This window comes from Triticum aestivum, chromosome 2D (genome assembly GCF_018294505.1).
Source record: "Triticum aestivum cultivar Chinese Spring chromosome 2D, IWGSC CS RefSeq v2.1, whole genome shotgun sequence".
Taxonomy (NCBI): Eukaryota; Viridiplantae; Streptophyta; class Magnoliopsida; order Poales; family Poaceae; genus Triticum; species Triticum aestivum.
Genome location: NC_057799.1, coordinates 472,306,192 through 472,378,280, shown reverse-complemented (window position 1 = coordinate 472,378,280; position 72,089 = coordinate 472,306,192). Strand labels below are relative to the sequence as shown.

Sequence of the window (72,089 nt, the reverse complement as noted above, 5' to 3'; positions counted from 1 at the left end):
ATGTGAATCTTCCCTTCCCTTATTAATTCTTGCATGAGTTGCATCCTTGACTAATGCTATGTTTGTCAATCTTTAATAAAATTTCCTACTTATACTTTTCCTTATGTGGTGTTGTCACCTACCATAGGATTAGTATATGATCTTATTGATTTATTTCCTTTCTTTTATTTTCTTTCATTCTCTTTTTTCTTTCTTTCTTATTTCTTTTCTTTATTTTGCAACATGAAAGTAAAGAAAGTAAAAACTCAAACTAACTTTATTATATATCTTGCACACGATTACAATGATAGATCACTAAGCAAACTCTCAAAGAAGAAAGGATGGAACTAAACTTTATTTCATCTAAAGCAAAAGGGTCGAACTAAGATAAGTAAAAGTAAAAAGATAGTGGGATGATACGATACCGGGGCACCTCCCCCAAGCTTGGCGGAAGAAGGGGAGTGCCCATACCCGATACTTAGTTCTCCTTTGGTGGTGAAGAAGATGGTGGTGGTGAAAATTGTGCCTTCAACTTTTTCATATTGTAGTTGAGGAGAGCAATTTCCTCCTTTAAATCATCGACTTCCAACTCCAGCTTAAAGATCTTGTCACATAAATCCCCTTTGCTTTTCTGCCGAAAACGAGAAGGAATGGATAGATTTTTAGAACGGTTAGCTCTCTTAGGGAGACTTGATTTCTTGAATTTCACGTGCATATCCCCAGGTTGAGGTAGAGGCACATCCTTCTCCTCTGAGCTTGAATCATCGATCCTCATCAAGTGGCGTCCTCCTCGTCATCCGTAGTTCGACCATAAGGAGATAGGTCCCCATAGGTCTTTGGGTCAGCAACGAGATGTGAGAAATAGCTCTCTCCATCGGAGTCTTGAGACGACATATTTTCAGCATTGTGCAGAAAACAGCAAGAAAAGAGAACAAAGGATTTCTCCGCGATACAGTGGTTAACAGGTTCGGGAAGTATATATAGATTTTTTTATCTTGGGGGACAAGTACATGGAAGAAAAACGGAGTCCGGAAGGTGTCCCAGGTGGGCACAACCCACCTGGGCGCGCCAGGCATGCCTGGCGCGCCCTGGTGTTTTGTGCCCACCAGGGGACGCTTCCTGGAAGTTTCTTTATTTCCAAAATTCTAAAATATTCCAAAACTGATAAAAAATATTTTTGCGGATTTTTCGGAGTCCGTTTACTTACCGTATCACATATCTCCTTATTTTCACGATTCTGGAGTGTTCCGAAAGGACTCTTTTATGTGTTCTTCCGGTGTCAAAGTTTGGATAATATTACTTTCAACATTAACAGGCGTACCTGAGATATAATGCTTTATTCATTGTCCATTGACAACCTTCGGGTTAGTACCTTCAGAATTATTTATTTTGATGGCTCCAGACCGATAAACCTTCTCGATGACATATGGGCCTTCCCATTTCGAGAGGAGCTTTCCTGCAAAGAATCTGAAACAAGAGTTGTACAAAAGAACATAATCTCCTACTTTAAACTCACGTTTTTGAATTCTTTTGTCATGCCATCTGTTAACTTTTTCTTTGAATAATTTTGCATTTTCATAAGCTTGGGTTCTCCATTCATCTAAAGAGCTAATATCAAATAACCTCTTTTCACCAGCAAGTTTGAAATCATAGTTGAGTTCTTTAACTGCCCAATATGCTTTATGTTCTAACTCAAGAGGCAAATGACAAGCTTTTCCATAAACCATTTTATAAGGAGACATACCTATAGGATTTTTATGATGTTCTATAAGCCCAAAGTGCATCATCTAACTTCTTAGACCAATTCTTCCTGGACCTATTGACAGTCTTTTGCAAAATTAATTTTATTTCTCTATTGCTAAGCTCAACTTGACCACTAGACTGAGGATGACAGGGTGATGCAATTCTATGGTTAACATCATACTTGGCAAGCATTTTATGAAAAACACCATGAATAAAGTGTGAACCACCATCAGTCATTAAATATCTAGGAACTCCGAACCTTGGGAAAATAACTTCCTTAAGTATTTTAATAGAGGTGTTGTGATCATCACTACTAGTTGGAATAGCTTCTACCCATTTAGTAACATAATCAACAGCAACCAAAATATGTGTATACCCATTAGAGGAAGGAAAAGGTCCCACGTAATCAAATCCCCAAACATCAAATGGTTCAACAGCAAGTGAATAATTCATAGGCATTTCTTGACGCTTACCGATATTACCTATTCTTTGGCATTCATCACAAGATGAGACATACTTACGAGCATCCTTGAAGAGAGTAGGCCAATAAAATCCAGATTGCAAAACCTTATGAGCAGTTCTATCTCCAGCATGATGCCCTCCATACGGTTCGGCGTGACATTTCTGTAGGATTTGTCCCTGTTCATGCTCAGGTACACAACGTCTAATAATACCATCTACTCCTTTATAAAGATGTGTATCATCTCAAAAGTAATGTCTTAAATCATAGAAGAATTTTTTCTTTTGTTGGTAAGTAAAGCTAGGTGGTAAATATTTAGCAACAACATAATTAGCATAGTCAGCATACCAAGGAGTACTATTAGCAACATTTATTGCAGCTAACTGCTCATCAGGAAAACTATCATCAATAGGTAGTGGGTCATCAAGCACATTTTCAAGCCTAGACAAGTTATCAGCTACTGGGTTCTCAGCTCCTTTTCTATCAATAATATGCAAATCAAATTCTTGTAACAAGAGAACCCAACGAATAAGTCTAGGTTTAGCATCTTTATTTTCCATAAGATATTTAATAGCAGCATGGTCTGTGTGAACATTTACTTTAGAATCAACAATGTAAGGTCTAAACTTATCACAAGCAAACACCACTGCTAAGAATTCTTTTTCAGTAGTAGCATAATTTCTCTGAGCACTGCCTAGAGTTTTACTGGCATAATGAATAACATTCAATTTCTTATCAACTCTTTGTCCTAGAAGAGCACCAACAGCATAATCACTAGCATCACACATAATTTCAAAAGGCAAGTTCCAATCAGGTGGTTGGACAATAGGTGCAGAGTTTAAAGCTTTCTTGAGTGTTTCAAAGGCTTCTAAACAATCATCATCAAAAACAAAAGAAATATCATTTTGCAAAAGATTAGTGAGAGACCTAGAAATTTTAGAAAAGTCTTTGATAAACCTCCTATAGAAACCAGCATGACCTAGGAAACTACGAATACCTTTTATGTCCTTATGACATGACATTTTCTCAATTGCATCAAACTTAGCTTGTTTGTAACATCCCAAAATTCTAAATTTTGGAATGTTATAATAAACGGATAGATTGGATTGATTGTTTGATTGATTGACTGAAAGTGAGTGGAATTCGAAATCTTTTGAAAGTTAAATGAGAGGGAATAAAAGGACTTTCCCAAACTTACATTTTGCTTTTATGATCTCCATGAATTCAAATACTTTCCACCACAAAACCCTGGAGAGAAGATGACATGACTTCTTCCATTTATTTAAATGACAAGGGGTGTTGAAAATATTTGAATTTCATTTGAAAATATTTCACATTTCTGAAACTTTATGCAACTCAATGATTTTCACGAGAGAAGATAAAATGACTTGTTCAAACATATGAAATATGAGTTGGGAGTTTCAAAGGTCAAATTCAAAGTCCTTTTGGAAATTATTTTTAATTTGGAGTTATTTGAGTCTTATTCAAAGTATTTTTCTCCAAAATAAAAAAATATACGGAAAATAGGGTAACATGATTCCCTACATCAGAAAATTGGAGAAAAATAAATTTGAAATAATTTTGGTATTTTTAAAATGATTTTTATTGGATTTTATTAAGGCAGTAGCACTGTTTGATTTATTAAAATTTGTGTGGATTTTATTTGACTTCACAAAAATGTCCATGTTGTTGGAAATCTTTTTCTGAAAATTTTGGTATATTATATGCCTATAGTATTTTTTATTTATTTAAGGTTTTCTTTATTTTCCTTGCGGTGTTTAAAAAAAAACTTCCACCCTCCCGAACTGGGCCGGCCCAGCTCTTGCCAGGCCAAGGCCCAGCTCCGCGCACCGCCGTCGTCCCCGCGCGGGACTCCTCCCCGAGTCCGAGCCGCCGCCGCCGCTCGCCGTGGCCGCCCCGGCCTCCTCCTACCCCTCCTCCACGCCACCTCCTCGCCCCCCTCTTAAAAGCCGGAGCCCCGGGCCCCTCTCTCTCCTCCTCCCCTGTCGCGCCGCAGCCGCAGATCGCCGCGCCGCCGGTGCCGCGCTTCGCCTCTGCTTCGCCGCTGCACGCCGCCGCCTTGCTGCCGCAGCCCGCGCCGCTGCCCCGCACCACCGCCCGCGCTTCCTCTCGCCGGAGCCGCCGTCCGCAGCCGCGCCCGACGTCGCCGCCGGAGTAGCCGCCGCCCCGGTCTTTTCTCTTGAACCGGAGATAAACCAACCGATCCGAACGGTTTATTTTAAGGTTCGGTTTTTGTTTAGAAACCCGTTTTTTTTATTTTAGTTATTTAACGAATGTTTTTGTTTAGTTAGTTTTAGTGAACGTTTTCGTTCTGTAGATCTGTGTAGCGAACGTTCGCTATTTAGTCTTTTTCTTTTATTATAGTTTTTCGCCAGGGACTTATCTGTGCTGATTTTATTTACAGTTTAGTCCCTGTTCTTCAAACGTCTACAACTTTTTACTCGTTTGTCCAAATCCAACGAAACCAACGCCCACGTCTTCGTTATGATCTCCTCTATCCAGTAATCCAACTTAAACATGTTTTTGAAAGTTTTAAAATTTGAATTCAAACAGATTTGTATTCAAACTTCCTTTGCTCATAACTTAAGTTCCGTAACTCCGTTTGAGTTGATTCTTTTTGCAAAGCGAAACTCTTGACCTAAACTTTCTGATAAGGCTAAATTCACATAATTTTGATACTGTTTGAAATTGTTTTATGTTGCAAGAGTTATTTGCTTGGTTTTGATGTTTTCCGAAGTGTCTTCTTCGTTCTTCTCGATCTTTTGAGTGATTGCTTATGTGTGGTTACTATTGCTTGCTTACGATAGATTGACGGAGTGTGACGAGTAGATCTATCCAGAGTATTGAGTGCGAATCATCTTCATCAACATTGCAGGCAAGTTCACACTTTGATCATACCCCTTTCATACCCAGTTTTTTTATGCATTAGATTCAACCCTCAAACAATTGCATGATTAGGATCTGATTAACATGTGGGTATTGGGAAGTAGTTGATGAGGTAGTACCTATTGCCCTGTTTACAATCAAACCCTTGGGAGTTACTTCTACGTTGCTATTATATTGCCATGCTATGCTCGTAGACGTGGATTGGGTTTGAGAGATATTCATGACAGATGTGAGATTGTTAATAATGGTTTACTTAAGGTGGCAACTAAAACTCACATCTGGGTGGATTGAGGCACCTGGAGAACCCAGTGTTGTCTGTTTGTATAAGGACCGCCACCCAGGCTCAAAGGGATCATAAGATTATTCATGCTGGAAACTTCCGTGTGCAGCCGCAAGCTATTATGGGCTCTAGCATAGTTGAGTAAGTTGTGGGAAACCTTTCCATGATGGGCTAGCAGATGTAGGGGATTGTAGGTGTACCGGCCTGTCTATCGGTTAAGGGGACCCCTTCGGAAAGACTGTGTCTCGATCATCCGTTTCTCAAACATCATGTAGTGCGAGAATCAAGCGGAGGCGATCGAGTCTTGTGGGGAAAATTGCACAAACCTCTGCAGAGTGTAAAAACTAATCATGATTAGCCGTGTCCCCGGTTATGGACATCTTGAGTATCTAGTTCTAGGATTATTCCGTTGATCTCATCATGTTACTTTAATTAATATTGTTGGGTTAATGATGTTACTTAATTGGGATTGAGATGCTGTCAACCATCTCAATGTTTCACAACCACCGAGATAGTTAAATAAAATTTATTCCTTTGAAGTAGGAAAAAAATTGGCTTTTCGCAAAAACATTATAACTATAGAGTTTTTTCCACCAGCCATATATGCATGTAGTATAGCATTATTCTGTTCATTACTCTCTATGTGTTACATTGCCAGCATATTCCATGTGCTGACCCGTTTTCGGGTTGCAACGTTTCATGTTGCAGGATATCTTACGACGAGTAAGTGATACGTTAGGGTTACGATTTCTACACTCAACTTTGCCGTTGGTGTTGATGGGAATCCACAACCTTGTTACTTCCGCTATTTGGATTGAGGTAATAGTATTTACGTTATTTTATACATGTGATTTACCTCTGTTATAAATCCTCGAGTACTGTGTGTGTCAGCATACCGATCCAGGGATGACACTTAAGCACAGAGACTTGATCCATTCGGGTCGGGTCGCTACAAGATGGTATCAGAGCACATGTTGACTGTAGGTCGTGACCCTAGAAATTGGCAAGCCCATAGGAAGGATTTTCCCTAAAACTTTCCTTTTCAAAAAGATCTTTTACCTCTCTTCTTTTCCGAGACTTATTCAAATATTCCCTTTTAGTGAGACCATATCCTTTTTCCTTTTGGACCACTCGAAGATTCGATGGATGAGACCACTTCAAGAAGTACAGGATATCGGACAACTAAGACCATTCGGAATGAAGAGGATTTTAACATGCATTATGATAATGGAAACTACAACGGTTGAAGAGTCCGAAGACTGGGAGAATTTGAAGGCTCTGAAGAATTGCCAGATGAGTATGACCTAGGAAGGTTACCCTTATGGAACTTGGCAAACTATGGAAGCCGTCAATGCCCGAGACCAAGGTGTATCAGAGAAAGACCGAAACATGGAGAGTTAGAAACAACAGTAATTCTTTGTGGAATAAGTTCATTCTTATCATTAGGAACAACAGTAATACCTCCTTTCTTAGGAACACAATGAACATGACTTACCCATCTACTATCAGCTATAGGATAGATTATACCTGCTTCCAGAAGTATTAATATTTCCGTTCTTGCCACCTCTTTCATCTTCGGATTTAACCGACATTGGTGATCAACAACTGGTTTAGCATGAAGTTCCATATTAATTTTGTGTTGACATAGAGTGGGACTAATGCCCTTTAAATCATCAAGAGTATATCCAATAGCAGCTCGGTGCTTCCTTAGAACTTTCAATAATCTTTCTTCTTCATGTTCTGAAAGGTTAGCACCGATAATAACAGGATATATTTTCTTTTCATCAAGATAAGCATATTTCAAAGTGTCTGGCAATTGTTGTAATTCAAACACAGGATCACCTTTAGGTGGAGGAGGACCTCCTAGAGTTTCAATAGGCAAATTGTGTTTAAGTAGAGGACATTGTTCAAAGAAAATCTTATCTATTTCATTTCTTTCATGCATATGAAAATCATTTTCATGGTCTAGCAAGTATTTTTCTAAAGGATCAGTAGGGGGCACAACAATAGAAGCAATACCAATTAATTCATCCTTACTAGGCAATTCTTTTTCATGATGATTTCTACTAAACATGAAAAAATTAAACTCATGAGACTCATCACCAAAGCTAACACCCACAGTTTGTTTCTTACAATCTATCTTAGCATTAACTGTGTTCAAGAAAGGTCTACCAAAGATAATGGGACAAAAGTCATCTTGTGGGGAACCAAGAACAAGAAAATCAGTAGGATATTTTATTTTCCCACACAAGACTTCAACATCTCTGATAATCCCACAAGGTGATATGGTGTCTCTATTAGCAAGTTTAATAGTAACATCTATGTCTTCTATCTCTGCAGGTGCTATGTCTTTCTCAATTTCTTGATATAAAGTGTAAGGAATAGCACTCACACTAGCACCCATGTCACATAAACCATGATAACAGTGATCTCCTATTTTAACTGAAATGACAGGCATGCCAATAACTGGTCTATGTTTATCCCTTTTATCGGGTTTAGCAATTCTAGCAGCTTCTGCACAGAAGTAAATAACATGCCCATCTATATCTTCTTCTAAGAGATCTTTAACGATACCAACATTAGGTTCCACTCTAATTTGTTCATCTGGTTTAGGTGTTCTAACATAACTTTTGTTAACCACGGTTGAAACTTTAGCATGTTCCTTTATCCTAACAGGAAAAGGGGGTTTCTCAATATAAGCAGTAGGAACAACTGGATCAACATTATAGAGTATAGTTTCTTCTTTAACCGGTACCGGTTCTTTAATTTCATCTTTAATAGGTGGGTGATATTTAAACCACTTCTCTTTAGGGAGTTCAACATGAGTAGAAAATGATTCACAAAAAGAGGCTACTATCTCAGAGTCAAGTCCATATTTAGTGCTAAACTTTTGAAAAGCATCGGTCTCCATAAAAGATTTAACACAATCATACTTAAGCTTTATACCCGACTCTTTACCTTCATCGAGTTCCCAATCTTCAGAGTTGCGTTTAATTCTTTCCAAAAGATCCCATCGGAATTCAATAGTTTTCTTCATAAAAGAACCAACACAAGAAGTATCCAGCATGGTTTGATCATTACGAGAAAGCCGAGCATAAAAGTTCTGAATAATAATTTCTCTTGAGAGCTCATGATTGGGGCATGAATATAACATTGACTTAAGCCTCCCCCAAGCTAGGGCGATATTTTCTCCTTCACGAGGCCAAAAATTATATATAAAATTCCGATCACGATGAACTAGATGCATAGGATAATTTTTTTGGTGGAACTCCAATTTCAAACGATTCCAATTCCATGATCCAATATCATCGCATAGCCTATACCATGCCAATGCTTTTCCCTTCAAAGATAAAGGGAAAACCTTTTTCATCACCTCATCTCCGGGTAAACCTGCAAGCTTGAACAATCCACAAATTTTTTCTACATATATCAAGTGCATATCAGGATGTTCGGTTCCATCTCCTGCATAAGGATTAGCTAGCAGTTGTTCTATCATACCCGAAGGAACTTCATATTCAATATTTTCAGTAGGTGCAGTAGGGTGAGGGGAAATTAATTGTGGTTCCGGATGAGGTAAAGATACCCCGAACAAACCCCTCAAAGGATTGTTTTCCATAGTAGCAAGTGAAAATAAATTTCAGCACACTATATAAATGTTTCTTTACCAAATTCCACTTACCAAAGGCGCTTCACTCCCCGGCAACAGCACCAGAAAATAGCCTTGATGACCCACAAGTATAGGGGATCAATTGTAGCTCTATCCGATAAGTAAGAGTGTCGAACCCAACGAGGAGCGAAGGAAATGACAAGTAGTTTTTAGTAAGGTAATGTCTGCAAGTGCTGAAACTGTAAGTAGCAGAGTAATTTGATAGCAAGATAATTTGTAACGAGCAAGTAACGATAATTGTAACAAGTATGCAGCAAGGTAGCCCAATCCTTTTGAGGCAAAGGACAGACCAAAACGGTCTCTTATGATAAGCAAAGAGTTCTTGAGGGTACACGGGAATTTCATCTAGTCACTTTCATCATGTTGGTTTAATTCGTGTTCACTACTTTGAAAATTTGATATGTGGGTGGACCGGTGCTTAGGTGTTGTTCTTACTTGAACAAACCCCCTACTTATGATTAACCCTCCCAGAAGCATCCGCAACTACGAGAAAAGTATTAAGAATAAATTCTAACCATAGCATTAAACTTTTGGGTCCAATCGGTCCCTTACGGAATAGTGCATAAACTGGGGTTTAAGCTTCTGTCACTCTCGCAACCCACCATCCACAATACATACTATCAAAATATCAAACAGATATCAAATTCACACGATTGCTTGCAACATGATTTCTCACGTGACCTCAAGAACAAAAGTAACTACTCATAAATAATCAACATGTCCATGATCAGAGGGGTATTAATATGCATAATGGATCTGAACATATAATCTTCCACCAAATAAACCATATAGTAATCAACTACAAGATGTAATCAACACTACTAGTCACCCCCTAGCACCAATCTATAGTTCCGGTAACAAGATTGAATATAAGAGATAAACTAGGGTTTGAGATGAGATGGTGTTGGTGAAGATGTTGATGGAGATCCCCCCCCCCAAGATGGGAGAGTTGTTGGTGATGATGATGACGATGATTTCCCCCTCCGGGAGGGAAGTTCTCCCGGCGGAATCGCTCCACCGGAGGGCAAAAGTGCTCCTGCCCAAGTTCTGCCTCGAGACGGCGGCGCTCCGCCCTGAAAGTCTTCTCCTTATTTTTTCTAGGTAAAAATGACTTATATACCAGAAGATGGGCACCGGAGGTGGGTCGAGGAGGCCACAACCCACCAGGGCGTGCCTGGGGGGCCTGGCGTGCCCAGGTGGGTTGTGCCCACCTGGTGGCCCCCCTCTGGTAGTTATTGGCTCCAATATTTCTAAATAATCCATAAAAAACTCCATGAAGTTTCAGCTCATTTGGAGTTGTGCAGAATAGGTGGCGTGACGTAGCTTTTTCAGGTCCAGATTTCCAGCTGCCGGAATTCTCCCTCTTGGTGTGTACCTTGCAAATTATGAGAGAAAAGGCATTAGAATTACTCCAAAAAGCATTATTATGGATAAAAACATTATAAATAACAGTAAGAAAACATGATGCAAAATGGACGTATCACACAACTATCCAGGTGGTCTCTGGAAGCACCGGTTAGTCCATTATAAAAAATATCAAGTATTTCATTTTTCTTGAGAGGATGATTAGGCAAAGCATTAAGTAATTGGAGAAGCCTCCCCCAAGCTTGTGGGAGACTCTCTTCTTTGATTTGCACAAAATTAAATATCTCCCTTAAAGCAACTTGTTTCTTATGAGCAGGGAGATATTTTGCAGAGAAGTAGTAAATCATATCCCGGGGACTACACACACAACTAGGAGCAAGAGAATGAAACCATAACTTAGCATCACCCGTTAATGAGAAAGGAAACAACTTAAGAATATAGTAGTAGTGAATTTTTTCCTCTTGAGCAAATAGGGTGGCTATATCATTTAATTTAGTAAGATGTGTCACAACAGTTTCAGATTCATAACCATGAAAAGGATCAGATTCAACCAAAGTAATTAACTCAGGATCAACAGGGAATTCATAATCCTTATCGATAACAAAGATAGGTGAAGTAGCAAAAGCGGGATCATATTTCATTCTAGCATTCAAGGATTTTTCTTTTAGCTTAGCTAACAATTTCTTAAGATCTTTTCTATCATTGCAAGCAAAGAAGTCTCTAGCAGTTTCTTCATCCATAACATAACCCTCGGGTACAACAGGCAATTCATATCTAGGGGGAGAATCATAATCTTCAGTTTCAACAATATCATCAGTTTCAGTAATTTCATTCTCTCTAACCCTAGCAAGTTGATCATCAAGGAATTCACCTAATGGCACAGTATTATCAAGAAGAGAAGTAGTTTCATCATAAGCATCATGCATAGCAGAAGTGGCATCATCAATAACATGCGACATATCAGAATCAATAGCAGGTGTAAGTGTCGCAAGTTTACTCAAAACAGAAGGAGAATCAAGTGCAGAGCTAGAAGGCACTTCCTTACCTCCCCTCGTAGTAGAGGGATAGATCTTGGTTTTGTCGTCTTTCAAATTCCTCATAGTGATCAATAGATATAAATCCCAAGTGACTCAGAAAATAGAAATATGCTCCCCGGCAACGGCGCCAGAAAAAGGTCTTGATAACCCACAAGTACAGGGGATAACAACAGTTTTCGAGGGTGGAGTATTCAACCCAAATTTATTGATTCGACACAAAGGGAGCCAAAGAATATTCTCAAGTATTAGGAGCTGAGTTGTCAATTCAACCACACATGAAAGACTTAATATCTGCAGAAAAGTATTTAGTAGCAAAGTAGTATGGAAGTAACGGTAACAGTGTTAAAAGTAACAGCAGTAGCTTTGTAGCAGTCGTAACAGTGGCAACGGAAAAGTAACGAAGCAAAGATCAATATGAAACAAACTCGTAGGCAATGGATCAATGATGAACATAGGGTGACACAGAACTAGCTCCAATTCATCAATATAATGTAGGCATGTATTCCGAATATAGTCATACGTGCTTATGAAAAAGAACTTGCATGACATGTTTTGTCCTACCCTCCCGTGGCAGCGGGGTCCTATTGGAAACTAAGGGATATTAAGGCCTCCTTTTAATAGAGTAACGGACCAAAGCATTAGCACTTAGTAAAAACATGAACTCCTCAAACTACGGTCATCACCGGGAGTGGTCCCGACTATTGTCACTCCATGGTTGCCGGGTCATAACACGTAGTAGGTGACTATTGACTTGCAAGATAGGATCAAGAACACAAATATATTCATGAAAACATAATAGGTTCAGATCCGAAATCATGGCACTCGGGCCCTAGTGACAAGCATTAAGCATAGCAAAGTCATAGCAACATCAATCTTAGAACATAGTGGATACTAGGGATCAAACCCTAATAAAAATAACTCGATTACATGGTAAATCTCATCCAACCCATCTGAAGGAAATATGCCCTAGAGGAAATAATAAAGTTATTATTTATTTCCTAATTTCATGATAAATGTTTATTATTCATGCTAGAATTGTATTAACCGAAAACTTGATACATGTGTGAATATATAGACAAAACAATGTGTCCCTCGTATGCCTCTACTTGACTAGCTTGTTCATCAAAGATGGTTATGTTTCCAAGCCATAGACATATGTTGTCATTTGATGAATGGGATCACATCATTAGGAGAATGATGTGATGGACAAGACCCATTCATTAGCTTAGCATTGTGATCGTTACAGTTTTATTGCTACTGCTTTCTTCATGACTTATACATGTTCCTCGGACTATGAGATTGTGCAACTCTAAATTATCCGGAGGAACACTTTGTGTGCAATCAAACGTCATAACATAAATGGGTGATTATAAAGATGCTCTACAGGTGTTTTCGAAGGTGTTTGTTGGGTTGGCATGAATCAAGATTAGGATTTGTCACTCCGTGTATCGAAGAGGTATCTCTGGGCCCTCTCGGTAATGCACATCACTATAAGCCTTGCAAGCAATGCAGCTAATCAGTTAGTTGCGGGATGATGTATTACGAAACGAGTAAAGAGCCTTGCCGGTAACGAGATTGAGCTAGGTATGAGGATACCGACGATCGAATCTCGGGCAAGTAACATACCGATGACAAAGTGAACAACGTATGTTGTTATGCGGTTTGACCGATAAAGATCTTCGTAGAATATATGGGAGCCAATATGAGCATCCAGGTTCTGCTATTGGTTATTGACCGGAAACGTGTCTCGGTCATGTCTACATAGTTCTCGAACCCGTAGGGTCCGCACGCGTAACGTTCGGGGACGATCGGTATTATGAGTTTATGTGTTTTGATGTACCGAAGATAGTTAGGAGTCCCGGATGAGATCGGGGACATGACGAGGAGTCTCGAAATGGTCGAGACGTAAAGATCGATATATTGGACGACTATATTCAGACTTCGGAAAGGTTCCGAGTGATTCGGGTATTTTTCGGAGTACCGCAGAGTTACGGGGATTCGCCGGGGAGTATATGGGCCTTATTGGGCTTTAAGGGAAAGAGAGAGGGGAGGCTGCGCCCCCCCAGGGCTTAGTCCGAATTGGACTAGGGGGAGGGGCGGCGCCCCCTCCTTCCTTCTCTTCTCTTTTCCTTTTCCTTCTCTCCTACTCCTACTACTTGGAAGGGCTCCTAGTTCTACTAGGAAAGGGGGAATCCTACTCCCAGTGGGAGTAGGACTCCCCTAGGGTGCGCCATAGAGAGGGCCGGCCCTCCCCCTCCTCCACTCCTTTATATACGGGGAGAGGGGCACCCCTTGGAGACACAACAATTGATCATTGATCTTTTAGCCGTGTGCGGTGCCCCCCTCCACCATATTCCACCTCGGTAATATTGTAGCGGTGCTTAGGCGAAGCCCTGCGTCGGTAGCATCATCAACACCGTCATCACACACTCGTGCTGACGGAACTCTCCCGCAAAGCTCAGCTGGATCGGAGTTCATGGGACGTCATCGAGCTGAACGTGTGCTGAACTCGGAGGTGCCGTACGTTCGGTACTTGGATCGGTCGGATCGTGAAGCCGTACGACTACATCAACCGCGTTGTGCTAACGCTTCCGCTTTTGGTCTACTAGGGTACGTGGACAACACTCTCCCCTCTCGTTGCTATGCATCACCATGATCTTGCGTGTGCATAGGAATTTTTTTGAAATTACTACGTTCCCCAACAGTGGTATCAGAGCCAGGTATATGCGTAGATGTTATATGCACGAGTAGAACACAAGTGAGTTGTGGGCGATACAAGTCATACTGCTTACCAGCATGCCATACTTTGGTTCGGCGGTATTGTGGGATGAAGCGGCCCGGACCGACATTACGCGTACGCTTACGCGAGACTGGTTCTACCGACGTGCTTTGCACACAGGTGGCTGGTGGGTGTCTGTTTCTCCAACTTTAGTTGAACCGAGTGTGGCTACGCCCGGTCCTTGTGAAGGTTAAAACAACACTAACTTGACGAAATATCGTTGTGGTTTTGATGCATAGGTAAGAACGGTTCTTGCTCAGCCCATAGCAGGCACGTAAAACTTGCAACAACAAAGTAGATGACGTCTAACTTGTTTTTGCAGGGCATGTTGTGATGTGATATGGTCAAGACATGATGCTATATTTTATTGTATGAGATGATCATGTTTTGTAACTAAGTTATCGGCAACTGGCAGGAGCCATATGGTTGTCGCTTTATTGTATGCAATGCAATCGCCCTGTAATTGCTTTACTTTATCACTAAGCAATAGCGATAGTCGTAGAAGCAATAGTTGGCGAGATCAAGGTGTCGCGCCGGTGACGATGGTGATAATGATGGTGCTTCGGAGATGGAGATCACAAGCACAAGATGTTGATGGCCATATCATATCACTTATATTGATTGCATGTGATGTTTATCTTTTACGCATCTTATTTTGCTTAGATCGACGGTAGCATTATAAGATGATCTCTCACTAAATTTCAAGGTATAAGTGTTCTCCCTGAGTATGCACCGTTGCCAAAGTTCGTCGTGCCCAGACACCACGTGATGATCGGGTGTGATAAGCTCTACGTTCAAATACAACGGGTGCAAGACATTTTTGCACACGCGGAATACTCAGGTTAAACTTGACGAGCCTAGCATATGCAGATATGGCCTCGGAACACTGACACCGAAAGGTCGAGCATGAATCATATAGTAGATATGATCAACATAGTGATGTTCACCATTGAAAACTACTCCATCTCACGTGATGATCGGACATGGTTTAATTGATATGGATCACGTGATCACTTAGATGATTAGAGGGATGTCTATCTAAGTGGGAGTTCTTAAGTAATATGATTAATTGAACTTTAAATTTATCATTAACTTAGTCCTGGTAGTATTAGCATATCTTTGTTGTAGATCAATAGCTCACGTTTAGCTCCCCTGTTTTATTTTTTGATATGTTCCTAGAGAAATATATGTTGAAAGATGATAGTAGCAATGATGCGGACATGGTCCGTGATCTGAGGATTATCCTCATTGCTGCACAGAAGTATTATGTCCTTGATGCATGATACGTCTCCAACGTATCTATAATTTTTTATTGTTCCATGCTATATTATATTCTGTTTTGGACATTAATGGGCTTTATTATACACTTTTATATTATTTTTGGGACTAACCTATTAACCGGAGGCCCAGCCCAAAATTGCTGTTTTTTGCCTATTTCAGAGTTTCGCAGAAAAAGAATATCAGACGGAGTCCAAACGGAATGAAACCTTCGGGAACGTGATTTTCGGAACGAACGTCATCCAGAGGACTTGGACCCTACGTCAAGATGTCAACTAGGAAGGCACGAGGTAGGGGGGCGTGCCTACCCCCCTGGGCGCGCCCTCCACCCTCGTGGGCCCCATGTTGCTCCACCGACGTACTTCTTCCTCCTATATATACCTACGTACCCCCAAACTACCAGATACGGAGCCAAAAACCTAATTCCACCGCCGCAACCTTCTGTACCCGTGAGATCCCATCTTGGGGCCTTTTCCGGAGCTCTGCCGGAGGGGGCATCAATCACGAAGGGCTTCTACATCAACACCATAGCCTCTCCGATGATGTGTGAGTAGTTTACCTCAGACCTTCGGGTCCATAGTTATTAGCTAGATGGCTTCTTCTCTCTTTTTGGATCTCAATACAATGTTCTCCCCCTCTCTTGTGGAGATCTATTCGATGTAATCTTCTTTTGCGGTGTGTTTGTTGAGACCGATGAATTGTGGGTTTATGATCAAGTTTATGGATCCTCATCCACTAGCTAATCTCTTTAAGGTATCCAATTATGATGAACCTATTGCTAGTGAGTTGAGTGCACTAGATTATCTTTATGAGGTTTTGCTTGAAATTCGTGAATCTGAAAATTGTGATGAAGTACTTTATGAAGCGATTCACGATAGACCTTTGAATAAAAAGCATGATTGCAATGATTCTACTATAAATTCTATTGATGCCAATTGTGCTAATAATATGCAAAACCCTAAGCTTGGGGATGCTAGTTTTGCTATGTCTACTACTTGTTGCAATGATCATGATTGGGGTGATTCTTCTTATGATCTTGAAAATTTATTAATCCCCATGATGAATATGAGATTGATAATATTGTTTGCAATAATATTGAAAGTGGGTTTGGAAGAGTGTCAACTTTAGATCCCACATATTTGGAGAATATTCAATCTTATGAAATTTTTGATAAAAGTGGGCTTGGAGAGGTCATGACTTTAGTTAATGTTAATCCCACTATTTCGGAAGAGTGTCAACTTTGCATGCATGTGGATCGTGTTGAAAATATTTTATGTGATATCTATTTTGTTGAATTTGCTTATGATCCCACATGTAATTATTATGAGAGAGGAAAATATGGTCGTAGAAATTTTCATGATAATAAATTACCTCTCGTTATGTTGAGGTTGCTATTGTTTCTTTCCGCTTCCTTGCATATGCTAGTTTTTGCTTGCTATGATAATTTGTTTGCCTATAAGATGCCTATGCATAGGAAGTATGTTAGAATTAGATGTGTTTGTCACGTGTTTCATGATGCTCTCTTTGTGCTTCAATTCTTGTCTCTCATGCGAGCATCATTAAAATTATCTATGCCTAGCTAGGGGCGTTAAACGATAGCGCTTGTTGGGAGGCAACCCAATTTTATTTTTTAGTTTTTTTGCTTCTGTTTAAGAATAAATATTTGATCTAGCCTCTGGTTAGATGTGTTTTTATGTTTTAATTAGTGTTTGTGCCAAGTTAAACCTATAGGATCTTCTTGGATGATAGTTATTTGATCTTGCTGAAAATTCCAGAAACTTTCTGTTCACGAAAATAATTGTTAAAAATCACCAGAACGTGATACAATATTTATTCCAATTGCTGCTGATCAATAAACAAATTTTCTAGGTCTTCCTATTTTGGCTGAATTTTTGGAGTTCCAGAAGTTTGCGTTAGTCACAGATTACTACAGACTGTTCTATTTTTGACAGATTCTGTTTTTCTTGTGTTGTTTGCTTATTTTGATGAATCTATGGCTAGTAAAAAAGTTTATAAACCATAGAGAAGTTGGAATACAGTAGGTTTAACACCAATATAAATAAAGAATGAGTCCATTACAGTACCTTGAAGTGGTGTTTTGTTTTCTTTCGCTAACGGAGCTCACGAGATTTTTTGTTAAGTTTTGTGTTGTGAAGTTTTCAAGTTTTGGGTAAAAGATTTGATGGATTATGGAACAAGGAGTGGCAAGAGCCTAAGCTTGGGGATGCCCATGGCACCCCAAGATAATCTAAGGACACCAAAAAGCCAAAGCTTGGGGATGCCCCGGAAGGCATCCCCTCTTTCGTCTACTTCCATCGGTAACTTTACTTGGAGCTATATTTTTATTCACCACATGATATGTGTTTTGCTTGGAGCGTCTTGTATTATTTGAGTCTTTATTTGTTAGTTTGCCACAATCATCTTTTCTGTACACACCTTTTGAGAGAGACACACATGATTCGGAAATTGTTAGAATACTCTATGTGCTTCACTTATATCTTTTGAGTTATATAGTTTTTGCTCTAGTGCTTCACTTATATCTTTTAGAGCACAGTGGTGGTTTTGTTTTATAAAAACTATTGTTCTCTCATGCTTCACTTAGATTATTTTGAGAGTCCTACAAAACAGCATGGTAATTTTCTCTAATTATGATAGGCCTTCAAGATTAGTAAAAAAAATCTTATGAGTGTGTTGAATACTATGAGAAGTTTGATACTTGATAATTGTTTTGAGATATGAAGATGGTGATATTAGAGTCATGCTAGTTGAGTAGTTTTGAATTTGAGAAATACTTGTGTTAGAGTTTGTGATTCCGTAGCATGCACGTATGGTGAACCGTTATGTGATGAAGTCGGAGCATGATTTATTTATTGATTGTCTTCCTTATGAGTGGCGGTCGGGGACGAGCGATGGTCTTTTCCTACCAATCTATCCCCCTAGGAGCATGCGCGTAATACTTTGCTTTGACAACTTGTAGATTTTTGCAATAAGTATATGAGTTCTTTATGACTAATGTTGAGTCCATGGATTATACGCACTTCTATTTCTTCCACCATTGCTAGCCTCTCTAATACCGCGCACTTTTCGCCGGTATCATACACCCACCATATACCTTCCTCAAAACAGCCACTATACCTACCTACCATGGCATTTCCATAGCCATTCCGAGATATATTGCCATGCAACTTACCACCGTTCCGTCTATTATGACATGCTCCATCATTGTCATATTGCTTTGCATGATCATGTAGTTGACATTGTATTTGTGGCAAGGCCACCATTCATAATTCTTTCATAGATGTCACTGTTGATTCATTGCATATCCCGGTACACCGCCGGAGGCATTCACATAGAGTCATATGTTGTTCTAAGTATTGAGTTGTAAGTAAATAAAAGTGTGATGATCATAATTTTTTTTAGAGCATTGTCCCAAGTGAGGAAACGATGATGGAGACTATAATTCCCCCACAAGTCGGGATGAGACTCCGGACTAAATAAAAAAAGAGGCCATAAAAAAAGGCCCAAACAAATAAAAAAAGAGAGAAAAAGAGAGAAGGGACAATGTTACTATCCTTTTACCACACTTGTGCTTCAAAGTAGCACCATGATCTTCATGATAGAGAGTCTCCTATGATATCACTTTCATATACTAGTGGGAAATTTTCATTATAGAACTTGGCTTGTATATTCCAATGATGGGCTTCCTCAAAATGCCCTAGGTCTTCGTGAGCAAGCGAGTTGGATGCACACCCGCTTAGTTTCTTTTGTTGAGCTTTCATATACTTATAGCTCTAGTGCATCCGTTGCATGGCAATCCCTACTCACTCACATTGATATCTATTAATGGGCATCTCCATAGCCCGTTGATACGCCTAGTTGATGTGAGACTATCTTCTCCTTTTTTGTCTTCTCCACAACCACCATTCTATTCCACATATAGTGCTATGTCCATGGCTCACGCTCATGTATTGCGTGAAGATTGAAAAAGTTTGAGAACGTCAAAAGTATGAAACAATTTCTTGGCTTGTCATCGGGGTTGTGCATGATTTAAATATTTTGTGTGGTGAAGATAGAGCATAGCCAGACTATATGATTTTGTAGGGATAACTTTCTTTGGCCATGTTATTTTGAGAAGACATAATTGCTTAGTTAGTATGCTTGAAGTATTATTATTTTTTATGTCAATATTAAAATTTTGTTTTGAATCTTTCTGATCTGAATATTCATACCACAATTAAGAGAATTACATTGAAATTATGCCAAGTAGCATTCCACATCAAAAATTCTGTTTTTATCATTTACCTACTCGAGGACGAGCAGGAATTAAGCTTGGGGATGCTTGATACGTCTCCAACGTATCTATACTTTTTGATTGTTCCATGCTATATTATATTCTGTTTTGTACATTAATGGGCTTTATTATACACTTTTATATTATTTTTGGGACTAACCTATTAACCGGAGGCCTCGCCTAGAATTGCTGTTTTTTGCCTATTTCAGAGTCTCGTAGAAAAAGAATATCAAACGGAGTCCAAACGGAATGAAACCTTCGGGAACGTGATTTTCGGAACGAACGTGATCCAGAGGACTTGGACCCTACGTCAAGACATCAACCAGGAAGGCACGAGGTAGGGGGCGCGCCTACCCCCTGGGCGCGCTCTCCACCCTCGTGGGCCCCATGTTGCTCCACCGACGTACTTCTTCCTCCTATATATACCTACGTACCCCCAAACTACCAGATATGGAGCCAAAAACCTAATTCCACCGCCGCAACCTTCTGTACCCGTGAGATCCCATCTTGGGTCCTTTTTCGGAGCTCCGCCGGAGGGGGCATCAATCACGGAGGGCTTCTACATCAACACCATAGCCTCTCCGATGATGTGTGAGTAGTTTACCTCAGACCTTCGGGTCCATAGTTATTAGCTAGATGGCTTCTTCTCTCTTTTTGGATCTCAATACAATGTTCTCCCCCTCTCTTGTGGAGATCTATTTGATGTAATCTTCTTTTGCGGTGTGTTTGTTGAGACCAATGAATTGTGGGTTTATGATCAAGTTTATCTATGAACAATATTTGAATCTTCTCTGAATTCTTTTATGTATGATTGGTTATCTTTGCAAGTCTCTTCGAATTATCAGTTTGGTTTGGCCTACTAGATTGATCTTTCTTGCAATGGGAGAAGTGCTTAGCTTTGGGTTCAATCTTGCGGTGTCCTTTCCCAGTGAGAGTAGGGGCAGCAAGGCACATATTGTATTGTTGCCATTGAGGATAACAAGATGGGGTTTATATCATATTGCATGAGTTTATCCCTCTACATCATGTCATTTTGCTTAAAGCGTTACTCTGTTCTTATGAACTTAGTACTCTAGATGCATGCTGGATAGCGGTCGATGTGTGAAGTAATAGTAGTAGATGCAGGCAGGAGTCGGTCTACTTGTTGCGGACGTGATGCCTATATACATGATCATACCTAGATATTCTCATAACTATGCTCAATTCTGTCAATTGCTCAACAGTAATTTGTTCACCCACCGTAATACTTATGCTCTCGAGAGAAGCCACTAGTGAAACCTATGGCCCCCGGGTCTATCTTCCAACACTTGCTATTTTTATTGCCTTTTATTTTACTTTGCATCTTTATCATAAAAATACCAAAAATATTATCTTATCATATCTATCAGATCCCACTCTCGTAAGTGACCGTGAAGGGATCGACAACCCCTTTATTGCGTTGGTTGCGAGGATTTATTTGTTTGTGTAGGTGCAAGGGACTCGTGCATGGCCTCCTACTGGATTGATACCTTGGTTCTCAAAAACTGAGGGAAATACTTACGCTGCTTTACTGCATCACCCTTTCCTCTTCAAGGGAAAACCAACGCAGTGCTCAAGAGGTAGAAATGCACCGCTAGGTGACAGAACTATTGCAGGAGCAGATACAGACGTTATGAACATTTTGACAAAAGCTCAGTATGATGACTACTTGGTAGTTTAGTGCACCATGCTTTACAGCTTAGAACCGGGACTTCAAAGACGTTTTTGAAATGCCACGGAGCATATGAGATGTTCCAAGAGTTGAAATTAGTATTTCAGACTCGTGCCCATGTCAAAAGGTATGAGACCTTTGACAAGCACTTTGCCTACAAGATGGAGGAGAATTGCTTAGCTAGTGAGCATGTACTCAGAATGTCTGAGTACTACAATCACATGAATCAAGTGGGAGTTAATCTTCCAGATAAGATAGTGATTGACAGATTTCTCTAGTCACTATCACCAAGTTAATTGAACTTCGTGATGAACTATAATATGCAAGGGATAACAGAAATGATTCCCAAGCTCTTCGTAATGCTGAAATCGACGAAGGTAGAGATCAAGAAAAGCATCAAGTGTTGATGGTTGACAAGACCACTAGTTTCAAGAAAAAGGGCAAAGGGAAGAAGGGGAACTTCAAATAAGAACGGCAAGCAAGTTGCTGCTCAAGTGAAGAAACCCAAGTCTGGACCTAAGCCTGAGACTGAGTGCTTCTACTGCAAAGGGACTGGTCACTGGAAGCGGAACTGCCCCAAGTATTTGGCGGATAAGAAGGATGGCAAAGTTAACAAAGGTATATTTGATATACATGTTATTGATGTGTACTTTACTAGTGTTTATAGCAACCCCTCACTATTTGATACTAGTTCAGTTGCTAAGATTAGTAACTCGAAACGGGAGTTGCAGAATAAACAGAGACTAGTTAAGGGTGAAGTGACGATGTGTGTTGGAAGTGGTTGCAAGATTGATATGATCATCATTGCACACTCCCTATACTTTCGGGATTAGTGTTGAACCTAAATAAGTGTTATTTGGTGTTTGCGTTGAGCATGAATATGATTTGATCATGTTTATTGTAATACAGTTATTCATTTAAGTTAGAGAACAATTGTTGTTCTGTTTACATGAATAAAACCTTCTATGGTCATACACACCAACGAAAATGGTTTGCTGGATCTCGATCGTAGTGATACACATATTCATAATATTGAAGCCAAAAGATGCAAAGTTAATAATGATAGTGCTACTTATTTGTGGCACTGCCATTTAGGTCATATTGGTGTAAAGCACATGAAGAAACTCCATGCTGATGGGATTTTGGAATCACTTGATTATGAATCACTTGATGCTTGCGAACCATGCCTTATGGGCAAGATGACTAAAACTCCGTTCTCCGGAACAATGGAGCAAGCAACTGACTTATTGGAAATAATACATACTGATGTATGTGATCCGATGAGTGTTGAGGCTCGCGGCGGATATCGTTATTTTCTGACCTTCACAGATGATTTGAGAAGATATGAGTATATCTATTTGATGAAACATAAGTCTGAAACATTTGAAAAGTTCAAAGAATTTCAGAGTGAAGTGGAGAATCATCGTAACAAGAAAATAAAAAGTTTCTACGATATGATCGCAGAGGTAAAATATTTGAGTTACGAGTTTGGCCTTCAGTTAAAACAATGTGAAATAGTTTCACTACTCACGCCACCTGGAACACCACGGTGTAATGGTGTGTCCGAACGTCATAACTGTACTTTATTAGATATGGTGCGATCTATGATGTCTCTTACCGATTTATCACTATCGTTTTGGGATTATGCATTAGAGACAGCTACATTCACGTTAAATAGGGCACCATCTAAATCCGTGGGGATGACACCGTATGAACTGTGGTTTGGCGAGAAACCTAAGCTGTCGTTTCTTAAAGTTTGGGACTGCGATGCTTATGTGAAAAAGTTTCAACATGATAAGCTCAAACCCAAATCGGAGAAGTAAATCTTCATAGGATACCCAAAAGAAACTGTTGGGTACACCTTCTATCACAGATCCGAAGGCAAGATATTCATTGCTGAGAATGGATCCTTTCCAGAGAAGGACTTTCTCTCGAAAGAAGTGAGTGAGAGGAAAGTAGAACTTGATGAGGTAACTGTATCTGCTCCCTTATTGGAAAGTAGTTCATCACAGAAAACTGTTCCTGTGATTCCTACACCAATTAGTGAGGAAGCTAATGATGATCATGTAACTTCAAATCAAGTTACTACCGAACCTCGTAGGTCAACCAGAGTAAGATCCGCACCAGAGTGGTACGGTAATCCTATTCTGGAGGTCATGTTACTTGACCATGACGAACCTACAAACTATGAGGAAGCAATGATGAGCCCAGATTCCGCAAAATGGCTTGAAGCCATGAAATCTGAGATGGGATCCATGTATAAGAACAAAGTGTGGACTTTGGTTGACTTGCCCGATGATCGGCAAGCCATTGAGAATAAATGGATCTTCAAGAGCAAGACGGACGCTGATAGTAGTGTTACTATCTATAAAGCTCGAATTGTCGCAAAAAGATTTTCGACAAGTTCAAGGTGTTGACTACGATGAGATTTTCTCACTCGTAGTGCTGCTTAAGTCTGTCCGAATCATGTTAGCAATTGCCACATTTGATGAAATCTGGCAAATGGATGTCAAAAACTTCATTCCTTAATGGATTTCTTAAAGAAGAGTTGTATATGATACAACAAGAAGGTTTTGTCAATCCTAAAGGTTCTAACAAAGTGTGCGAAGCTCCAGCGATCCATCTATGGACTGGTGCAAGCATCTCGGAGTTGGAATATACGTTTTGATAGTGTGATCAAAGCATATAGTTTTATACAGACTTGCGGTGAAGCCTGTATTTACAAGAAAGTGAGTGGGAGCACTACAACCTTTCTGATAAGTATATGTGAATGACATATTGTTGATCGGAAATGATGTAGAATTTTCTGGAAAGCATAAAAGGAGTGTTTGAAAGGAGTTTTTTCAAAGAAATACATCGGTGAAGCTACTTACATATTGAGCATCAAGATCTATAGAGATAGATCAAGACGCTTGATAAGGTTTTTCAATGAGTACATACCTTGACAAGATTTTGAAGTAAGTTCAAAATGGAACAGTCAAAGAAAGAGTTCTTGCCTGTGTTACAAGGTGTGAAATTGAGTAAGACTCAAAGCCCGACCATGGCAGAAGATAGAAAGAGAATGAAAGTCATTCCCTATGCCTCAGTGATAACCCACAAGTATAGGGGATCGCAACAGTTTTCGAGGATAGAGTATTCAACCCAAATTTATTGATTCGACACAAGGGGAGCCAAAGAATATTCTCAAGTATTAGCAATTGAGTTGTCAATTCAACCACACCTGGATAACTTAGTATCTGCAGCAAAATATTTAGTAGCAAAGTAATATGGAAGTAACGGTGACGGTAGCAAAGTAATATTTTTGGGTTTTGTAGTGATTATAACAATAGCAACGGAAAATTAAATAAGCGAAGAACAATATGTGAAAAGCTCGTAGGCATTGGATCGGTGATGGAGAATTATGCCGGATGTGGTTCATCATATAACAGCCATAACATAGGGTGACACAGAACTAGCTCCAATTCATCAATGTAATGTAGGCATGTATTCCGAATATAGTCATACGTGCTTATGGAAAAGAACTTGCATGACATCTTTTGTCCTACCCTCCCGTGGCAGCGGGGTCCTAACGGAAACTAAGGGATATTAAGGCCTCCTTTTAATAGAGTACCGGACCAAAGCATTAACACATAGTGAATACATGAACTCCTCAAACTATGGTCATAACCGGGAGTGGTCCCGATTATTGTCACTTCGGGGTTGCCGGATCATAACACATAGTAGGTGACTATAGACTTGAAAGATAGGATCAAGAACTCACATATATTCATGAAAACATAATAGGTTCAGATCTGAAATCATGGCACTCGGGCCCTAGTGACAAGCATTAAGCATAGCAAAGTCATAGCAACATCAATCTCAGAACATAGTGGATAGTAGGGATCAAACCCTAACAAAACTAACTCGATTACATGATAAATCTCATCCAACCCATCACCGTCCAGCAAGCCTACGATGGAATTACTCACGCACGGCGGTGAGCATCATGAAATTGGTGATGGAGGAAGGTTGATGATGACGATGGCGACGGATTCCCCTCTCCGGAGCCCCGAACGGACTCCAGATCAGCCCTCCCGAGAGAGTTTAGGGCTTGGCGGCGGCTCCGTATCGTAAAACGCGATGAATCTTTCTCCCTGATTGTTTTCTCCCCGAACACGAATATATGGAGTTGGAGTTGAGGTCGGTGGAGCAACAGGGGGACCACGAGGAAGGGGGCGCGCCCCCCACCCTCGTGGACAGGTGGTGGGCCCCCTGGCCTTGATTCTTTCTTCAATATTTTTAATATTTTCCAAAAATAAGTTCTGTGGAGTTTCAGGTCATTCCGAGAACTTTTGTTTCTGCACATAAATAACACCATGGCAATTCTGCTGAAAACAGCGTCAGTCCGGGTTAGTTCCATTCAAATCATGCAAGTTAGAGTCCAAAACAAGGGCAAAAGTGTTTGGAAAACTAGATACGACGGAGACGTATCAACTCCCCCAAGCTTAAACCCTTGCTTGTCCTCAAGCAATCCAGTTGATAAACTGAAAGTGATAAAGAAAAACTTTTACAAACTCCGTTTGCTCTTGTTGTTGTAAATATGTAAAGCCAGCATTCAAGTTTTCAGCAAAGATTATGAACTAACCATATTCACAATAACTCTTAGGTCTCATGTTTACTTATATCAATGGCATAATCAACTAGCGAGCAATAATAATAAATCTTGGATGACAACACTTTCTCAAAACAATCATAATATGATATAACAAGATGGTATCTCGCCAGCCCTTTCTGAGACCGCAAAACATAAATGCAGAGCACCTTTAAAGATCAAGGACTGACTAAACATTGTAATTCATGGTAAAAGAGATCCAGTCATAGTCATACTCAATATAAATTAATAGTAATGGATGCAAATGACAGCAGTGCTCTCCAGCTGGTGCTTTTTAATAAGAGGGTGATGACTCAACATAAAAGTAAATAGATAGGCCCTTCGCAGAGGGAAGCAGGGATTTGTAGAGGTGCCAGAGCTCGATTTTAAAGCAGAGATAAATAATATTTTGAGCGGCATACTTTCATTGTCAACATAACAACCAAGAGATGGTGATATCTTCCATGCTACACACATTATAGGCGGTTCCCAAACAGAATGGTAAAGTTTATACTCCCCCTCCACCAACAAGCATCAATCCATGGCTTGCTCGAAACAACGAGTGCCTCCAACTAACAACAGTCCCAGGGGGAGTTTTGTTTGCAATTATTTTGATTTGATTTGCATAAAGCATGGGACTGGGCATCCCGGTGACCAGCCATTTTCTCGTGAGTGAGGAGCGGAGTCCACTCCTCTTGAGAATAACCCGCCTAACATGGAAGATAAGGACAGCCCTAGTTGATACATGAGCTATTCGAGCATACAAAACAGAATTTCATTTGAAGGTTTAGAGTTTGGCACATACAAATTTACTTGGAACGGCAGGTAGATACCGCATATAGGAAGGTATAGTGGACTCATATGGAATAACTTTGGGGTTTAAGGGATTGGATGCACAAGCAGTATTCCCGCTTAGTACAAGTGAAGGCTAGCAAAAGACTGGGAAGCGACCAACTAGAGAGCGACAACAGTCATGAACATGCATTAAAATTAATAAACATTGAGTGCAAGCATGAGTAGGATATAATCCACCGTGAACATAAATATCGTGAAGGCTATGTTGATTTGTTTCAACTACATGTGTGAACATGTGCCAAGTCAAGTCACTTGAATCATTCAAAGGAGGATACCACCCCATCATACCACATCACAACCATTTTAATAGCATGTTGGCACGCAAGGTAAACCATTATAAACTCCTAGCTAATTAAGCATGGCATAAGCAACTATAATCTCTAGTTGTCATTGCAAACATGTTATTCATAATAGGCTGAATCAGGAACGATGAACTAATCATATTTACAAAAACAGGAGAGGTCGAGTTCATACCAGCTTCTCTCATCTCAATCATTTCATCATATATCGTCATAATTGCCTTTCACTTGCATGACCGAATGATGTGAATAATAATAATAGTGCACGTGCATTGGACTAAGCTGGAATCTGCAAGCATTCAATAACAGGAGAAGACAAGGCAATATGGGCTCTTGGTTAAATCAACAACAAAGCATATAAGAGCCACTTCAACAATTTCATCATGGTCTTCTCCTATCGACCCCCAAAGAAAAGAAATGTAATAAAACTATTTACACAGGAAAATTCCCAACAAGCAAAAGAAGAACAGGAAATATTTTTGGGTTTTCTTTTAATTATTTCTACTACAACTAGAAAGTAAATTAGCTAAACGCTACAACTAATTTTTTTGGTTTTTCTTAAGATTTTTCAAACACACAAGAAGAAAGCATAAAAAGAAAATAAACTAGCATGGATATTACAGTGAAAAAGTGTGAGCACCGACATCTAGCAATGAGTGTGTAAACACAAATGTAATGTCGGTGGGGAATACGTACTCCCCCAAGCTTAGGCTTTTGGCCTAAGTTGGTTTATTGCCACGGATGGCCTGGCGGATATCCATAGTTGTAGTTGGGGTTGTACTGAGATGCAGAGGCTATTGCATTGTGGGCTGCAGCTTGGAGGCGAGCTGCCCTCGTCCTCCTTTCGTACTCATTTGCCTCCTCCCTGGTTATAAAATGTCTCCCCTTTGCCTGAAAGTCAAAGAGAGTAGGGGCAGGGAGAACAATATTGACGACGTGACGCCTGTCAAAGATTAGTCGGTACTGGAGAGGTGGTTCATTCCTCTCGACAACCTGATGGTGAACCATAGCATTAAAGTCTAGATAAGTAGGAGGCAATTCAATATCATCATCGCGTATGGTTACACCAAGAAAATCAGCTAAGCGGGTTGCATAAATTCCACCAAAGAAATCTCCATTAAATCTATTATGATGCAACCTACGTGCAACAATGGCTCCCAAATTATAAGATTTATCTCCTAACACAGCACTCCTAAGAATACTGAGGTCAGGGACACACATGTGACATGCTTCATCTTTACCATTTATGCACCTACCTATAAAGAGAGCAAAATAATGTATAGCAGGAAAATGAATGCTCCCTATGGTAGCTTGTGCTATATCTCTAGATTCCCCCACAGTTATACTAGCAAGAAAATCTCTAAATTCAGATTTGCGAGGTTCACTAGTACTACCCCATAGTGGAAGTTTGCAAGTAGTAGTAAAATCCTCTAAGTCCATAGTATAAGAATTTTCATAAAGATCAAACAGGACAGTTTGAGAATTGCGTGAAGATGAAAATTCAAACCTCCTCACAAAGGAACTAGTGAGATAGTGGTACTGACGGCACTTTTTTGCCTCAAAGCTCACAAGATCACCATTACGCAAATATGCATTAAATTCGTCCTTGATTCCCGCTCGATCCATAAAGTCTTCTGAAGGCCATTCACAAGGCCGCACTGGAGCGTCCCTTGGTGGTTCATCTTCAGCATCACGCATTGCAAGCCTGGGTCCTTGCTTCCTTGAAGAACCACCTTGGTACATTTTCCTAAACATATTTCTTCCTCTGAAAAATTTCTAAAAAATTTAGTAACTTCAAATAAAAGTGAACCAAGCTCAACAAAATTGATAGCAACTACTCCTACAAGTGCCTAGAGCCTATATCATGCATTAGAACTACTTGGAACCATATAAATTTGACATGCAAGCTCAAGAACATGGTCACCTAGGCAGCACAAATTTGCAATGAATAAAGCACTAGAACAAAAACTAATTGGACCAATGGAGGAGTCACATACCAAGGAACAATCCCCCAAAGCAGTTTTGTGAGAGGTGCTTTGAGCAAGGAGATCGAAAATCGCAGCAAAATGAGCTAGAACTCGTGCTTGAGCTGGATGGTGATTTTTTTGGGAGGAAGAAGAAGTGTGTGGGTGCAGGAATAAGTGGAGGGGAGCCACCGTGGGCCCACGAGGCAGGGGGCGCGCCCTGGACCCTCGTGGCCAGGTGCTTGCTCCCCCTGCTGTGTTCTCAGTGCCAGATATTCTCAAATATTCCAGAAAAAATCATATTTCAATTTCGGGGCATTTGGAGAACTTTTATTTTTGGGGTATTTTTATATTGCACGGATAATTCAGAAAACAGACAGAAAATACTATTTTTACTTTATTTCAACTAAATAACATAAAGTAGAGAGAGGGTGCAGAAGGTTGTGCTTTCTAACTTCATCCATCTCATGCTCATCAAAAGGAATCCACTAACAAGGTTGATCAGGTCTTGTTAGCAAACTCATTCCGAATCGCATGAAACCGGAGAAATTTCGAATAACACTATGTTACCTCAACGGGGATATGCACATCCCCAATAATAAGAATATCATATTTCTTTTTGAAAGTAGGAAGAGGAAATTCAAAACCTCCAATAATAATCGATGGAATTTTTCCAATAGAATTGATACTATGGACTTGAGGTTATTTCCTCGGAAAGTGTACCGTATGCTCATTATCATTAACATGAAAAGTTACATTGCCTTTGTTGCAATCAATAACAGCCCCTGCAGTATTCAAAAAGGGTCTTCCAAGAATAATAGACATACTATCGTCCTCGGGAATATCAAGAATAACAAAGTCCGTTAAAATAGTAACGTTTGCAACCACAACAGGCACATCCTCACAAATACCGACAGGTATAGCAGTTGATTTATCAGCCATTTGCAAGGATATTTCAGTAGGTGTCAACTTATTCAAATCAAGTCTACGATATAAAGAGAGAGGCATAACACTAACACCGGCTCCAAGATCACATAAAGCAGTTTTAACATAATTTCTTTTAATGGAGCATGGTATAGTGGGTACTCCTGGATCTCCTAAGTTCTTAGGTATTCCACCCTTAAAAGTATAATTAGCAAGCATGGTGGAAATTTCAGCTTCCGGTATCTTTCTTTTATTAGTAACAATTTCTTTCATATACTTAGCATAAGGATTCATTTTGAGCATATCAGTTAATCGCATACGCAAGAAGATAGGTCTAATCATTTCAGCAAAGCGCTCAAAATCCTCATCATCCTTTTTCTTGGATGGTTTGGGAGGAAAAGGCATGGGTTTCTGAACCCATGGTTCTCTTTCTTTACCGTGCTTCCTAGCAACAAAGTCTCTCTTATCATAACGTTGATTCTTTGATTGTGGGTTATCAAGATCAACAGCAGGTTCAATTTCTACATCATTATCATTGCTAGGTTGAGCATCACATGAACATCATCATTAATATTATCACTAGGTTCATGTTCGTTACCAGATTGTGTTTCAGCATTAGAAATAGAAATATCATTAGGATTCTCAGGTGGTTCAGCAATAGGTTCACTAGAAGCATGCAAAGTCCTATCATTTTTCTTTTTCTTCTTTTTAGAAGGAGTAGGTGCTTCTATATTATTTCTCTGAGAATCCTGCTCAATTCTCTTAGGATGGCCTTCAGGATACAAAGGTTCCTGAGTCATTTTACCAGTTCTAGTAGCCACTCTAACAGCATAGTCATTATTCTTACTATTCAATTCATTGAGCAGATCATTCTGAGCTTTAAGTACTTGTTCTACTTGAGTGGTAACCATAGAAGCATGTTTACTAATGAGTTTAAGTTCACCTTTAACTCTAGACATATAATCACCCAAGTGTTCAATCATATAAGCATTTTGTTTTAATTGTCTACCAAAATAAGCATTGAAATCTTCTTGCTTAACCATAAAATTATCAAACTCATCCAAACATTGGCTAGCAAACTTAGTAGGAGGGATTTCAGCTTTATCATATCTATAGAGAGAATTTACCTTTACTACCTGTGTCGGGTTATCAAGACCATGAGTTTCTTCAATAGGTGATGGATTAAGATCATATATTTCTTCAACAGGCGGTAAATTAAGACCATGTATTTCTTCAATAGGAGGTAAATTCTTAACATCTTCAGCTTTAATACCCTTTTCTTTCATAGATTTCTTTGCCTCTTGCATATCTTCAGGACTGAGAAATAGAACACCCTCTTTCTTCGGAGTTGGTTTAGGAATAGGCTCAGGAGCTGGCTCAGGAAGTGTCCAATTATTTTCATTTGTCAACATATTATTCAATAGAATTTCAGCTTCATCCGGTGTTCTTTCCCTGAAAACAGAACCAGCACAACTATCCAGGTAATCTCTGGAAGCATCGGTTAGTCCATTATAAAAGATATCAAGTATTTCATTTTTCTTAAGAGGATGATCAGGCAAAGCATTAAGTAATTGGAGAAGCCTCCCCCAAGCTTGTGGGAGACTCTCTTCTTCAATTTGCACAAAATTATATATATCCCTTAAAGCAGCTTGTTTCTTATGAGCAGGGAAATATTTAGCAGAGAAGTAATAAATCATATCCTGGGGACTACGCACACAACCAGGATCAAGAGAATTAAACCATATCTTAGCATCACCCTTTAATGAGAACGGAAATATTTTAAGGATATAAAAGTAGCGAGTTCTCTCATCATTAGTGAACAGGGTGGCTATATCATTTAATTTAGTAAGATGTGCCACAACAGTTTCAGATTCATAGCCATAAAAAGGATCAGATTCAACCAAAGTAATTATATCAGGATCAATAGAGAATTCATAATCCTTATCAGTAACAAAGATAGGTGAAGTAGCATAAGCAGGATCATATTTCATTCTAGCATTCAGAGTTTTTTGTTTAAGCTTAGCTAATAATTTCTTAAGATCACTTCTATCATTGCAAGCAAGAAAGTCTCTTTTAGTTTCTTCATCCATAACATAGCCCTCAGGCACAACAGGCAATTCATATTTATTGGGAGAGCCTTCATCATCACTTTCATCAATATTATCAGTTTCAATAATTTCATTCTCTCTAGCCCTAGCAAGTTGTTCATCAAGAAATTCACCAAGTGGCACAGTAGTATCAAGCATAGAAGTAGTTTCATCATAAGTATCATGCATAGCAGAAGTGGCATCATCAATAACATGCGACATATCAGAATTAATAGCAGAAGCAGGTTTAGGTGTCGCAAGCTTACTCAAAACAGAAGGTGAATCAAGTGCAGAGCTAGATGGCAGTTCCTTACCTCCCCTCGTAGTTGAGGGATAAATTTTTGTTTTCTCGTCTTTCAAGTTCCTCATAGTGACCAGCAGATATAAATCCCAAGTGACTCAAAGAATAGAGCTATGCTCCCCGGCAACGGCGCCAGAAAATAGTCTTGATAACCCACAAGTATAGGGGATCGCAACAGTTTTCGAGGGTAGAGTATTCAACCCAAATTTATTGATTCGACACAAGGGGAGCCAAAGAATATTCTCAAGTATTAGCAGTTGAGTTGTCAATTCAACCACACCTGGATAACTTAGTATCTGCAGCAAAGTATTTAGTAGCAAAGTAATATGGAAGTAACGGTAACGGTAGCAAAAGTAATATTTTTGGGTTTTGTAGTGATTGTAACAGTAGCAACGGAAAAGTAAATAAGCGAAGAACAATATGTGAAAAGCTCGTAGGATCGGTGATGGAGAATTATGCCGGATGCGGTTCATCATGTAACAGTCATAACATAGGGTGACACAGAACTAGCTCCAATTCATCAATGTAATGTAGGCATGTATTCCGAATATAGTCATACGTGCTTATGGAAAAGAACTTGCATGACATCTTTTGTCCTACCCTCCCGTGGCAGCGGGGTCCTAACGGAAACTAAGGGATATTAAGGCCTCCTTTTAATAGAGTACCGGAGCAAAGCATTAACACATAGTGAATACATGAACTCCTCAAACTATGGTCATAACCGGGAGTGGTCCCGATTATTGTCACTTCGGGGTTGCCGGATCATAACACATAGTAGGTGACTATAGACTTGCAAGATAGGATCAAGAACTCACATATATTCACGAAAACATAATAGGTTCAGATCTGAAATCATGGCACTCGGGCCCTAGTGACAAGCATTAAGCATAGCAAAGTCATAGCAACATCAATCTCAAAACATACTGGATACTAGGGATCAAACCCTAACAAATCTAACTCGATTACATGATAAATCTCATCCAACCCATCACCGTCCAGCAAGCCTACGATGGAATTACTCACGCACGGCGGTGAGCATCATGAAATTGGTGATGGAGGAAGGTTGATGATGACGATGGTGACGGATTCCCCTCTCCGGAGCCCCGAACGGACTCCAGATCAGTCCTCCCGAGAGAGTTTAGGGCTTGGCGGCGGCTCCGTATCGTAAAACGCGATGAATCTTTCTCCCTGATTTTTTCCTCCCCGAACACGAATATATGGAGTTGGAGTTGAGGTCGGTGGAGTAACAGGGGGCCCACGAGGCGGGGGGTGCGCCCAGGGGGCAGGCGCGCCCCCACCCTCGTGGATAGGTGGTGGGCCCCCTGGCCTTGATTCTTTCGCCAATTTTTTTAATATTTTCCAAAAATAAGTTCCATGGAGTTTCAGGTCATTCCGGGAACTTTTGTTTCTGCACATAAATAACAACATGGCAATTCTGCTGAAAACAGCGTCAGTCCGGGTTAGTTCCATTCAAATCATGCAAGTTAGAGTCCAAAACAAGGGCAAAAGTGTTTGGAAAAGTAGATACGACGGAGACGTATCACTCAGCCATAGGTTCTATAAAGTATGCCATGTTGTGTACCAGATCTATTGTGTACCTCACCAAGAGTTTGGCAAGAGGGTACAATAGTGATCTAGGAGTAGATCAGTGGACATCGGTCAAAATTATCCTTAGTGGAATAAGGAAATATTTCTCGGTTATGGAGGTGATAAAGAGTTTGTCGTAAAGAGTTACGTCGATGCAAGCTTTGACACCGATCTGGATGACACAATCTAAATACATATTGAAAGTGGGAGCTATTAGCTAGAGTAGCTCTGTGCAGAGCATTGTAGACATAGAAATTTGTAAAATACTTATGGATCTGAATGTGACAGACCCGTTGACTAAAATTATCTCACAAGCAAAACATGATCACACCTTAGTACTCTTTGGGTGTTAATCACATAGCGATGTGAACTAGATTACTGACTCTAGTAAACCCTTTGGGTGTTGGTCACATGTTGATGTGAACTATAGGTGTTAACCACATAAAGATGTGAACTATTGATGTTAAATCACATGGTGATGTGAACTAGATTATTAACTCTAGTGCAAGTGGGAGACTGAAGGAAATATGCCCTAGAGGCAATAATAGTTATTATTTATTTCCTTATTTCATGATAAATGTTTATTATTCATGCTATAATTGTATTAACCGGAAACTTGATACATGTGTGAATATATAGACAAAACAATGTGTCCCTAGTACACCTCTACTTGACTAGCTTGTTCACCAAAGATGGTTATGTTTCCTAGCCATAGACATGTGTTGTCATTTGATGAACGGGATCACATCATTAGGAGAATGATGTGATGGACAAGACCCATTCATTAGCTTAGCATTGTGATCGTTACAGTTTTATTGCTACTGCTTTCTCCATGACTTATACATGTTCCTCGGACTATGAGATTGTGCAACTCCCGAATATCCGGAGGAACACTTTGTGTGCAATCAAACGTCACAACGTAAATGGGTGATTATAAAGATGCTCTACAGGTGTTTCCGAAGGTGTTTGTTGGGTTGGCATGAATCAAGATTAGGATTTGTCACTCCGTGTATCGGAGAGGTATCTCTGCGCCCTCTCGGTAATGCACATCACTATAAGCCTTGCAAGCAATGCAGCTAATGTGTTAGTTGCGGGATGATGTATTACGGAATGAGTAAAGAGACTTGCCGGTAACGAGATTGAGCTAGGTATGAGGATACCGACGATCGAATCTCGGGCAAGTAACATACCGATGACAAAGGGAACAACGTATGTTGTTATGCGGTTTGACCGATAAAGATCTTCGTAGAATATGTGGGAGCCAATATGAGCATCCAGGTTCCGCTATTGGTTATTGACCGGAAAAGTGTCTCGGTCATTTCTACATAGTTCTCGAACCCGTAGGGTCCGCACGCTTAACATTCGGTGACGATCGGTATTATGAGTTTATGTGTTTTGATGTACCGAAGGTAGTTCGGAGTCCCGGATGAGATCGGGGACATGACGAGGAGTCTCGAAATGGTCGAGACGTAAAGATCGATATATTGGACGACTATATTCGGACTTCAGAAAGGTTCCGAGTGATTCGGGTATTTTTCGGAGTACCGCAGAGTTACGGGAATTCGCCGGGGAGTATATGGGCCTTATTGGGCTTTAAGGGAAAGAGAGAGGGGAGGCTGCGCCCCTCCCCCCCCCCCCAAGGCTTAGTCCGAATTGGACTAGGGGGAGGGGCGGCGCCCCCTCCTTCCTTCTCTTCTCTTTTCCTTTTCCTTCTCTCCTACTCCTACTAATTGGAAGGGCTCCTAGTTCTACTAGGAAAGGGGGAATCCTACTCCCAGTGGGAGTAGGACTCCCCTCGGGTGCGCCATAGAGAGGGCCGGCCCTCCCCCTCCTCCACTCCTTTATATACAGGGAGAGGGGCACCCCTTGGAGACACAACAATTGATCATTGATCTTTTAGCCGTGTGCGGTGCCCCCCTCCACCATATTCCACCTCGGTAATATCGTAGCGGTGCTTAGGCGAAGCCCTGCGTCGGTAGCATCATCAACACCGTCATCACACCGTCGTGCTGACAGAACTCTCCCGCAAAGCTCTGCTGGATCGGAGTTCATGGGACGTCATGGAGCTGAACATGTGCTGAACTCGGAGGTGCCGTACGTTCGGTACTTGGATCGGTCGGATCGTGAAGCCGTACGACTACATCAACCGCGTTGTGCTAACACTTCCGCTTTTGGTCTACTAGGGTACGTGGACAACACTCTCCCCTCTCGTTGCTATGCATCACCATGATCTTGCGTGTGCGTAGGAATTTTTTTGAAATTACTACGTTCCCCAACACCATCACCATCCAGCAAGCCTACGATGGGATTACTCACGCACGACGGTGAGCATCATGAAATTGGTGATGGAGGATGGTCGATGATGACGATGGCGACAGATTCCCCTCTCTAGAGCCCAAAACAGACTCCAGATCTTCCCTCTCGAGGAAGAACAGGGCTTGGCGGTGGCTCCGTATCGTAAAACGTGATGAATCCTTTTCACTAATTTTTTTCTCCCCGAACGTGTATATATGGAGTTGGAGTTGAGGTTGGTGGAGGTCAAAGGGGCCCACAAGGTCGGAGGGCGCGCCCCCCACCCTTGTGGCCAGGGTGTGGGCCCCCTTCACTTGATTCTTTCACGAATATTTTTTATTAATTCCAAAACTTATCTCAGTGAAGTTTCAGGTCATTCCGAGAACTTTTTATTCTGCACAAAAATAATACCATGGCAATTCTGCTGAAAACAACGTCAGTCCGGGTTAGTTCCATTCAAATCATGCAACTTAGAGTCCAAAACAAGGGCAAAAGATTTTGGAAAAGTAGATACGATGGAGACGTATCACGGCCCGAGGTGCCCGCCACTGAAGGGTTTCATCACGAGCCCAGACTTGGAATAGTTTACCTGTGGCGGACGAGGCCTTCTGCTCGCCACTGCTCCGCACGTAGCTGTGACGGGCAACTTTTGTCACCCGTCACTACTTGTTCTCAAAAATAGCTGTGGCAGGTGTTCCGCAGCACCCACCACTCATTAGGGTTCACCTATAAGCCCTTTCCAAGTAGTGAGACGGTGATGGATACTATAATATCGAGTGGGCCCATTGAGTATCTCTCCATCGCTGGAGGAGCAAATCCTAGTCTTGAATTATCGAGTCCCTTGACATATTTTCCTATGTACCCGAAAGTTCCCGCTATAATCATCACTGCCATCATGATGTTACAGATAACGTTAAGCAACCCCGAAGTAACCATCCGGTATGAAGGTCCAGGATATTCCCATGGTCTAAGGACTTGAGTATACATTAATATCGGCGACATGGTGATGACTGAATCTTGAAGTATATCATAAGTTGGGTCTATCCAACACCATTGTTTGGCCTCTACTTTGTTCCAAGTATTGCCGATATCCTTGTTACTTAAACAATTCCCTATCATTGGGAAAATAGGATCATCATGCAATACATGCGTAGTCTTAGAGGCGAGACAAGTAATCTACTTAGTGTTTAAATCTCGACACATGCAAGTGCGGTTTCCTATGACTCTCATATCCGGGGACCATTGCAATTACAGCACAAAAATATAAACCTAATTGTGAACATGGAAATAAAGAATAATATTTTATTATCGCCTCTAGGTCATATTTCCAACAGTTGTTGTTTGAGGGAGTAACATGCGAAAGAATGTAGTGTGGTTGCTTGTGAGGAAGATAAACTCATCGCAACATAGTTGGAAAGCACACACGGCCACACATATTGTGCGAAGAACAAGAATTTGAACAAAAATGGTTCCACCAATGTTTATATGCTATTTTATTAATCCATAGACACACATGATACATTACTAGATACTTAGCCAAACAACAACATTGTGAATCCCCCATAGTCTTAGAGATCTTGCCCGTATTGAAGCAGTAACAATCATGCATCAATATTTTGGGAGAAGCTGTATGTGAAAACCACAAGGAAACTGTAGTCCAGGAGAAAGCACCATGTTTCCTCCCTTGATGACTTTCCAACTGTAGAAGGCGCACAAAATTTTAAAATTTAGAGGGTAAATATCTATGTAAAATAGTCTCACAAGGAAAAAATGTATACAGTCCTACAACTAAAAGAGCTAATGTTCATGTGTTTTTGATAGAGTAATGCATTCCCATCATGTTTCTATTTCCTTTGTACTTAACAGATTGTGGATGCTCTATGCTAATTACCTCCATGGTGATAACTAACCTTTAATATGGGACATTGATCCTAGAGGTTATTTTTTGGACAAATCAAATCCGTCTATTAAGAAGTAGTTGTGAGCTTATAAATGTGCATGCATACTAGTTTGCACTAAGGATTTCGTGACGCTAGAAACTTTGACAATTGATTATTATGAATGTGAAATGATCATAAATTTACATTGTTAAATGATGTTCTATCGATAACTAATAATAATTTTTTATCTAATCAAATACATTTTTGACTAATTAGTGTCTATGAAAGAAATTTGACTGCATGGTTACAACAAAGTCATATGTCTTGGAGCAAGTTGTAATGATTTTAGATCATAAATAGAAACTTTCCATATAATATGTAATGGCAATGAAAAATATATACATCTTCTAATTATCCAATTATTTGATCAGGCAAATAAAATATGCCTATTATGGAAATATATAAGAACGTGTGATACAACATAAATTGCGTCAATGAAGTTACAAGCACCCTCCTACTCATCATGTTAGCACACGTACCCCTTTCCCGGGCATTGGACCCTCCATTAAGGAAACATTTTTATTTTTCTTCTTCTAGTCTGGCTTGAAGAACATCGAGGCCTCCACAATAGGATTATGGTGGAGACAAGCAATCGAGGATCTATGTGTAAGAGGAATGGGCCTTATAATGTTGAGCAGGCGAACCCGAGAAAGAGTGGGGAGGGGGTGAAGGGATGGGTGGCTATTTAATTTTATGTTTTCATTTCATTTCTATTGTTTTCTTTGATGTCTTTTTTATTCCATTTTTAAGTATGTTACCGAAAACCCATAATGTAACATTGGTTTTATGAAGTGATTTTTCCTTTTTTTCTATACTAGAACTATTTTATTGAAGTATACTACAAATCTTTGTGTAGCACACTAGGTCCACTTTGAGTAAGATTTGATGGCTACATATATATCTTCTCCCCAAGAAACATAGTAAGTACTGACGGAGTTTAACACCTAGTGTTGTGATTTATACACAAGCAAAAATCTAGAACTACATGAGTATAGACTCATCTCTCTATTATTAAATAAAAGGTAATCAATACTTACTATTGTTGGTAGACTAACCATTTATTAATATTTTTAGTACAAGAAAGAGAAATTCACCTGTATTTAGTAACTAAGCAATGTAGGAAGACAGCCATTTCTAGCTTGGCAAAGTCGGCACCAACACATAACCGCAGCCCACCTCCAAAGGCCATGAACTCCTTTGAGGAGCCACCCATTGGTTCAGTAGTATCCTGTGTAGAAAGTTTTCAGTAGGTTTCAGATAGAGTTGCTTTTTGCATAACAGTTACTCCTTTCCTTTGTTTGAAATATTCTTAGCAATCCCCTTTTTGGTGCTTCGGCAAGAAAGTATTGGAGATAAAAGAACTAAAAGCCATGTATTCTCCTACATTTTAATTCCTATTTTCCATACTATAATTCCATGTTGAATTTTTTTCCAGCACTCCTTATGCTTAATTATTTTTCTTTAAAAAATATAACTTTACTTAGTTTGAAGGGTAATGATCATGAGCTACTTTTCCTTTCTTGGAAAGGTTTTGACCTACTTTTTTGTAATAATATAAATTTCCAACTATATGTTGTGGATGCACATTAAATAATAACATAAAACCAGGTTAATATCTAGGAAACGTTATGATAAAATATCATGTATTTTGGAAACAATGTATACCATTCAACCAAAGTTTGTTGCTTTATGATAAAAACATATGTGTTGTTTTATTAGAATTGACATGGAACATCCCTTTGAAATAGACAAATGTTACAAACCTTCCACCTCCAAGGATTGAATGCATTGGGATCCTTGTAAATAGTAGGATCGAGATGAATGCTAGAAGGACTAACCATGATCTTTGATCCTTTTGGGATAGTGTAACCTGCACATATACAATACACATTAAGACATCATTTAGTTAAATTGTTGCAAACTCTCTCTCCCCCTCCTCGCGCGCTACCCTCCTTTTGATTACAAGGAGGGTGCACACACTGTACTATATGTGCACACATAAATGAATTAGAAAACCGCCCATGAATCTCTCATAAATATATGATTTGTTACTCCTAATATCCTACATGTTTTGTGCCCTTAGAAAATCTTCTCACCTTTTATATGAACTTCCTCTGTTGCTTTTCTAAACATTACGGGAGCAATGTTAGCTAGCCTTAATGCTTCATGTATGACCTACAAATAACAATGACGCAGATGAAATAGTGCCACTTGTACAAGTGCCCATGTCATTAATTATACAATAAGAATAAATCAGCTTATATGTGTGTATGGTTGATGTCATGAAAAACAAAGACCTAAGAGAGACAAACTATATACATGAGATGTAAATTTCATGGACTTGTATTCCTCCCATGTGATTTCAGAGTCAGGGTTGGCCCTTCTTTTCCGGATGTTGTTGTGCTCCTCCTGTAATTGACAAATCTACCTTAATTAGTCATGTTTATACATGAGTTACCCAATTACACACACAATATTTTCTTGGATTATGGGAAGGAAGGCCTTTGGGTGTTGCCAAGTGTAGTTTTATCGACGTGCATTTCACATGATCTAAGGGGTCTGTAACATACTGGGTATATGTGGTAGTAACACACATATACAAGACCACTTAGATGTAATGGCATATGAGACATAGGTGTAACTACAACCTAGGTATTTCTTATATGGATAATCATGTATACTTTGTTCTGTAATTATGTATGGAAGTGTTAATGCTAAATTAGCGCATTGTGTGTAATAGAATGCACAAATGCGGGTGTATGTCTAATAGTGTGGGTGAAGAATACTACTGTGTACGTCTCAAGGCAAATATTTTTTCTAGACTGTTTATTCAAACGCTTAATTGGCTATTATTAAAACACTTAATTAGCTACTTCCCTTTTTCCACACTTACTGTTAATTCTTGCAGGGCCTTGGGATCACCGGTTAGAAACTTAAGTGTAGCAGTTATCCCAGATGATGTAGTTTCGAAGCCCGCGAACAACAATAAGAAGAGCAAATCCAATGCAATTTTCTCGTTCATTAAAGTCTTCTTATCCTTCAAATCATCGATCAAGATATCGATAAAGTCAACACTCTCCCAACATGTTGCCTTCTTCCTCTCGTTGAGCAATTCTTTCAAGATCTTCATGACATTCTTCCGGTCCTAGGCAACGAGGGAACCATACGTATAAGACAAGATGATTTTTTTGAATTGTGCAATCAAATATATTTCAAATTTATGCATTGAAATCAAGTGCACGGGCACCATGGAGCCCCAATTAATTAGGCTATACACACACAATTTTCTTACTACTGGATGCAATTGTTTTTTGAGGGAATAGTATTGGGTGCAATTCATCTGACATATTGTTGTATATTAAAATACAGTGGCGGCTACAAAAGAATAGGTCAGAGTGGTCTTGTATGTATTAATTTATTTGTGCTATGATATGGAGAAATATGTGGCTGGTAGTAGTCGCTAGTTACCTGCATACATTTGTAGAATGCTGTGCCAGGAATGTAAAGTGGAAATGCTAGTAGTCCTTGAAGAAATGCATCAAATTGCTTCCACAGCTTCCCATCTGAGCTTGAGGAGTCATAGCTGATTAACCGCTTTGCCGTGATGCTGAATATCATCTACGATAAGGAAATTTTCGAGTTACTTGAATCATCATGTATACGTATAAGCTTTGCTAATTAAACAATAGTATTATGAAATAACATGTAGTATATCCTAATTAATCAAGTTGTTCAGCTTATACCAGAACACCATCAATATAGGGAAAGGGATAGGAGGACGTACACTAGACGTTGCCTCTTTCACTTCAATACTAGGATGACCGAGCCAGGAGAGTAGGCTGGCCTGGGCCGTCTGTTGTACTTCGTGGAGCAGAACCACCCTGAGGTTTTCTGGGCCGAAGAGTCGAAGTACCAGAGTCCTGAGGTGCTTGTGGAAGGTCCCGAGCGTTGCGATAATGCAGTCGGCTCCCATGATTCTCATGAGCGACTCCGGATACCAGATTTGGAACAACTTCTCCTCTTTTTGGAACACCAAGTTGTTCAAATCTTGATCCAGGGACACAATGAGGTCTTCACCGATCAAATTTGTCCTAAAAATTGGACCATACCTGAAATTGCAGCTCTCCGAGAATTTAGTTTGATTGTTATACAACGTTCGGGGTAGTTCATCCATCTAAAATGATAAACATCCGAGTAAAGACCGACTTTATAGAATTGTGTCAGATCATCGGTGATTATTTCATTTTTTATGGAAAAAATAACTAATCACTGTATTTGTAAAACTTCTTTTTTTGTTATTATCAACATATAATATTGTTTTCTCCCCACACATGGTAATCTCAAAAAACTCATGTCATTGTATAACTGGTTACGTGATTCCCCGCTTTAGTTATCAAGTAATTAATCCTCGGTGGTGACCACCCTATAATATTATAGATTTATGATGATATGTAAGTATGTCCAGAAAAAGGTGAAACATAATGTCTTCTTGCCATACTTGTTTTGCTCGATGGTGAACTGATGAGTCATGCATGAACCTACCCATACGATTGTAGATCAACATTCGCAAAAAAATAGAAGAACAATTCAGATCAACCTAGAGCACCTCCTCGCTATATGCACATAATGAAGGGTTAGTAAATCCTTTTCATAAACACATCGGCTCCAACATTATAACTAGTAGCACGATACTCATATATACTACCTCCTTCTGGGTTTAAAAAGCCCACACATATTGCTAGATCGACAATTTGATCAACATCACACAAGTTATATCTCTAAAAATAGGTACCGTCAGAAACTTTAAATGTTATATTTTATAATGGTAACTTTTGTGAAATATAATTTATATTAGATAGATTTAACTATTGATCTATGAATACTTATGAGCCTTTGAAACCGTAAATGTTGTCGTAACTTATCCCAATGGGGTGCAACATTGTTGCGTTAGCAAAAAAAAAGGAATCGACAAAACAGACCATGAATCCAATAAATTTTTGGACTGGGAAAATGTTTTGAAATATTTAATTTGGTAATTAATGAGTATGTTGTTAGTAGTTTGCAGTTTCTTGCTATCAAATATTTGGAATGCAGGTAGAGGTAATCTTTGCTAAGCACAAGTTTGGTTCATAGCCACGTCTTGTCAAACTTTGACACAAATTTGAGTACTGCAAAAAATAGTCAGGCGGGTGGCTCTGGATTTTCTTTCTACACTCGCAAGGTGACTAGGAAAAAATCTACCTCCCCTTGATCTCTATCGACGAGCCCATGGGTTCGCCTCCCCTCTGCATGCTACTCCGATGGCCGGTGGTGGGGAGGGGAATACTGGTGCCCTTGCTCCGGCTAGGAGATAGGCGGGGTTTTAGTCCTCGCAGGGGTGACCTCGGACGGATGGCGGGGTTTTTTCTTTGAGTCGGTCTTCCGGGCTCTGATCCTTCTCAAGTTCGTCCGTCGGGACGGATTAGATGGAGCTCTGCTATAGATTCCTAACAGCTCCTCGGGGCGGTGAGGTTAGGGTTCGACGTACGCATGCAACAACGAGATTTGGTGTCAGGTTCTTCAGATTGATTCAATGATTGAACTACGACGACTGCAAATCCAGGACGATGGTCCTTATGGGCACGTGCACGAAGACTTCTCAGCTGTCATCGACAAGGTAAGCCTGGCTCCGATATAGGAGCAGCAATAGCTCATTCTGGCGGAAGCAATGGTCGTTCGGTGGTTCATGGACCTCAATGTAATTTTTATTACGTGTAAGATGTTTTGTGCTTCCGGTGAATCTCTATAACAGATCAGATCCTTTTCGCAAAAAAAAATTGACACAAAGTTTGGAAGCACTATTAGGCTATTGTTTGTTTAATCAAATCAATGTCTCATATCTATTATGTACTCTTACCTTTCATCTGAAAAGGGGAGGTAGGAGGGACCACACTAAAATTTGCCTTGTTTAACTACCTCAACTGCGACTTGCCGCACTTCCTGAACAACTTGTCCCATCTGTCATACACCCATTACCTTCAGTAGAACTTTGCCTTACTTGCCGCGAGCAATTTATTCACCGTAATTTTCTTGACCTACCACTCAACCACAACTGGGCAAAAAAGGCAAAATATGGCTGCTAACTAACCATGTGCGGCCTCAACCTGGACCTCTCTTCGTGCATTCGATGATCTTTGCAAAATCACCCATCACATCTTTAGTTTAGTTTTTTCGTATGGATAGAGTAATTTAGTTTAAGGTTTGAGATCAAGTAGAGGTAGGATTAATTAGATATGACATGGGTTATTATTTGTTAGTTTATCGGAGCCAAGACAATTCGTCAACATTGTACCAAGGGAGCCGGTATAGTTTCGGAGGTATAAATAGTCCCTCCGTCCTATAATATAAAAGTATTTTCGACATCAACCTTCTTCCCAAAATATAAGAGCGTTAAATGTGCTTGCAGCGAACGAAATATTGAGTAAGAGGGCCTTTTCTTCATATTATTGCAATGGTTAATAAAGGAATCGCCCTTTTGATCTTCAACGCCTATCTATTTCTTCTATTTCATCACCGATTGCTTATGAGAGCAGCATAAACATTTACTACTGTACTCTACTTTCTTTCCAGGTTCCTTGGTCGATGCTACATCATACTTTGTATCACAACAGTTAAACGCACCCAAGCACCGACCAGGTAGCTCCGTTTACCACGTGCCGCTGCTGCTGCCCCTCCTTTTGCATGTTACAGGGCTCTAGAACATAGACCGGTCTATATGTCACAAGTTGAACTTGTTTTAAGAGTTTATAGGACAAAATATAGCCAAATCAAGTTTAGCATGTACTCCATTGATTTCAGCCGTTGGACTGTATTTCAAATAGGTTTAAAATACTAATAAGGATGAGAGCGTATGTCTTATTATGATTGCTTTGGTTATGTAAAAATAATTTGATTTATAATAGCGAAAATTATATTTCTTTGAAGATTCTTTTCTACTGTGCACACTCGCTTCGTACATGGTTTACGCTACACCGAACACTTAAAAATTGTTCAAGGCGGTGTGTATGCCTATGAAGCGGGTGGTTAGAGAGTTTTTTACCCAACATGGATAGCAGCATAATCTCCGGATCGGTCCACCATCTATTTTGACATAAGCATAGTGTTGGCCTATATGACTACTGTTGCGAATATGCCGTTTATTTTATTTTATTTTTGTCAGACCGTTGGTCTTTGACTCTGTGCATTTTACGTATGCAAAGGTCGGGTGTTGCTCATCATACTTTGTATGATCTTGATGCTTGATGCTACATTTTGAGTTAACAAGAGTGCCCTTTATCAGAAAAATTATGACAAATTGTTCCCAGTGAAATTCATGTGTCGTGTATAAGAAAAATCCATCAACCGCTTAAAAAGATCGAGAGTTTACATGATTTTGCTACGCGTAACAACAGGTTTTTTGTTAGCTGCGTACCAGTAGCAGTCAGACGTTATGAGGGGTAGGCAATGCATGCATGCACGACTAAACTGATTAGTAAGAGTAATTACCTCTCCAGACGGCGCTTCAAGAAAGGGGTCAGCTCGAGCGATGGGCTCCGGGCGAAGAACTCGAGCGACTCCCCGAGGACGGGGAGACCCCGCGACCCCGGCGGCAGCACCGCCCCTGCTTTGCATGGTGCACCCACGTTCCATCTAATGACCAAATGGACCAACCAGGCAGCTAAGAGGGCCGCCATGCCCACGAGAACAACCCAAGGCGTGGCCAGAGCCACAGGGATAGAGACCGACATTTGCATGTGTGTTCACTAGAGCTCTAGCTGGGTTTTGGCTTACCGTATCACTCCTGCATGTGATTTATATAGACAAATTTGCAAAGTTGCAAGCCGTCAGAGGTACAGAAACCCGCGGCCTAGCACAATGCCACACTCCGACCCCCCTTCTTCACGCAAGAGCGTGCTATGCATGGGACAGTTCTTTATGCTGTTTTAAGAAAGCTCAAGTTTTCTTCTTTCTTTGTCGGCGATATATGTGGACGTCGATCCGCAATTAGTATCTTGAAATTTCTTACTTTCCGCTGCAACAAGAATATATTAAGAGCATGACTTGACAAATCCAGGCCCATATACATCCGCGGATGTGCCTGAACCATCCCTTATTTTTTGGAAATTGCAATCATAGGCTTCATTTTTTGATCCTCAAATCCATACTATTACATCCAACGTAAAATTCATCTTCGTACATAGCTAGCCTATCTACTCTTCCACCAGCCCGTCCAGATCCACTCTCCGCCCCCACTTCTTCACGCAAGAACGTGTTATGCATGTGACCGTTCTTTATGCTGTTTTAAGAAAATCTCAAGTTTCCTTCTTTTCTTTGACCGCGATATATGGGGTCATAGATCCGCAATTAGTGTCTTGAAATTTCTTACTTTCCGCTGCAACAAGAACCTATTAAGAGCAGCACGTTCCTCCTCTGCTTGGGCGATCTCGAACCCCGCCAAGGCATCCTCCATGGAGAGTTTAGCCTGCTTCAGCGTTGTATCTGCATCAACCTCATGTTCGTCCCATGGCTTCCAACTCCTACATCTCCACGTCCGGCGCCGCCTCCTACTTCGGCGCGTCCTCCTGCTCCTCCTCCGGAGAGTTCAAAGGCAAACAAGTTGCAATCTGAGTGGCGTGTCGTGCCTAGACGTCCTTCGATCCATCTCCTCCCGACGCTATGAAGTCAACATATTGTAGTAGGTAACCTTTTGGCGGACCATGGCTACCAACGAACGGCGAACTCAAAGCTAAAAACATGGCGTGAACGGGGTTACGGTGGCGGTGCGGACGGGGGAGGGGGTGGAAATGGGGACAACTAGGGTTCAGGCTCACTGCCCTACTTAAATAGCAGTGTTTGGCCCCTCAGGCGGTGCACGGGTGAGCTCTCTTCGGACCGATGGGTTTATGCCTGTTTCTGTGTGGGTCCTGCTCGTTAGTCCAACAAGCGAACATGTCCAGGCAGGCCCGGGGCTCCCCATATCCGCTTTAGGTATGGGCTAGGTTTGAGGGGGTGATTGGGTCACATTTTCTTCACCGGTCACTAACAGGGCTATCCACCCGGATGTATAGGTGCAGTACAGTATGAGGGGTCCGGCCCTAGATGCTCTAACACCGATGTGATTCAACACTATGCCGATCCAGATTACTTCACATGTTTTCTGAACTTGGCCGCAAGGGGCAAATAAGTCGTTATCATCACTTATTATGGGCATGACTAGACATATTGTTTTGTCCATTTGTATATGTAGAAATAATGTTGTACTTTATAACAAGAAAGATTATGGACAGGACTGCAAATATTGTTTTTGTCCATTTGTATATGTAGAAATAATGTCGTGTTTTATAATAAGAAGGTCCAGTCTTGCACGCATGTGCTGCTCGTGTACCGGTTGGTTGGGGTCCTGCGTGCTGTTACTGAAAGGAGCCGATGAAACTTGATGTAAAGAAACTTGACAGAGCAACCAACGAGTTTGTGTTCGATTTGCACGGCTTGGCAGTGATGCGCTTCAAAGTCTTTAGTGAGGATTATTGTTATGTGTTGCATATCACACTTTTTCGAGACAATTACGCCAACGGTGCTTAAACTTATCGAGAATAGTCACTTTAATACTAAAACTCGTGGCGTACATCAAACCGGTGCAACAACTTGGTTTGGACGTGCATATACGGTGTAAATCGTGTTTGGATATGAACGGTGCTGACTAGGGGTGTGTTTGGTTGTGGAACGAAGTGGAATGGAATGTCATGGTTCCATTCCACTGGAACAGGTTGGTTAGAGCATCTCCATCCGCGCCCCCAACAGGCCCCCTCAGGCGACTTCCCCAGTCGCGCCCCCAGGACGTCAAAATCCACCGGTTCGGCCCGTTTTTGGGCCCAGCAATCGCAGGCCGAACCCGACGCACTAGGGGGCGTTCGGGGGCTCCGACGCAAGGGAAAAGCATGGCTGACCCACACCGTCAGGCGAAAAGTCAAGTCTTTCTTTCCCGACTCGCCTCCCACCCCCCGCGCGCTCGGCCGCCAACAGCTGTATCCCGGCGCCGCCCACCGCCCGCCACCGCTAGATAGCCAATCCCCGTCGGGAAAAGAGCAGAGGTTTCGCCGAGGCAGCCCCTCCACCAGCAGCTGGGCATTTTTCCGCCGTTTCCAGCCGCGAAAGGGCAGTTTAGCGGTGGGTACGCGCCCACCACGCCCGCAAGGTGTTCGGCGATTTGCCTGCCTCGGCGATGGACTCAGACGACGAGGAAGCGCTCGCCGCGCTGCTAGAGGAGGAAGCCGAGGCCGACGTCCAGGAAGAGGAACATCTCATGGTGCTCGCCGCCCTCGCCCAGCTGCTGGCGAGCAATGAAAAGCCGCGGCGAGGTGGCTCGGCGCCGGGGCGGATGAAAGCTAAGAACCGGCATCGTCTCAAAGGCTGTTGCATGCTCTACTCCGACTATTTCGCCGATGCTCCACTGCACGGTGACAAAACATTTTGGCGTCGTTATCGGATGAGCCGAAAGCTCTTCCTCAGGATTGTGAATTCCATCCGGGAGTTCGACAGCTACTTCAAGTGCAAGATGGATTGCACCGACAAACTTGGATTCACCTCGATCCAGAAGTGCACGGCAGCGATGAGGATGCTTGCATACGAAGCTCCCGGTGATTCACTCGACGACTATGGGCGCATGGCGGAGTCCACCACCATTGAGTGTTTCTACAAGTTCTGTCGGGCAATGGTGGCAGTGTTTGGACCGCAATATTTGCGAACACCCAATGCGGAAACACTGCTCGGATCCTAGCACAGAATGCAGCAAGAGGATTTCCTAGGATGCTTGGAAGCATCGACTGCATGCATTGAAAATGGAAGAACTGCCCATTTGCTTGGCAGGGGATGTACAAAGGCGCCAAAGGCGGTTGCTGTGTGGTACTTGAGGCGGTGGCCACACAGGACCTCTGGATTTGGCACTCCTTCTTTGGTATGCCAGGAACTCACAATGACATCAACGTGCTGCAGTGCTCCCCTGTCTTTGCCAAGCTTGTTGAAGGTCATTCTCCTCCGGTGAACTTCGAGGTCAATGGGCGGCACTACAACAATGGGTACTACCTAGCTGATGGCATCTATCCGAGATGGTCTACATTTGTGAAGACTATCTCAAACGCTGTGCCAGGAGGCAAGAAGTCCCACTTTGCCAAGGTGTAGGAGGCTTGCAGGAAGGATGTCGAGTGGGCATTTCGGGGGTGCTAGTGCCCATGGATCTCATTAAAAAAAGTACGGCGCATCATCAAAGTTTTAAATTGCTAAACCTACATGGTCGGGAGTTTACCAGGATTCTAACCTGGACAGCACGGCGCCAGGTTGGCCTGAAATCTGATGTTACCCCGGCGTGATGTGTCAAAGACATGCGTGCAGGTGCCCCGCGGCTTCAGCCGTCCACGTGAATAAAGACTAGCAAAACGACCCGTGTGTTGTAATAGGAGAAAAAAAATCCATAATCTCTAATGCCCATGATCACATTTTTACGCATCACCGAGATACACTATCACTCTCATTTCCGTGAAATCGTGATTTTAAAAAAAAAATCATGAACATTTTTTTTAACTCGTGAACATATCTAAAATCATGAACATTTTTCAAATTCATGAATTTTTTTACAGATTTCGAACATTTTCTCAAATCATGTACATTTTTGAATTCATGAACATTTTATACTCTTTGCAAACATTTTCGTAAAAATGGGAACAGTTTTTAAACTTTTTTTTGAATAGGCGAACATTTCTAGAATCGACAAACATTATTTTGGAAATTGATAGAATAATTTTTGAAATTCATGAACATTTTTTTGATTTAACGAACATTTTTTGAAATGCATGATCATTTTTTGACTCAGCAAACATTTTATGAATCAATAAGTTATTTTGTCAGTCACGAACAATTTTTAGTTTTTTAGGATATTTTTCAATTCATGAGCATTCTTTGAATTCATAATTTTTTTTCAATTTCATTAACATTTTTTAATACGCGAATTTTTAAAAAAATCATGAACATTTTTTAATTTTCTTAACATTTATTTTCAAAATGGCGAACATTTTATAAAAATCACGAAGATTTTCTGAGTCCACAAACATTGAATTATTAAACATTTTATTTCAAAAATTCAGTTTATTAATTTTTGGAAGTTTTTTGTAGTCCAAAATGATTTAAAGTAGAAAAAAAAAGACGGAATAGGAAAACGAAAAATAGAAAATAAAATGTAAAATGTAAAAAAACAGGCCACCCGGACATATGCCGGCCCAAACAGGCGTGCTGGTCTTCTACCAGCGCGCAGAATGCAGTATAGAAGGTTCCTACTGCATGGGCCGGCCCAGGCGAGGATTCCCCTATGAAAACCGTTTTTTGTCACTTATAGGTGGCATTACCTTCAAAAAAAAACTTATAGGTGGCATCAGTGGGTAATATTTTGCAACTTTGGGAATTTCGGTGATGTACCACCAGAAGCAATAGCCTCTTTGTTATTATTACTTTTTTGAGGGAATTTATTATTATTAGTTAGGAATATAATAACACACGGTTTGTTTCTGCCCGTTCACCGTCATTAAAAGTGTCCTAAAAGTTGATAATATTTACCCCCACCGCCACCCGTAAGTGGCAAAAACTATCCATATTTTTTGTTAAACTCGCCGCCCATCGCGTTTGGTTCATGTAGACAGCTATCACATGATAAATCACAAGTGCACAAGCGTCCTATTGGCAAGAGCCTTACGCTACTACCCGGGAGACCTGAGTTTGATCTCTGTTTTCTTCCTTTTTTTCTCCCTTTCTCCTTGATTTCAGGTTGGCGTAAGAAAGAGCTGGCTACTTTCTTTTAAACTTTTCTCTTTTTTTGGCAGATTCAAGTATTTTTCAAGAAAAACTATCTTTCAAAACCTAACTGCAAATTTAAAATTTTATATATAAAAATCGCTCAGAAAAATATGTAGATTCCAAATATGGTATTATCTTGCATGTTAATTATTTGTAGAATTATGTTTATGTTGCATCCTTAATTAATACTTTTATTTACTAGTTAGGTATAGAGATCTTAACCGTCCGACTCTTATAGATTGTTCGGCTGAAGAGATGGCTATATTTTTCTAGAAAAAGTCCATTTTACTACCCTGAATAAAGTTGGTGGTTCACATTACCCCCTCATCTATTTTTCTGTTCCTTTCACCCCCTAAACAAACCCATACCGGATGAAAGACCCCCTGGGTGGTTTGTCACCACTTGCTGCTGATGTGGCATTGGTCAACGGTGGTTTTGACCTGTGGGTGGGCCTCCCTTGTCAGGTGCGGCTGAGATTGACGGGTGGGGCCTAGAGGAGGCGGGCCCACCTGGCAGGTCTGTCTCCTTCATCTGTCGCTCGCCCGCGAGACAGAGAGGAGCTCGGGCGCTCGTCTCGGTGGCACTGGCCACCCCTGGCGGAGCTACGACCATCGGAGTGACCCCTATGATGCGACGCGTCCTCCCATCCGGTTCATGAAGTCCGGGAACAACAGGGGCCACGGCGGGGTCGGGCAGGGCGGTCGGCGGCGTCGGCTGATGATGGGCATGGTGGCATCAGCAGAGTCCAAGGGGGGATGGGGAGATGGCAGGGACGGCGGGTTCATCGGAGCAGGCCGGTGCACTGGTTGTCGTGTTTGATGGCAGCAGCGGGCAGCGGAGCATGGCCATGCAGGGAGAGGTCCTCGGGGGCGTGTGGCTCCAAATGGACTAGCCCGTCAGCTTTAGGGGAGCGCCATGGTGCCTGGGAACCAGAAGAGGAGAATCAGGGGTCACTAGAGGATGAGATCAAGGAGGCGGCGCTCGATGTCGGGGGCGGGGAAGAAGATATGGGCAAGGGCGATTTACAGCGATTCAAACTAATTCCTTTGGAAGGAATGTGTAGTGGATCAAGGCGAAGCTCTCGGACAAGGTTTCACATCGAGGAGGAGGCGTTGGCCGCGCGGAAAAATAACTATTGCGGGCGCCAGAGCTTGGCCATGCGGGAAGAGGTCCTTGGGGACGCGCTGCTCCAGATGGAGGGGATGATTAGCTTCAGGGGAGCACGATGGTGCTCGGGAAGAGGGGGAGGAGAATCGGGGGTCACCGGACGAAGAGATCGAGGTGGCAGTGGTCGATGCCTGAGGCAAGGAAGAAGACATGGGTGACGGTGATTTGCGGTGACCCAAAGAAATTCATTTTCCAGGAATGTATAGCTGAGCGAGGTGAAACTCTTGGACAAGATTTCAACAGGAGGACGAGGCGCTAGCCGCGCGGACGAAGAGCGGCAGCACCATCGGCATGAACTGAGCGTCGGCTGCGCTCTTCACCTGACCATAGGGCCCCGTTGGTCAACAAACCACTTTGACAATGTCCACATCAGCAAACCACCTGATAAAATCCGTCCAAGACTATTTCTGAACAGTATTGGATAGATCAGGGGGTTAAGTGAACCAAAAAAAATTCAAGGGGTTATGCGAACAACCCATTTTATTCAGGGAAGTAAAATAGACTTTTTTCTATTCTTTTTCAGTTTTCACCTGACCAACACAGAGCGTGACCCTTTTCATATTGGCTGACAAACCAAACACCTTTATCGGTTTTATTTCGCGGGGACACCTTTATGGTTTTATCATGAACAAGAAAAACTTCCATTTTAGGAAAAGTGCATCTAATTCTGAATTTGTTTTTTCAATTTTCACGACGCGCACGCGGGCGAAAACCAGGGGCGCTTAACGTTTCCGTATCAAGCAGATTAACCGCAAAATTTATGTGGCACAGCACGAGCTAAGGGAGATTGTACCGTACGGCTCAATGGCCAACGATGTGACATGAACGGACAACGGATCCGGAGTGCGACCTCACTGTACAAGGCGCCAAAGAGACGGCTCTCGGTGCCAAATCACGAAGTGACACCTCAGGTGTACAACAATCGTGCACACTAGCTTTTCCTTCTCGCTCGCTCCACACGCACCGTGGGTGCGCTTCCTTCCTTTGCGTGTATAAGAAGAGCGGGACGTGTGGTAGAAATAGAATTTGTCACAGGCCGTAGATTATTGCTTTCGATCTTGACTCGCGAGATCAAGCCGGAAAGTGTGGTGCACGCGCACAGAGGGTTATGGCGGAGGAAGATAAGGCGCCCAGCGACGCAATGTCGACGGTGGCGGAGGAGGCGCCGGTGACGGCCGAGCGGCCGGTCCGGGCAGACCTGGAGCCGCGCCTTCCCAAGCCATGTGAGTGCCTGCCCCGTTCCTTCGCTTAATTCTTACTGTACGTGCTTTCGGCCAACACAGAGGGCGTGGTTTCATCAGCAAAGCAAACATAACCAACCCACATGCATCCATATCATGCAGACTTGGCTCGAGCTCTGGTCGTGCCGGATGTGTACCATCCTGAAGGAGAGAGCGGGGAGGGGCACGAGCACGGCCAGAAGAGCGTCCTGCAGCAGCATGTGGCCTTCTTCGACCTGGACGGCGACGGCATCGTCTATCCCTGGGAAACTTACCGAGGTATGTACACGTATATGTTGCAGGGTATGATGGCCTATTCGTAAAATTCATGTGAATTGTTTTTTTTTTTTGCGAATGCATGTGAAGAGGTTCAATTAGTTTCAAAGGATTAAGTGGCGGGCATTTAGCTGCAGCTTGACCAGAAGCCGTCAATAAAAAACTCAGAACAAACTTTGTTTCGGTACACCCCCCTTAAAAATGGTATAGATTTCAGTACAAATTAAAGGTGAAGATTAGAGTTTACCCCTTCAATCAAAAAGGGTAGAATAGTCTTTTGCATCCAAGTCAATTTATTTAGTATGTTTGATCTGCAAGCTAATATGGTGATAGCCTTTTTAAACAACTTTAAGGTTCATGTAAACTTTTAAGGGGGGGTGTGCCGAAGCAAAACTCAAACTATATCGAAACTAAGATTCATTTTGTACTATTTTTCTTGAATCATGAAGAAAATAAGCATACAATCAGACATCATATGTAGAATATCACATATATTTGACGTACACATCTCCGGACATAAAAAAACAAACACAAGCATGCTAGTAATTCAGTAACCAAGTATTGCATCAATGCATCCTATATAACAAGAACAAGAAGAAAGACTGAGACAGATGGCTGGCTTTATGGAACTCACTTGCGCTATTGCTCTGGCCACGACAGCTTAGTGGCTCTAAATAACTTCAAATTCAGCGCTGTGACAGAAATTAGTGAGTTATTAACTCATATTTAGTGTAGTGTGAAATATGCATAGCTTTAGCGACAGGGCTCTTATGTACTTATATATAATGCCTGAATTCCAGGAATGAGGGCATTGGGCTTCAACGTGATCGTGTCGTTCGTGTTGGCAATTGTCTTTAATATTGGTTTCAGCTTCCCAACTCGACCTGTAAGTACAAAAAGATTTGAAATATGATTACCATATTGTATACACTATACTCGACATTCTTTTTTCCTTGGAAAGTTTCATCAGGCTCTTATTCATCCTTGCTTTTCATAATGGCTATATATAGAGCTGGATACCGTCTCCCCTGTTGCCCGTACACATCAAGAACATCCACAGGGGCAAGCATGGTAGCGATTCCTCAACTTATGACACAGAGGGAAGGTAAATCCACACTCCAAACTCGCTTACTACTAGTTCAAAACTTTACACCATCTTTCAGAAAAAACGTTCCAATTGGGAAACAAATATAGGTTCATGCCGGTAAATTTCGAGAGCATCTTCAGCAAGTATGCCCGCACGGCGCCGGACAAGCTTAGCTTCGGCGACATCTGGAGGATGACCGAAGGCAACCGGCTGAACTTCGACTTCATTGGATGGTGAGCAGAGCACTCGCGAATTCTCATTTCATTGGCAGTTTACTTGAGTTGCTTTTGGTGTTTCATACTCCTATGCAATAATTTGGGACAATAAATGAATTAGATGGCATCAAACCGTTTCGATCGCATCTTTTGTTTCATGAGCAGTCAGTAACGCAAAATGAACTGCGGAAGCGTTGTTGCACTCATGTTTGGTGTGAACTTATGTGTGTTCAGGATTGTGAGCAAGGGGAAGTGGATACTGCTTTACGTGCTTGCCAAGGATGAGGAAGGCTTCCTCTCCAGAGAAGCTGTTCGCCGCTGCTTTGATGGTAGCCTGTTCGAGTTCATCGCCCAGGAAAGGAGGGAAGCCCACGAGAAGCTGCACTAGAGTGCAACGCTGTCATCTTCGTGAGTAAAACTGTAGACAGATGTATTACCTCATGTATGCCTATGAAATAAGAGAGGAACGAGTACGAAGTCCAGACAATAAAGTTGTACAAGTACTCTGTACTGTGATTGTTGAATTCTATAAGAGAGGAACGATAGATTGCTTTGGATCGGATAGGTTAGATCATTCCGGTGAACCTACCTTCTGCTTGTCCAGACGAGGAACTCCCGGTGCCGGCCATGGCGTGACGGTGGCCGGTGATGGCAGAGAGTGGATAGCGGCGGTGGTGGAGCTTCCCGTGAGCACCGCGCTAACCCTAGATCGGTAGGGATTGTAGGTGGGGATTGTGGCAGCGATTAACCTCGTAAGTCGTGCCCCGGCCCCCACCTCTGTTTATATAGCGCGGGTCACAGGGGCCCACCAACCATGGTTTGGTTGGCGCCCCCGATCAGGGCGCGAGTCAGGGGCCCGTTCGACCCGTTGGGTTCGAACGGGAGAGAGAGAGATCAACCTAACATTCTCCCCCTCGATCTCAACTTTACTTTTAACTTTATACTTTCTAGGTTATTTGTTTCATCACATATTGGTACATAGAGCATGTTTCATTGTCACGGCATAATTGCCGTTAGAATCATACAGCTACAACATACGTTATGTTCAGAAACAAATTATGTTCCTTTTGGGCCTATCCAGGAATCATAAGGCTTTACCTTAAACCCATGCCGGCTAAGTGTTCCTTGAACACATTGGGTGGTAAGCCTTTCGTTAGCGGATCCGCAAGCATATCCTTTGTCCTTATATGCTCGAGACTTATAGTTTGATCCTGGATTTTATCTTTCACAACATAATACCTTATCTCTATTGTTTTGGCAGCATTACTCGACTTGTTGTTGTGAGCATAGAATACTGCGGGCTGGTTATCACAGTACATCTTTAGTGGTTTGTGAATGCAATCTACCACTTTCAAGTCGGGTACAAATTTCTTTAGCCATATCGCCTGCCCCGTGGCTTCGAAGCATGCTATGAATTCTGCATACATCGTGGATGATGCAACTATCGACTGTTTGGAGCTTTTCCACGAAATAGCTCCCCCAGCGAGAGTGAATATGTATCCTGACGTGGATTTTCTATCATCTCTGTCCCCCGCAAAATCTGCGTCTGAATACCCTTTTATCTCTAGGGAATCACTTCTCCTGTATATTAGCATGTAGTCCTTCGTGCCTTGCGCATAACGCAATGCTTTCTTTACCATCTTCCAGTGCTCTATGCCTGGATTCTCTTGATATCTACCGAGTACCCCGGTGATAAAAGCTAAGTCAGGGCGAGTGCACACTTGTGCATACTGTAAGCTGCCAACTGCCGAAGCATATGGTACTGCTTTCATTTGATCGATCTCATACTGGTTCTTGGGACATTGGAATTTCCCAAAACTATCGCCCTTGACTATTGGAGCAGGTGTGGCTTTACTCGCATGCATATTATACTTTTTAAGAACCTTTTCTAAATATGCTTTCTGAGATAGTCCTAAGACTCCATTGTTCCTATCTCGGTGAATTTCTATGCCCAAAACATATGATGCTTCACCAAGATCTGTTATGTCAAAATTTGAGGATAAGTATTTCTTTGTTTCTTGTAGTAGACTAACATCACTACTAGCAAGCAGGATATCATCCACATACAAGATTAGGAAAATATATTTCCCATTTTTAAACTTTGCATAAATGCAATTATCCTCAATATTTTCTTTAAATCCAAAACTTTTAATCGTTTGATTAAACTTTAGATACCACTGCCGAGAGGCTTGTCTTAATCCATAAATGGATTTCTTCAGGCGGCATCCCATATTTTCCTTGCCTTCCATGATAAAACCCTTGGGTTGTTTCATGTAGACCTTTTCTTTTAAATCACCATTCAGAAATGCCGTCTTAACATCCATTTGATGTAACTCTAAATCAAAATGAGCAACTAATGCCATTATGATTCTGAAGGAATCCTTACATGAGACTGGAGAAAATGTCTCATTGTAATCTATCCCTTCTCTTTGTGTAAATCCTTTTGCCACGAGTCGTGCTTTATACTTTTCTATATTCCCTTTAGAGTCATACTTAATTTTGTAGACCCATTTACAGCCTACTGTTTTGGCTCCTTTAGGAATTTCCTCTAAGTCCCAAACATCTTTGGAACTCATCGATTTCATCTCGTCTTCCATTGCCTTCATCCACTTCGATGAATGAGGGCTTCTCATGGCTTCTTCATATGAGGTGGGATCTTTTTCCATATGAACCATTTCTGTGTTATAAACTTTAAAGTCAGTAGAAATAGCTGACTTTCTTGGTCTTGTAGACCTTCTAAGGGCCTCAGTTTCTGGCACATTTTGTGCCTCAACTTCTGGCACTTCTTCTAAAATTTGCTGTTGCACCTCCCTTTCATGCTCAACAACGGGTTCAGTCGGCTCCTGACGGACAGGTTCCGGGTCTTCCTCCATAGTTGTCATGGGTGGAGTTGCAACTGGTAGTGAGAAAAATGGCTCCTGAATCATCGGATTAGGTGCATGCACCCTCTTCTCCTCAAGATCAATTTTCCGAGCTACCAAGCTCCCCCTCATCATTTCGTCCTCTAAGAAGACTGCATGTCTCGTTTCTACAAACTTTGTATATCTGTCAGGGCAGTAGAAACGAAAACCTTTTGATCTGTCTGGATAGCCAATGAAGTGGCAACTTACTGTTTTGGGATCTAACTTTGCAATGTTTGGATTAAACATTTTGGCCTCAGCAGGGCACCCCCACACCCTGAAGTGTTGTAGGGAGGGCATCCTTCCTGTCCATAGCTCGTACGGTGTTTTGGGCACCGACTTGCTTGGTACTCTATTGAGAATGTGAATGGCGGTTTTAAGCGCCTCCATCCATAATCCCAATGGCAAGTTGGAATAACTCATCATGCTGCGCACCATATCCATAAGGGTGCGGTTGCGCCTTTCAGCTACTCCATTTTGCTGAGGCTCGCCCGGCATTGAATACTGGGCTACTATGCCAGTCTCCTGCAAGAACTTCGCAAAAGGTCCAGGGACTTGGCCATATGGAGTGTGTCGACCGTAGTACTCTCCCCCACGGTCGGACCTTACTATCTTTATTCTTTTATCGTGCTGATTTTCAACTTCAGCTTTGAATATTTTAAATTTATCCAATGCTTCCGATCTTTCTTTGATTGGATAAATATAACCATAGCGAGATTAATCATCTGTGAATGTTATGAACGAGTCATATCCATCCACACTTTTCACCGAAAATGGTCCACAAATATCAGTGTGAATGATTTCTAGTGTGTCTGTGCTATGGATTGCACCTTTTTTGATTTGTTTTACGTACTTTCCTTTAACGCAATCTATGCATTGTTCTAAGTCTGAAAATTCTAACGGGGAAAGAATTTCACTTTTGACTAATCTTTCTATTCTCCCCTTCGAAATATGGCCCAAGCGACAGTGCCATAATTTCGATGAGTCGAATGTTCTTTTTCTTTTCTTTTGTTCTTTATTCGACGCGGAAACATGTTCTTTCACATTGCAAACGGAATAAACTTTTTCACGAAGTGATAACAAATAAAGCTCATCATGTAGTAAAGCATCACCCACATAAGCATTATTTAACCAAATGGCACACTTGCCATGTCCAAAATAACATTCATAATTATCTTTGTCCAAACAAGAAACACTTATTAAGTTTCTATGACATGATGGAACAAATAAAACATCTCTAAGTAGAAGATTGAATCCATCAGCTAACTCCAAGGAGATATCACCGACAGCTTCAACTTCTGCTTCAACTCCGTTCGCCACTTCAATGCGTCTTTCGCTTCTTAGCGTAGTCCGTGTCGAATGGAATCCCTGTAAAGAATTTGCAACATGAACAGTTGCTCCTGAGTCAATCCACCAAGTGGATTTTGAAAACTGTGCATACAGGGATTCATTTACAAATGAAACTATATTGTTACCTCTTTTTGCCATGATTGACTTTAGCCAATCAGGACAGTCTTTCTTGTAATGCCCGGTCTTCTTACAGTGGAGACAAGTGTCTTTGTCCATTGGGAAAGGCTGTTGCTGACACTGATGCTGATAGGAAGCTTTTCCTTGTGGCTTCGAAGGAGAACTTTTGTTGATTTGATTGTAATTCTTTTTCTTGTGACCCTTCACATAGTTGAGTGTACCACCATGTGAGGCTTTGAGTCTGTCCTCTTCTTGGACACACATTGCTATTGTCTTTTCAATGTCCCATGTTCCAGGTGACATATTGTAGTTCACAACAAAAGCTTCAAACTCCTTCGGTAGTGAAGCCATGACAAGGTGGACCAGGAGCGCTGGTTTGATCTCCAGATCCGCATCCATGGGCTTGAGCTTTGCTGCCATATTGCTCATCCTGAGGATGTGCTCTCTTATTCCATGACTACCACATGTGTAGCGTTCTGTCACCAGTTGCTCTAACACCTGGGTGGCATATATCTTTGAAGAGCCAGTGAACTGGCTCTTTATCTTTGAAAGCAACTCCCCTGCGGAAGTGCACTCTGCAATGGAGCCCACAATGGCGCTCTCAATTGTATTCTTTATAAAGGCCATGCACTTTTTGTTTGCATTGACCCACTTTTGGTTTTCTATGATGTAGGACATCTCCAAAGGAGCATAATCCCCCCTCTTTTTAGTCCACGCAGCATCATCATCAGTGGCCTCTCTTACTGACTCTGTAGGTCTGGCCGGCTGTAGTTCATCCAGAACCCAGTCCAGATCAGCACAGACAAATGCCAGTTCAACTTTCTTCCTCCACTCAGTGTGATTGTCACCTCTGAGTGTCGGAACATCTTTTAGGCAACTCATCAAGTGAAAACCTCCTGAAATCACAATTTAAGTGACATCAATTATAACAATCATATGCATTAATGTAATGTTGGTCAAATTAAACATATAATTGTCTATGCAATTAAATCTATATTACTGTTGGGCAAAAATTAGAAATAAATGCACCTTTAAATTTCAATAATAAAACATGATCATGTTATTAACAACGTTGGTCATAAAAAATAACATAATCATATTCATTTTAATAATCTCTTTAACATGCTCTTAAAACCTTCATTCTATATAAACTTTTATTTTCTTTGTAAAAGAGCATTATTAATTATTTATGCAGCGGAAAATCATGAATAAAAATTCACGAACTTTTACTATTTACAGAAACTTTTCTTTGACCGAATAATAAATCATGAACTTTTTAATTTTCTTTATAAAATTCATGAACATTTCTTTTTCTGGACAAAAAATCTTTGGATTAATTTGAACAGAAAGACTATAGAAAAGAAAAATTAGCCAGCTGCAGCCTGGCGCGGCCTGGCGCGGAAGACCCGCGACGGCCCACGGCCTACTCCCCCGCGCGCTCGCGCGAGCCGAGTCGCCTCGACCCGGCTTGGGCCGCCCGCAGCTGCAGCCTCGGCCCAGCGCATGCGCGGCTGCTGGCCGCGGCCCAGCACGCGGCTGCGCCCGCCTTCACTTTCGGCCCACTTGGCCCGACGCGACTTAGGGTTTGCTGCCTGGCCGTCGGATTTCATCCGACGGTCCAGCGCGCGGATCGGACGAACAAAACAGCCGCCCCGATCGAAACAAGCGTGAACCCTAACCAGTTTCCCCCCGCGCGCGCCGCTCGCTTCTCCTCGTCTCTTTCGCCGGCGACGGCAGAGAGAGGGTTCGCCCCGGTCGCCCGGTCCGGCCGCCGGCGGCGGGGGCGGAAGCCACCGCGCCGCGCGCGCCTCCTTTCCCTTCCTCTTTTTGAGAGAGAGAGAGAGAGCGACGGCTGCGCGTCCTCTGCTCCCCGCCTCTTTGTCTCTATCCCGCTCGCCGTGGGACTGCACCGCGACCAGGGCGCCGGCGACCACCGCGCCACGCCGCGGCGCGCTTTTCTTTCTCCTTTCCTCCGTCCATCGTGTTCTTTAGACACAGAGAAAGAGAGATCCGAGGTCGAGCCCTCCTCTATTCCCCTTGTGTTCGACGGCATCCGATGCAGCGGCGCCTCCCCCGTCCCCCTTGCCGGTGCGCGCGAGCTCCCGAAGGAGAGCGCCCCGCCGTCAAGCGGTGCGGTGGTGGTGCCCTTTTGCCCCCTTGGAGAGGCTGTGTTCTACTTCCCCGGACCTCGGCTTGCCGATGCGTGTGGGGATCGAGAGGAACGACGCGACCATTGCGGCGGCGCTACTTTTTCCCTTAAGGATTCATTCTTTGAGATTTCTTTGCCCTTCTAGGGTTCTTTGGGGGAGGGGATTTCTTTCTGTGATTTCTTTTCGACCGAAAAATCTAACCCGATCTGGCTGATACCATTGATAGATTGCTTTGGATCGGATAGGTTAGATCATTCCGGTAAACCTAACTTCTGCTTGTCCAGACGAGTAACTCCCGGTGCCGGCCATGGTGACGGTGGCCGGTGATGGCAGAGAGTGGATGGCGGCGGTGGTGGAGCTTCCCGTGAGCACCGCACTAACCCTAGATCAGTAGGTATTGTAGGTGGGGATTGTGGCAGCGATTAACCTCGTAAGTCGTGCCCCGGCCCCCACCTCTGTTTATATAGCGCGGGTCATAGGGGCCCACCAACCATGGTTTGGTTGGGCGCCTCCAATCAGGGCGCGAGTCAGGGGCCCGTTCGACCCGTTGGGTTCGAACGGGAGAGAGATCAACCTAACAAGGAACGAGTACGAAGTCCATAGAATAAAGTTGTACAAGTACTATGTATTGTGATATTTGAATTCTCTTATTGTACTAAACTCGATTGTGTTTGCGCTGCGGTGATCTCCCGGTAAACGGGGCGGCCCAGGTACTCGACAGAAATATGGGCAATTTACGCTCGGAAGGAAAAACCTAATGAGCGAATCAAACTTATGGTTGAATGGTTAGAGGGACTGCGGTATCCCCAGCCAGCAGGGTTCAAAATCTGATGCTCGTATTTATTCTAGGATTTTCGGTGATGTGTATTCAGTGGGAGGAGACGTTTCCCTCGACGACGAGGTGTCTATTGTGACTTCATAAATTTCAAGATGATATGCCGGCTCAGTCTTTCGAAAATGCTCATAGGGTTAGGGTGTACGTGTATGCGTTCATAGGGGTGAGTATATGCTCGTGAATATGAGCGCTTGCGTCTGTACTGTATTTCAAAAAAGAGAAAACCTAATGAAAAGATCACTCACCCCTGGTTCCGAAAAAACTGCTGCTGGTTTTGGCCGGATATAAATAATGAGTTATTTAAAAAAACACCATGAATTTTTAAAGTTGCAGGTTTAATAAATACTTACTAAGTAAAATAATTCTGCATAATTTAAAGATGCTCATGGATATTTTAAAATATTCATGAAACTAAATATTGTTCACAAATTTTATAGATGTGCAAAACTTCGAAATACTTTAAAATTTAGGATACTTAAGAGTTTTAAAAAAAAATCATGTATTGGTGAATTCTTAAAAAATACTTACTTTAGAATTTATGATTTAAAATATACTGGAGAATTCTTAAATTTTTGTTTGTTAATTGTTAATTGTTTCTTAAAACAGCCACCGGCACCGGGGCTCGCCGCTGTGAAGACGGAACCGGAGCTCGACGACGAGGTGGCCATGAAGTGGGCGCGGGAAGATTGGGCGCGGCTGGAGATGGACCGCCAGCACCGCGCTGGCAGAGATCGCCGTGCGCCGCCAAGGGCGCGACAAAGGGGGCGTCATCGTGCTTGAAGACAGCGACAACGACACGCCGCCATCGGCCAAACCTTTCCGCCAGGGCGACCTCGGGCAGGGTTCCAGCAGCGTGAAGAAGGAGAAGGACGACGGCGACTACGCCGCGCTCAGCGAGTTTTTTATTTAGTAAATTTTAAGTTTTCTATGTAAAAAATATAGAACGCCGAAATTTATGCCCTGTTTGCCGAATCTTTGTAATGTTTGCTGAATTTTAGCCGAGTTTCTTTTCAAAAATATTTTAAAAAGGGCGACTGGAGGCGACCCTGAAGGCGGCGGCTGAGAACCCCATCGCCCCAAGCCGATTTTTAGCGCCGGTTTATCCTCAGGCGGCGATTTTTCGAGCCCCCTGGAGGGCCAACGACTGGATATGCTCTAAGAGCATCCAAGATAAAAGGAAAGGGAATGGTTTGTACCAGTGGACACCATGGGGAAGTAAAGGCTGGAGCCCCACACAACCACGAAGTGGAGACCATCCCCCGCTGCATCGAAGTCCTTCCCTTCCGTGATGCATCGGTTGCCTGAGATTAGAGTAGTGGATCCCCTCGTCGCCGCCGATCTGAGAGTGGATCCCCTCCCTGTCTTAAGAGGACAACGGCCACTGGCCAACATCCTGGCGGCGCTAAGAATCATAACCGCAAAGCCGAGGTGGCATGATTCATCGGATTTCGGACGTGACCCTATCGCTGGACTGATTCGTCTCTTTCTGAATCCAGCGTGGTCGCCGTCGGAGTCGTCGCTTCCGCATAGGTCACCCAGCCGCCAGGCTGGGGTGGGAGCGTGAGACCTTGCAAACGAAATGAGGGTCACATAGTCTTGTCCTTTCCTATTTCGCGCGTGGGGGAGGCTGCTACAGGCCCATTAGGCCCAATTTAACGTGAGACGCTCAAAAAAGTGACCGAACCAGCAGGCCAATATGGCTAGCGATCGTTAATAGCGAGCGAAGCCATATTACATGCAATTCACACCTAATCTGACGGACAAAAATGCTCAAGAGCGAGTATCGAACGGCTAGGAGCATCGATGGACTGGGGAAGGTGCTCAGTTTTAATGTATCTAATTTTTCTGGGTGCTAGTGTCCATGGATCTCATTAAAAAAATGTACGCCATATGCATTGCTAAAAACTACATGGCCGGGAGTTTACCAGGATTCTAACCTGGACAGCACGGCGCCAGGTTGGCCTGAAATCTGATGTTACCCCGGTGTGATGTGTGAAAGACGTGCGTGTAGCTGCCCCGCAGCTTCAGCAGTCCACGTGAATAAAGACTAGGAAAACGACCCGTGTTTTGCAACAGGAGAAAAAAAATCATAATCTCTAATGCCCATGATCACATTTTTCCGCATCACCGAGAACACTATCACTCTCATTTTCGTAAGATAGTGATTTAAAAAAAATCATGAACATTTTTTGAAACACATGAACATATCTAAAATCATGATCATTTTTCAAATTCATGAATTGTTTTATAGATTTCGAATATTTGCTCAAATCATGAATATTTTTGGATTCATGAATATTTTATACTATTTGCAAACATTTTTTAAAAAATTGAACAGTTTTTAAACTTTTTTGAACATTCTAGAATCGATAAACATTTTTTGGAAATTGGTCGAACAATTTTTTAAATTCATGAACATTTTTTTGATTTAACAAACATTTTTTGAAATGCATGATCATTTTTTTTGAATCAGCCAACATTTATGAATCAATAAACTATTTTGTAAGTCATGAACAATTTTTATTTTTTACGATTTTTGAATTCATGAACATTTTTTGAATTCGAATTTTTTATTCAATTTCATTAACATTTTTAATATGTGAAATTTTTAGAAACATCACGAACACCTTTTGATTTTATGAACATTTGTTTCCAAAATGGCGAACATTATTTGAATATGCGAACATTTTCTAAAAATCACAAACATTTTCTGAATCCACCAACATTGCATTATTAAACATTTTATTTCAAAATATGCAGGTTATTAATTTTTGGAAGTTTTTTGTAGTCTCAAATGATTTAAAGTATAAAAAACCAAAGACGGAAAAGTAAAACAAAAAGTAAAAAATAAAATGTAAAAAACAGGCCACCCGGACATATGCCGGCCCAAACAGGCGTGCTGTGTCTTCTACCAGCGCACAGAATGCAGTATAGAAGGTTCCCACTGCATGGGCCCGCCCAGGCGGGGATTCCCCTGTGAAAACCGTTTTTTTTTTACTTATAGGTGGCATCGGTATCCCTAAAAAAGGTGACATCAGTGGGTAATATTTTGCAACTTTATAAATTTCGGTGACATACCGCCGGAAGCAATAGCCTCTTTATTATTATTAAAAAATTTAGGGAATTTATTATTATTAGTTAGGAATATAATAGCGCATGGTTTGTTTCTGCCCGTTCACCATCATTAAAAGTGTCCTATAAGTTGATAATATTTACCCCCACTACCACTAGTAAGTGGCAAAAACTATTCATTTTTTTTAAATTCGCCGCCCATCGTGTTTGGTTCTTGTAGACAGCTATCACATGATAAATCACAAGTGCACAAGCGTCCTATTGGCAAGAGCCTTATACTACTACCCGGGAGACTTGAGTTTGATCTCTACTTTCTTCCTTTTTTCTCCCTTTCCCCTTGATTTTAGGTTGGCGTAAGATAGAGCTGGCTACTTTCTCTTAAATTTTTCTCCTTTTTTGGCAGATTCAAGTATTTTTCAAAAAGAAAATCATACTTTCAAAACCTAACTTCAAATTTAAAATGTTATATATGAAAATCGCTCAAAAAAATGTGTAGATTCCAAATATGATATTATCTTGCATGTTAATTATTTCTAAAATTCTGTTTATGTTGCACCCTTAATTAATATTGATTTTTATATGGGGTAGACTCCAAATATGATATTATCTTGCATGTTAATTATTTCTAGAATTATGTTTATGTTGCATGCTTAATTAATACTTTTCTTTATATGGGGTATTTTGAAAATGCATACTCATTATGCATGTTCTTACAAATTGATTGTTTTCGGTGGAGATGTCTTATATGTTTGTAACCACATTAAGTCTTGACTTGGATTACAGTTGCAAACACATATATCAACAAGACAAAATAATGCTCTTATGCACATGCTTCATTGAGTACTAAAGTGTGCTTTGCTATTTCCAGCCTAATTCACTGTTTTGTTGAGTATCACTGAGGAGGACGTAGCAAAGACGTGTATCAACTAGGTAGATATTTTTGTTGTCTAATAAATTGGATACAACTTCTGTACACTTAAAAAATCGTCCAACCATTTATGTTCGTGCACAACATCACTTATCATGTTGTTTCTTGTATGGCACCGTGAAAGATTTCAAGTGATTTGTTGATGTCGTCGAGTGTGTGTATGAGAGGTGATTTTTTTCTTCCATTGCAACACACAGGCATGTTTGCTAGTTAGGTATAGAGATCTTAACCGTCCGACTCCCATGGATTCTTCGGCTAGAGAGATGGCCGTATTTTTTTTTTCAGTTTTCACCTGACCAACACAGAGCGTGACCCTTTTCATATTGGCTGACAAACCAAACACCTTTATGGGTTTTATTTCGCGGGGACACCTTTATGATTTTATCATGAACAAGAAAAACTTCCATTTTAAGAAAAGCGCATCTAATTCTGTATTTCTTTTTACAAATTTCCACAACGCGCACGCGGGCGAAAACCAGAGGCGCGTAACGTTTCGTGTCAAGCAGATTAACCGCAAAATGTATGTGGCACAGCACGAGGGAGATGGAACCGTACGGCTCATGCCTCATGGACAATGATGTGACATGGACGGACAACGGATCGGGAGAGCGACCTCACTGTACAAGCCGCCACAGACCACAGAGAAGGCTCCCGGTGCCAAATCACGAAGTGACACCTCGGGGGTAAAGCAATCGTGCACACTTTCACTTGTCGCTCGCTGCACACGCACCGTGGGTGCGCTTCCTTCCTTTGCGTGTATATAAAGAAGAGCAGGACTCGCGAGATCAAGCCGGAAAGTGTGGCGCACGCGCACAGAGGGTTTTATGGCGGAGGAAGCTAAGGCGCCCGCCGACGCAACGTCGACGGTGGCGGAGGAGGCGCCGGTGACGGCCGAGCGGCCGGTACGGCCAGACCTGGAGACACACCTCCCAAAGCCCTGTGGGTGCCTGCCCCGTTTCTTCCGTTCGTAGTACGTGCATGGTTTCATCAGCAAGGCAGAAAGCATGACTAACAGGCATGGATGCATGCAGACTTGGCTCGAGCTCTGGTCGTGCCCGATGTGTACCATCCTGAAGGGGCCGTGGAGGGGCACGAGCACGGGCAGAAGAGCGTGCTGCAGCAGCATGTGGCCTTCTTCGACCTGGATGGCGACGGCATCGTCTATCCCTGGGAAACTTATGGAGGTATGTATTTGTATATGGCCTGTTCGTAAAATTCTTGTGAAGAGGTTCAATTAGTTTCAAAGGATTAAGTGGCGGGCATTTAGCTGCAGCTTGGCCAGAAGCTATCAAAAACTTAATACGAACATTGTTTCGATACACCCCCTTAAAAATAGTACAGATTTCAATGCGGATTAAAGTGGAGATCATCATTTACCCCTTCAATCAAAAAGGGTAAAACAGTCTCTGTATCCATGTCAATCTATTCAGTAAGTTTGATCTGCAAGCTAATATGGCGATATCCTTTTTAAATAACTTCAAGAATCGTGTAAACTTTTAAGGGGGGTGTGCTGAAGCAAAACTCAAACTATATCGAAACTATGTTTCATTTTGTATTTTTCTTGAATCATGAAAAGAAATAAGCATGCAATCAGACATCATATGTAAGGTATCACATATATTTGACATACACATCTCCAGGCATTAAAAAAAAACACAAACATGCTCATTCAATAACCAAGTGTTGCATCAATGCATCCTATATATCGAAAACAAGAAGAAAGAATGAGACAGATGGATGGCTTTATCGAACTCACTTGCGTTATTCCTCTGGCCACGACGGCTTAGCGGCGTGAAATAACTTCAAATTTAGCACGGTGACGGAAATTAGTGAGTTATTAACATCATATTTAGTGTAGTGTGAAATATGCATAGCTTTAGCGACAGGGCTCTTCAAAAATTATATTTTAGAACCACAAAATTTGACGGTGGTTGCCGTAGTTTATGTACTTATATTGCCTGAATTCCAGGAATGAGGGCATTGGGCTTCAACGTGATCGTGTCGTTCGTATTCGCAATTGTCTTTAATATTGGTTTCAGCTTCCCAACTCTACCTGTAAGTACAAAAAGATTTGAAATATGATTACCATATTGTATACACTATACTCGACATTCTTTTTTCCTTGGAAAGTTTCATCAGGCTCTTATTCATCCTTGCTTTTCATAATGGCTATATATAGAGCTGGATACCGTCTCTCTTGTTGCCCGTATACATCAAGAACATCCATAGGGATAAGCATGGTAGCGATTCCTCAACTTATGACACAGAGGGAAGGTAAATCCACACTCCAAACTTGCTTACTACTAGTTCAAAACTTTACACCATCTTTCAGAAAAAAAACGTTCCAACTGGGAAACAAATATAGGTTCATGCCGGTAAATTTCGAGAGCATCTTCAGCAAGTATGCCCGCACGGCGCCGGACAAGCTTAGCTTCGGCGACATCTGGAGGATGACCGAAGGCAACCGGCTTAACTTCGACTTCATTGGATGGTGAGCAGAGCACTGACGAATTCATCAGCAGTTTACTTGAGTTGTTTTTTGTGTTTCATATGCAATAATTTGGGACAATAAATGAATTGGATGGCATCAAACCATTTCGATTGCATCTTTTGTTTCATCAGCAGTCAGTGACTTGAAATGAACTGTGGAAGCGTTGTTCCACTCATGTTTGGTCTGAACTCATGTACATTCAGGATTGTGAGCAAGGGAGAGTGGATACTGTTGTACGTGCTTGCCAAGGACGAGGAAGGGTTCCTCTCCAGGGAAGCTGTTCGCCGCTGCTTCGATGGTAGCCTGTTCGAGTTCATCGCCCAGCAACGGAGGGAAGCCCACGAGAAGCTGCACTAGAGTGCAATTCTGTCATCTTCATGAGTACGACCAGATCGATTGCCTCATGTATGCCTATGAAATAAGAGAGGAACGAGTACAAAATTCAGAGAATAAAGTTGTACACTTCTCAACTAAACTTGAGAACATAAGTACTCTGTACTGTGGTTGTTGAATTTACTGTGATTGTTGAATTTTCTTACTTTATTTAGGGGATAGTTGTACTACAGCTGTGACAATTAATTTGGATCAGAGAGAGTACTAACTTGATTTTTTTATTTTCTTGAGGGAAGAGTACTAACTCGATTGTGTTTACGCTGCGGTGATTTCCCCACAAACGGGCCGGCCCAGCTACTTAGACAAAAATATGGTCGATGTACACTCGGAAGGAAAAACATATCGAAGAAGACCACTCGCTCCTCGCTCTACAAAAATGTTTTTTAGCCGGGTCTAAATAAGGAATTATTTAAAACACATCATCAATTTTTTTAAAGCGGTGGATTTCAAAAAGTAACTGTGCATAGTTAAAAAAATGTTCATAGATTTTATAAAAAATGATTATGAATAATAACTGTGCATAATTTTAAAATGTGCAAAAAAATTATATATATTCATAAAAATATTTTAATATAATTGTGCGTCATTTAATATGTGCAAAAAATTATAGATGTGCAAAATTTATTTTTAAATTTTATAATATTTTTTTTGTAAAGACAATCTTGCATTAAAAATTAGTGAATTCTAAATTGTGTTTGTAAATTGTAAAAATAATTCATGTATTGTAAATGACTAAAATACAAGAAAAATAATAACCAAATAATGAAAAGGATGAAAAATAAAGAAAGAAAAATTGAAAAAATTGGCAATAGTTTGAATAGAAAATGAACAAAAAAGGAAAAGTAGAATAAAACAAGGGGAACTAATATCCTATGTATGCTCCTATGCGAAGAAAACTATTTCATTTTTTAGAAAAGGCATCTTAAAACTGAAAATTGTCAATGAAGAAAGACAGTAGCCAATATAATGAAGATACAACTGGACACAAAATGACCAGTAAATATACTCCCTCTGTTCCTCAATATAAGTCTTTTTAGAGATTGCATTACAAACTACATACGAATGTATATAGACATATGTTAGAGTGTAGATTCATTCATTTTGCTCCGTATGTAGTCCATAGTGGAATCTCTAAAAAGATTTATATTTAAAAACGGGAAGTATAATACATTGTAAATCATACTCACCATCTTTTTTCTTCAATTATACGCCACCTATCTAAGATTGAAAATTGCATTGAACCGGCTCAAAAGGAAAGGGGCACCTACAAATGCCCTCGCCATACCAGGCCTTGGAGACCATAATAACCACTCGCCGCTTGAAATGAGACCTAGATTTTGCCCAACGAACATCGATTGAAGCAACACCTCATGCAACACGCGTAATATTCTTCACCACCATTCTGGGGTGTTGGAAACTTGGATCACACGATCGAACGTATAATAGGATATTCCCATGTTAACACCATGCATGCAAGCTTGTGGTGACATCTTCTCTACTGAGACTGGAAGAGATGAATAGAAGTAGAACAAATACACTTGTTGTGGAGACAAATGTTTCTTTACCCCTCATAAATGTGATTCTCAAGTACTTGATTTATTTATGTGTACGAGTAAATGACTGCCCAGATGAAACGTGGTTTGTCGTTTCAAAGACTAGGGCTGTCGTGGTATTCAAGACCACAAAGATAAAAACAACGCTTTGCTCAGCAAATACCTGTATTAGCTTTTGACAAAGGTTGATGTATAGTAAATCCTTTTGCGCAGCAAGTATCCAAGCTCAAAACCTTTTCCAAGGCATATAGGAAACCTGTAGACTGGCATTTTTAGGCGGGTCTGATGACGGTGAAGAAACATGTCTTCCGCTTTGAATCTTTTGCAAGAAGGAATGACTTGGAGATACATTTCGGGGAGGATACATGGTTGGGTAACACCACTCTTCGAGAACAATATCTAGCCCTAGACCATATTGCTCACAATAAAAGTAAGTTCACTTGTTTTGAGCACGTCTTCGCCTAATATTTATTTTAAGCAGGATTTGGTCGATCTCCACCTTGTGTCAAGGCACTTCCTCTTGAGCGACTGGTTGTGACCCAACTGACACCAGGCCGGGATGAACTCTGTTGGCACCTTACATAAATGGAAACTTTACATAAGATTACATGGTTTTCATGAAGTTTTCATTGAATATTGGTTTCCGTATGATATTCTTCCGTACATGGCTCTTACACACTCTTGAGATTACGCAATAACAAAAAGACTTGGATGTCCAAGATACCACTAAAAGTTCAAAAAAATTATCTGGTATCTTTCTCGAGGAGTGATCCTAACAAAGAACAACCTCGCTTGCCACAATTGGCTAGAGACTAATATTGTTGTTTACGTCATCACGATGAGACTATTAAACACTTATTTTGGCAATGTGAATTTACGCATTCTATATGGTTGGTGATCCAAGTCGCCTCCAACTTACCCAGCCCCCCACAATGTTTGGATGTTGGATAGGTAGAGTTCCACAAAAGTTTTGCGCGTCTATTAGGGTGGGATTGTCAACCCCGATTTGCTATTTGAGTTTTAGCGGTAATAATTCCCCTCCCCTGCAGTTAATTTCCGGTTTACACACTAGCTCTGGTTGTGATGTTCTCTACGGTGTTGTTTACAACGATGTCTACGCGT

At 41.4% G+C, this 72,089-nt stretch overlaps 3 protein-coding genes across 5 annotated transcripts; 2 read left to right on the top strand and 1 right to left on the bottom strand.

Moving 5' to 3' along the window:
• Window positions 1-37,884: 37,884 nt before the first annotated feature.
• On the bottom strand, window positions 37,885-46,147 carry LOC123053884 (cytochrome P450 87A3). Of its 3 annotated transcripts, none has more exons than XM_044477479.1 (9): window positions 45,880-46,147; window positions 42,140-42,464; window positions 41,824-41,973; window positions 41,249-41,500; window positions 40,675-40,764; window positions 40,452-40,530; window positions 40,119-40,225; window positions 39,450-39,583; window positions 37,885-38,114 (listed from the first exon to the last, which is right to left on the bottom strand). In XM_044477479.1, the coding sequence occupies exons 1-9, from the start codon at window positions 46,125-46,127 to the stop codon at window positions 38,024-38,026; spliced, it is 1,476 nt and encodes a 491-aa protein (XP_044333414.1). In that variant the 5' UTR covers window positions 46,128-46,147; the 3' UTR covers window positions 37,885-38,023. The 3 variants fall into 3 exon arrangements, with proteins under 3 accessions (XP_044333414.1, XP_044333416.1, XP_044333415.1); XM_044477481.1 differs by having other exon boundaries at window positions 40,194-40,225; XM_044477480.1 differs by having other exon boundaries at window positions 41,249-41,491.
• Window positions 46,148-53,355: 7,208 nt separating this feature from the next.
• On the top strand, window positions 53,356-55,735 carry LOC123053883 (peroxygenase). The gene is made up of 6 exons (XM_044477478.1): window positions 53,356-53,603; window positions 53,724-53,879; window positions 54,677-54,762; window positions 54,887-54,981; window positions 55,071-55,196; window positions 55,413-55,735. Exons 1-6 carry the CDS (start codon window positions 53,489-53,491, stop codon window positions 55,564-55,566), a joined length of 732 nt encoding a protein of 243 aa, XP_044333413.1. The 5' UTR covers window positions 53,356-53,488; the 3' UTR covers window positions 55,567-55,735.
• Window positions 55,736-67,310: 11,575 nt separating this feature from the next.
• Window positions 67,311-69,596, top strand: LOC123049602 (peroxygenase). Its single transcript, XM_044472498.1, has 6 exons — window positions 67,311-67,469; window positions 67,562-67,714; window positions 68,500-68,585; window positions 68,710-68,804; window positions 68,896-69,021; window positions 69,225-69,596. The coding sequence occupies exons 1-6, from the start codon at window positions 67,355-67,357 to the stop codon at window positions 69,376-69,378; spliced, it is 729 nt and encodes a 242-aa protein (XP_044328433.1). The 5' UTR covers window positions 67,311-67,354; the 3' UTR covers window positions 69,379-69,596.
• Window positions 69,597-72,089: the final 2,493 nt, after the last annotated feature.

Excerpts from the sequence above, each read along its gene's own strand:
- LOC123053884 (XM_044477479.1), bottom strand. The coding sequence starts at position 46,127 with ATGCAAATGTCGGTCTCTATCCCTGTGGCTCTGGCCACGCCTTGGGTT. Across the intron at positions 40,765-41,248 it reads AGGCCCTGCAAGAATTAACA|GAGGAGCACAACAACATCCG; the intron begins GTAAGTGTGGAA and ends TGTCAATTACAG. Across the intron at positions 40,226-40,451 it reads AGAGGAAGTTCATATAAAAG|GTTACACTATCCCAAAAGGA; the intron begins GTGAGAAGATTT and ends GTATATGTGCAG.
- LOC123053883 (XM_044477478.1), top strand. The coding sequence starts at position 53,489 with ATGGCGGAGGAAGATAAGGCGCCCAGCGACGCAATGTCGACGGTGGCG. Across the intron at positions 54,763-54,886 it reads TCAGCTTCCCAACTCGACCT|AGCTGGATACCGTCTCCCCT; the intron begins GTAAGTACAAAA and ends GGCTATATATAG. Across the intron at positions 54,982-55,070 it reads ACTTATGACACAGAGGGAAG|GTTCATGCCGGTAAATTTCG; the intron begins GTAAATCCACAC and ends AAACAAATATAG.
- LOC123049602 (XM_044472498.1), top strand. The coding sequence starts at position 67,355 with ATGGCGGAGGAAGCTAAGGCGCCCGCCGACGCAACGTCGACGGTGGCG. Across the intron at positions 67,470-67,561 it reads GACACACCTCCCAAAGCCCT|ACTTGGCTCGAGCTCTGGTC; the intron begins GTGGGTGCCTGC and ends GGATGCATGCAG. Across the intron at positions 69,022-69,224 it reads AACTTCGACTTCATTGGATG|GATTGTGAGCAAGGGAGAGT; the intron begins GTGAGCAGAGCA and ends ATGTACATTCAG.